Source organism: Cervus elaphus, chromosome 12 (genome assembly GCF_910594005.1).
Source record: "Cervus elaphus chromosome 12, mCerEla1.1, whole genome shotgun sequence".
NCBI lineage: Eukaryota > Metazoa > Chordata > Mammalia > Artiodactyla > Cervidae > Cervus > Cervus elaphus.
In genome coordinates this window covers 79,911,867-79,969,459 of record NC_057826.1, presented here as the reverse complement: position 1 = coordinate 79,969,459, position 57,593 = coordinate 79,911,867, and the positions used below count along the sequence as shown (strand labels likewise).

Genomic DNA, 57,593 nt, shown 5'->3' with positions numbered 1-57,593 from the left:
AAAGGCCTGACCCCCTATCACCCTGCAGGCTGGAGATCCAAGCCTGACCCAGCCCCATCTCCTCCCAGGCTGGAGTTGAGTCCTAGAAAGACAGAGCCCCAGATCAGGGTAGGGGGCAGTCAGAGCTGTCCCACCTTTGGGAGCCTGGGGTGGCCACTAGCCTGGCATGGGGCTGGGGGCAGGGCCAGCCTGGTGGCCGTGGGTGGAAGGAAAAAAGGAAAACCAGCTCAGTGGAAATTACCCTGCGGTTGGCTCAGGCGCCCACGACACACTGTATTTATAGAGAGCTCCCTGCCGCTCTTAATGCCTCACAGTCGAATTAACCCTTTCCAGGCCGCGGTACCAGTCTGGTGCCAGAGGAGAACACTGGACTGGGGAGTCAGACAGCCAGATCCGAGCTCTGGCTCTGCAGCCAGCGGCCTGGAGCCGGATCCAGGGTGGTCGATGACCATCCAGCTATTCCCCCTAGCAGAAAATAAACTGCGGATCTTGGGAGGGTGGGTCACGGTGGGGGATGGGCGGGGATCAGACCAGCACCCCTTTACCAGCGCGCCCGCGTGGGTCTGGACCCAGGGCAGGGGCGGGTCCCGGCCGGTGCCCTGCCCAGCGGGCGGGCTCCGGCCTCGGCCCTAAACTGCGGCCGCGGGGCCAATCCGGCCTCTGGGGCGCACCCGGGCCGCCTTTCCGGGCCCGCGGCTTCCTCCAGCCCGCCCCGCCCCTCGGACTCCCGAGGCCGCCCCCGGCCCCCATTCGGGCCCGGCCTCGCGGCGGCGGCGGCTGCAACTCGGCAGCGCTCCGCCGCGTCCCCGAGTCCCGGGAGTCGGCGCGGCGCGGTGAGTGCTTGCGTGGCGGGCCCGGCGCTGGTCGGGGCGGCCTTTGTCTGCGGCCGAGTCCAGCCCCGGGCCGTCGGGCAGCGGGCCTGCTGCAGGACTGCTGGGGCGGGCGGTGAGCCCCCTCCCTCGCAGGGCGCCCCCGCCCCAGCCCTCTCCCCCTGCCGGGGCTGGCCGCGGCGCCGGGAGCACGTTGGACCCGGGATCTGGGGCCCGGAGGCGGCTGGGGCTGCCAGAATCCAATCCCGCCCCCAGCCCTGCCTCCCCTTCCCCTGGCCGGTGGGGCCTGAGCACTGTGGGACCTGCCTTCACCCGGGAATCCGCTCGAGGAGGAGGCTGGGCGGGTGGCCGCCCAGGGTGACCGCGGAGGCCCTGGGTGTGCAGGGGAACCGAGGCAGATCTGTCATTGTGTTGATGATTCTGGAAAGCTTCACTATCTGGAAAGCCGCTATCTGGAGCTAGGAGTGAAGCGGAGTCTCCCGGGGCCCTGCAGAGGAAAACAACGTGACCTGACCGCCAGCTCTGAGGAGGGGGAGCTGCCAGGGAGAGGAGGGCCAAGGGTTGGATAGGGGAGGGGGGCGGCATTCTTCTTGGCCCAGAGAAATGGAGTGGGCGACTGGAGACTTCCATGGGTAGCAGTGGACATGAGGGAGACAGATTCAGAGAAGGACAGACAGGGATGGCTGGCCTGGGTGAAGGGATGCATAGGTGTGTGGGTAGGGGGCAGAACACAGGGAGCAGGGATGGGGCATTTGGGGGCTTGGGAAATCTCAGGGAGATGATGGGTGGGGTGGGATGGAGAGGAGGTGGAAGATGTGGTGGAGGGAAGGTGGGGACCCAGGGTGGAGGTCCAAGTCCTCGGTTGCTGCTTAGCTAGCGAATTGGCAGGTTCGGGGGCCTAAGGCAGTGAACTGCCAGAAAGGGGATTTATTTCTAAGCCAAACCTAGCCTAATGAGAAATGCGTGATGGATGACTCAGATATGGGATCTATCATTGAGGAAAACATTAAGCAAATAGGAAAGCAAGACCCATTGGAGAGTTGAGAGGGTTTGTTTGACTTAATTGAGAAAAACTACTTAGGTTCAAATTGGATGTAGATAATTATAAATGAGTCTGATTTCATCATTAAATGAAGGCCCTAGGTCTTTTTCTTACATGCCTGTCTTTAGCAATTTGCTTCTATATTAGAAAGTAATGAAGCTGTTCTGTTTTTAAGAGAGTTCTTTATTTAGTTCAGCCTCTTCTCTGACTCCCTCTTGCCTCCCAGAAGTTCCTAGGAAATCTGAAGCTGTGCAGCCTTCCTGTAATTTGGGGGTCTGCACACAGGTGGGTGCTTTTGGAGACTGAGGGAAACTGAAGTCTAAACTTGAAATTGAACTCTAAACATGTCCAGTTGGTTAGTCTGATCTGAGTGGCAGAGCTCTGAGGCTGTGGGTATGAGTGGTGGCTTATATTTCCAGCTCTTTTGGAAATGGGAATAATTTGGGTGAGTGTATTTTTCTGATATCTAGAGTTCCTGATATTAAAAGTGAATACTTATGTTAATCATTGATCATGGAAATCTTTCTGCCCTGTATTATGCACGTCACAGTCTGACCTCCTGATGTCAGCGACATTTTCCTTCATGACCTCAGGTCAGCGCTGTGAACATCCATTTTTGCACTAAGGGGACTCATAGGGGAGTGAGAGTTGCATTAAGTGGCTTCAGAGATGCTTGTATTGGTCCCATGACTGATCTTGGAGTTCTTTTCTCTCTTCAATGACATCACTGGTGGTTTCTCCTGCCTGCTTTCAGTGAGCTTTCCAATGTATTCCAGACTCCTGTGTTGCAAGAAATCGGACCATCCAGCTTGTTAGAGATGGGAGTGTTAGTCGCTCAGTTGTGCCCGACTTTGCAACCCCATGGACCACAGCCCACCAGGCTCCTCTGTCCATGGGATTTTCCAGGCAAGGATACTAGAATGGTTTGCCATTTCCTTCTCCAGGGAATCTTCCTGACCCAGAGATTGAACCTGGGTCTCCTGCACTACAGGCAGATTTTTTACCGACTGAGCTACCAGGAAAGCCCAAGAGATGGGAAGCCTACATTAAAACAGGACTGAGGATGAGAAGGGGTTTTGGGAATTGAAGACCGATTTTCCTTCCTGTCCTTGGCCCTCTGCACCTCTGCCCAGGCACCTGATGGAAGCAGGTTGCCTAGCTGACTGAGATGCTCAGGTACCTGACAGCTGGGTCAGGAGCTGGAATGTCTGTGGAAAGGACAGTGGTAGAAGTGTTGTCCCTTCTGTGGAGGCTGTGTCCTTACTCTGCTGAAGTTGAGTTTTGAACGGTCCTGTGGGAATGCCTCTATCCTTAAACTTTAAAGCTCTGGAGTCGTCAGTCTTCATTCTTTGGTGTAGGATTTGGGTGTGGTGCTGAGCTGAGCAGTACTGTTCAGGATCAGAGACTGAGTATGATCACAGAGCCGGAAGTTGGGATGCCACAGCACTCAGAAAGTATTGTAGAACAAGTGTCTGGCCTGTTGTTTGCCACTTCTTGGCTGGATTTGTGCTATGTGAGGAAAAATGACCCAAGTCCAAGCGACCTCTGAGATGACCACCACACAGGGCCTGAGCGGTGGCTGTGAGTCATGGGGTCAGGGGAGGAGGAAGAAGGGCAGGCAGGATGATGTCACTGCCCATGAGCTTATCCTCTGAGTGGGTGGCCACTTCCACTGCTGTCCATTTCCCACACCCCTAGGGCAGGAATGACAGGGAGGTCCACCAGCAAAAGAGGGAAGGCAGTCAGGGCCTAAAGGAGGGCCAGAGGGTGGGAACTGGTGATCTTGGAGAAATTTCCTTTGGTCTCGTTGGCCAGAATGGATCACACATCTGAGAGAGGGCTACATGTGCTTGATGTAACTTTCGCCTGCCACCCCCAGTTCTGCCACCCCTGCGGGATGAGGTTCTAGATAGGAGCAGTGGGTTTTCAGGTTTTGGGAGGTGGGGCTGTGCTGGATGCTTAATAGAAATCGTCTCATTTCATCATCATAGCTGTCCTGTGAGGTAGGGAATCATTAGCTCCATTGTACATATGGGTAAACTGAGGCCCGGAAAAGGGAAATCACATGCCCCAAAACATGCAGCTGGCAAATGCTGAGGCTGGGTTGCTGTCTCCTCCAGGAGCTGGCTCTTTCTGCCACTCTGGAGGCAGACTTAGTTGGAACCTGGTAAGATGTGCTAAGGGTCCCTAGCAAGGTGTGCAAGGCAGAGAGGATTCATCTGGGGAACTGGGGAGATGGCAGACCTGACCTGGGTGTCCCAGACTAGTGTCCTTGCAGCCCAGCTGGAACCACTGTTAAGAGTTCTTACTGTTCCAGAGGCCTGGTCCTCAGCACACTAGTGCCTTCCAGGAGTCCCTCTCAGTTCTGACCAGTGCTTCCAGCCAGCTGCCCCCATTCTCCCTCATTCTCCCAAGAATGGATGCTTCCTCCACACCCCTAATGCCTTTGGGCCTTTGGTCTTCCCAAGACTTAGGGAGGTAATGTTGGAGGGAATTGCTGGGAGTGGGGATTGAGAAACATTTTTGGGGGGAGCCTTGGAGCAGGGAGAGATACTACTTCTGGGAGGCAGGACTTCCAGGTAACCTAAAGTCAATGTAGGCTCCCCAGGAACTAGACCTCCCATGGGAGAGATACTGAAATGTGTGGAGGCCTTGTACAAAGGGGTGTGTAGCAGCATGGGGGCTGTGTCCTGGAGGAGGAAGGGGGAGAGGATCAACAGGGATGAGCCAGACACAGAGATGGAGCCGAATTGTGATTTGCTGCTTTGGAGCTGGGGTGCTAGTGGAGTCCCAGGTGCAGAGGGGGTCAGAGAAAGAATAATGTTCCTAGGGATCTGTACATATAGCCTGACAAGGGAGGCTCAGTGCAGAGGATTCAGGAGGCCTTCTCCCCATGCCCGTGGCAATAATAACAAAAGTAGTCATGATCCTTAACCACTGTTTGGGTGCTTTAAATCCTTTCTGTATGTCCTCTTATTTTATCCCTACAGCAGCTCTGTGGGGTAGTCATTGTTTTCCCCTTTTAATGAGATAGAATCAAATCTCAAAGAGGTGAAGTCATTTATACTTGATCATGTGTCTAGCCAGCCTTTAGAGTCAGAGTCTGAACCTAGGCTTGCCTGCTGAACCTGAGCCTAAGCTGTATGATGAGGCAGGCAAGAGAGCCCGATGATGATGTTTCACAGATGAGGAATTGAGGCCCAGGGGCACCTGTAAGCTGGCTCTTAGTCACCTCTGATGTGACTGATGACTGAGCATGGGCCCCCCGGCAGTCTGCACCTTGTTCCCTAGGCTCAGACTCCCCTCTGTATGGTGGGCATGGAAGTGGGCACTGAACAGGTGCTCCAAGAGGCCTTCCAGCTCTGAGGCTAGGTGGAGCCTGCTATACTCCGGAGGAGGAACCCCTGGAGATCCAGAGGGGCTGGTGCTTAGGTGGAGAGGGGTCTGCAGCATTGTTCTGCCAGGGCAAACCTCTTTCAGGGTAGAAACCTGAAGACTGTCAGGGCAGGGAGTGTTTGGTAAAACACATCTGGAGTAAGTGGGCCCTTCCATGAGTGAAGTCTAGAAAGGTTTCTGGGAGGGATGAAATTTCCAGACACATCTGGGTGGGCACTCAGCAGGACTCAGCAGAGGTTGAGTGAATACAGATGTGTGTGGCACGGGCCTGCCAGGACAGGACCTGGGATCCGCCCTCCAACTTGGTCTTATGTTGTCTCAGGCCTTCCCATCCTCTCTCCACTCTCCTCCTTCAACTCCTGCCTTCTGGCCAGACCTCTTCTGAGCTAAGTGCAGCCGTCACCTTTTCTCAAGGTTCCGTGTTTCTGATGGGGGTGTGTGTGTGTGTGTGTGTGTGTGTGTGTGTGTGTGTGTGTGTGTGTGTGTGTGTGTGTGTGTGTGTGTGTGTGTGTGTGTGTGTGTGTGTGTGTGTGTGTGTGTGTGTGTGTGTGTGTGTGTGTGTGTGTGTGTGTGTGTGTGTGTGTGGCCTCTGCACACACTTCCAGTTCTGAGTTGGTGTCACGCTGCCTTGTCAAGTGGCTGTTGAACCCTGGAAGACGCAGACTCATTTTGTGGTGGCTTCTTAGCCAGAAGAGGGTGTGAGAAGGAGGCCAGCTGTTGTGACAAAAGTCACTATATTCTTGAACCCACTGAGCCGTCTTCCTTCTCTCTGGTTTTGCCTCTTCCGGGTCTCAGGCCTTGACTTCAGTGTGGAGAGGGGGCCTCGATGGGGATGGTCTGGCTTGGGGAAGCTGGGTACTCTGCTCTGTCCTGTTTTTCCTCTTCCTTGTTCTTCCTAAATCCATAAGGGAAGCAGATCGCAGATGCCAAGAAAACCTTGGCCCCACTCTGCTGGGCTGGCGCTGATGACACACTGCTGTTTTGACTCACACAGAAATCACTTTGAGAGGAAGAATTGATTTCTTCTCTTGGGTAGGATCACGGGGCTGGGGAGCAGTGCCCAGCGGACAGCCTTGAACACAAAAGGCCCAAACTAACTCATTATCAGGAAAAAGGAAGGCCATCAGGGTTCCTAGGCAAATCTGGAGATCCCCTAAACTCTTTCTGCAGGCTCACACCCAGTTGTGGAACACCTATACTATTAATATTAGGTCAGGTTTTTTTAGATAATTTTTCTCAGTGGAATCCCATAATCATCTTATGAAGGCAGAGTTTAGATTCCTGTTTCACATATGAGCCAGCTGAGGCTCAGAGAGGATGTTTTCCCAGGGTCACATGTCTAGGAAGTGGCCGAGTCTGGATTTGAAGCTGTGTCTCCAACTCCAGAGACATCTTCTAAAATGCCAGGGCTCACTCTGTCCATGAGGCTTCTTGTGCCACACCAGCCCAGCATGTGGTGGTGGCCATAGCACAGGAAGGGGGCCAGGACCTTCCTCTGAGGGTTAGGGAGATGAAGACCCTGAGAGGCAATGGGGTGGAGCAAGTGAGTGATAGAGCCTGGTCTAAAGCCCACATAAACATAAATCTTCGATGTTGCTATTTTCCTTTTTCATTTGTTAATGAATAAAAGCATTAGATGCTTGTTGTCAAAGCAGCAGAAGTGTATCAAAGTAACTAGAAGGTGGAAGTAGATGCTTATCTTCATCCCCATGCTCCAGGGTTGGGTTCACTATCATGCTTCCAGACCCTTTTTCTTTTTTTTTTCAGACCCTTTTTCTATACAAACATTCATCCATCCATCTCTCTCTCTATCTAAACACACAGGCATTCATTCATTCATTGAGCAGTGCTTTGAACACTCATTATGTGCCAAACCTTAGCTAGAATTAAGGATCCAATAGTATAAAGGATCTAATAAATAAAGCAGACATGGTTCCTGCTCAGGGAGGTCTCAGTGTGACACATGGTAAACAGCAATGCATAGCAGGGACATCGATAGAATGGCAAACCCCCAACCCAGCTTTTCTGCAAGGTGAACCTCAGGATGTCATCCAGGAAGAAGGAACTGTGCTTGCAGAGACCCTGTGAGGAAGGGAACAGGGTCTCGTTGTAAGAGCTCTGATGAGGGGTGAATGGGGAGGTGGGCAGGGCTGAACCAGGCAAGACCCTGTAGGCTGATTAGATATTGAAAGTGATGATGTGGTGCCCTTTTGTTTTTATAGCTGTTTTTCTGGTTGCTGTGCAGAAGTCTAGATGAGAGTATAGAGCTGGGTTGGGGGACAAGAGAGAAAGTGGAGAGGTACATTTTGTAGCCATGCAGGCAAGAGATGATGGCAGCTTGGCAGACCAGAGAGAGAAGCCAAGGTAGAGGGGAATAGAGAGAGTAAAAATACATTGGGTTGACAAGCTTTTTCTCTAAAGGATCAGAAAGTAAATTGTTTAGGCTTTGTGATTATTACAACTACTCAGTTCTACTGCTATGATGGGAAAGCAGTCAGAGATAACGTGTAAATGAATGGAGGGTGGCTGTGTGCTGATGAAACTTGATTTACAGACATTGAAATTTGAATTTCATATGATTTTCATGTGTTATGAAGAATTCTTCTTTTAATTTTCTAACCATGTAAAAAGGTAAACCCTGTCTTAACTGGTAAGCTGAACAAAAGCTGCTGGTGAGCTGAATTTGGGGCTGAGGCTGTAGTCTGCAGATCCCTGAGATATATTTGGGTGTTTGGGATGGCAGTTCTTGGTGATGAACTGTAAGGATAAGAGAAATCAGGGTTCTGACTTGATCAGAGGCGGTGGAGGATGATGCCTTTACGAAGTGGGAAGGGCTGGGGAGGAACAGGTTTGGGGCAGGAATCAAGAGATTGAAGAGGGACATGTTAAAAGAGAGGTGCCTGTGAGTCATTGGAACAGACATGTTTAGGAGACAGTTGGGCTTAATTTTGGAGCTCAGATAAGAGGTGTGGACTTGGAGAGGTAAATTTGGGAGTTGTCAGCATATAAATGATATTTAAAGCCATGGGAGTGGATGAAATCATCTAGGAAAAAAAAATAGTAGAAAGAATTAAGGAGAGGGTCTAGGAGCAAGCCCCCGGGGGTTCAGTGCCAGAGAAGGAAGGGCCTGCACTGAAATATAGGAGATGGAGAGAGAGGTAGATGACTAGATCTGGGACCATGGGACCATGCATTAATACAGAAATTAGGTCACATAACTCCCAATATATAATATACTTTATTCAGTGACCCACATGGACTTATTTCCATGTTAGTAGAGGTTCTTTTGAAAGGCTGTATGCTATTCCATTATACAGATGCACCATAATTAATGTACCCATTTCCAATTGTTTTCCATTTTTGCTGCTGCTGTGTTTGAGAATGGAGTTAGTGTTTCTGTAAACCAGTCTATACTGACCAGCCCCTGGGCCAAGTCTTCTGCTGCTTGTTTTTGTATCATCTAGAAGCTAAGAACGGTTGACCAAAAAAATCATGTGATTCCTGAAAATTATACTCAATTCAATTCCGAGTGTCCATAAATAAAGTTCTATTGGAATACAGCTCAGCTCATTCTGTCCCTCACACTGTCCCTGGCTGCTTTCCTGTGGTAAAGGCAGAGCTGAGCCATTGTGACAGATATGGGAAGGCCTGCAAAGCCTAAAATGTTCACTATCTGGACCATCACAGAAGAAATTTGCGGACCCTTGCCTGACTCAATTTTACATCCAGAACCAGCAGTAGGTCCACACACACAGGCGGAGCAGGGTATTTTGAGCATCTCTAGGAGGACACAATCTAGAAAAAAAACTCTCTGATGTGCGAAATCCCACCATTAGCTCTTATTTTGAGTAAACCATTGCCCTTTTAAAATGTCATCCTTTAAAATTCAAACATCCTCAGCAAGGTTACCATTACATATGGATCAGCTAATCAAAGGTTGGCCCACCTATGGCAACAATGTTACTTCTCTACTCAAAACCCTTTCTCATCACCTACAAACAAAATCCAAACATGACCTCCTGTGCTGGCCCTGACCACCTGGGGAGCTTCAGGTCAGTGTTCAGGGTTCACTTTAGCGGGTTATCATGTCTCTAAGGTACCACCAGCTGGTCCTCAGTGTATCTTAAAACAGTACCGTGTACTGAACTTCAGTGATTTCTATGCATCTCCCTATTGGAACTCAGGCTCCTTGAGACAGACATAACTTAGTCCTCTCTCTGCCTTCACTGCCTACGTACAGGCACTCCATGAATAGTTCAGCAAATAACTAAATACACAAACAAATGTATAGTCAAGGACTCCTTCAGTTATGATAATAGAAACCTAGCTCAAACTGGCTCAAGGGGAAAAAGAAGATTACTCATGTGTCTGGGCAGTGTAGGTGTTACAGCTTGCTTCAGGCATAGGGACTTAAATGTTGTGTTCAGGGCTCTGTATCCCTCCTGTGTTCACCTCTGCCTCTGTGTATTTGTTTGGATCAATTCTTTAGATTGTTGCTAGCTGAGAGATTCATTGCCCACAGCCCCAGACCACGTCCTCCTTAGCCACCTCAGCAGGAAAGAGTGCTTTCTGAGAGTGCCAGCAGCAAAGCCCTGGGAATTCTCTGATTGGGTGTGGCTGGGCGCACAGGCTCATTTCCAAGCCGGTCAGTGAGTGGGGGCAGGGCAGGGGTTCTCCAAGGAGCCAGAGCTGAGGCCTGAGGCTGGGAGTCAGCCCTACCAGCACCATATGGAGTGGGTTCCCCACAGGAAATTGGAGCCCTGTTATCACAATGATCCAGCCTAGAATGAGAGAGGGGCACTCTAGAATAAAGGACGTGGAGCAAAATGTCTAGTGAAGGCAGAGAAGGTCTGCGCAGCATCTATTTTGCTTCTGTATCAAGGAAAGGAAGGGAAGCTGTTAGGAAGGAACCAGAGTTCAGGCCAGGAGGGGAGGTGATAATCTGCTTTAATGGGTTTGTCTTCTGGCTCCTGAGACTGCCTGTCCTGGTGCTGCATGAACCTGGAGATGAGATCTCAGAGAAGCTATCAGGGATATTTCAGGACAACTGGGAAAGACAGCAGGGATTGGATGGAGGTGGGGAAGGTGTGGGTCACAGCATTTCACAGTTTCCCACTGTGTACAGAATCAATCCAGGACCCCTAACTGACCAGAAGGAAGGCTGAGCACCAAAGAGTTGATGCTTTTGAACTGTGGTGTTGGAGAAGACTCTTGAGAGTCCTTTGGATTGCAAAGAGATCAAAGCAGTCAATCCTAAAGAAAATCAGTTCTGAATATTCATTGGAAGGACTGATGCTAAAGCTGAAGCTCCAATACTTTGGCCACCTGATGTAAAGAGCTGACTCATTAGAAAAGACCCTGATGCTGGGAAAAATTGAGGGCAGGAGGAGAAGGGGATGACACAGGATGAGATGGTTGGATTTTGCAATCATTTAAGCTTCCAAAATGGGTCCCCAGCCCACTCACTGGTCTTTTCCCCTCTCTTCCTTCCTTCAAAGATTGAGGGCAGGAGAAGAAGAGGGCAACAGAGGATGAGATGGTTGGATGGCATCATTGATTCAATGGAATGAGTTTGAGCAAGCTCTGGAACATAGGGAAGGGCAGGGAAGCCTGGAGTGCTGCAGTCCATGACTGAACAGCAACCAACCCCTAGCCACCTCCCTTGCCTCATCTCTTGACAGCCTCTCCTCGGAATCCCATCTTCCCAGAGTCTACAGGAGGTGCCTGCTCTTCCATGACTTTGCTGGTGCTGCCCCTCTCCCCCAGATAGCTGAAATGTTTCCTCCTTTATGAGGTCTCGACTAAGCCTCCCCATTCCTCCATGAACTGCTTGACCCCCCATTCCCATAATACCTGCTATAAACCTGCATCTGTCTGTTGTATAAACAGATAAATGACTGCTCAAAGACCTAAGGTGGGCAAATAACCAGTTTTATGGGGAATAAAGTAGATTACAGGAAGAACAGATTGGTGACTTAATCTTGACAAAACCCTGGAACTAATAATCAATTGAGCACTTGAGGAAGAGTCCACCTTCTTCAGTTGAGCCTTTTTTTCTTTTCTGGTTTTTCCCCATGTGGTCGGTCCCCCACCAGAAGTAGTGGTACTCTGGGGATGAGATAACTGGGCAGCTGGCTGAGTGGCAGCACAAGTAGGAAGAATTGGGATCCCAGAACCTTGAACAGTGGGACAGACATTCAGGGGCAGACCCTAGTGCTATAGGGCTCTCCTGATTCTGTCCTCTCCCAGAGGACCTTGATGACACAAGGAATAAAGTAAGGAGAAGAGGGTAACCTTTTTAGGTAACATCCATCTGTTTTTTTCTTCATCCATCAAAAAATTATTGAGCACTCCTATGCACCAGGTACTGTCAAAACAGTAATTCAAAAGATCATTGCATGGTTATAAAACACTGTGTTTGCACTTAATGCCACCAAATTGTACGCTTAAAAATGATTAAAATGGGAATTCTCTGTAGGTCCAGTGGTTAGGACTATGTGCTCTCACTGCTAAGGTCCCAGGTTCAATCCCTGGTCGGGGAACTAATCCTATGAGTTGAGGGGTGCGGCAAAAAAAAAAAAAGGCAAAATGGTAAACTTCATGTTATGTGTATTTTGCCATAATTAAAAAAAAAAAGATCATGGCACTTGGAGTGATAGACTTAGCTTAACTGGATGAAATATAATAGTAATAAATGAAACATCCTGTAAATCTCCCCCGGAATCTTTCAGAGGAGGATGGCAGAGCCATGGACCCATAGCAATGTGAGCAAATGACTCTGGTCATTGGTCAAAGATTTGACAGTCTATTATTTTGGGTTATTTTAGTGAAAAAAGTGGCTGGCTGCCCAATATGACCTCTACCAGGAGAGGAAGATCCAAGACTTGCAGGGCTGTTATAAGGGAGGGGGCGGACATGTTCTCTGTGGTCCAAGGGGTCAAATGAGGAATTATATGGGCTGACAGATTTTATCTCAATAAAAGGTAGAGCTTTACATCAATGAGAGCTGCCCAAAAGGTGGTGGACTTCTTTGGGAGGTAGTGGGTACCCATCTCCGGGGGGACGTTGTAGGAATGGCCAGATAAAGCTTCCCTGTTCTGTTCTTAACTTCTGCAGCTTCTTCAGAATTTGTTCAGGGGCCTCTTCTCATTCCATTATCTACTCAGTGATCCCAGCTTTGGCTTCCAAGAGCAGCTCCCTCATCCTGTTCTGAGCTCCAGCTCTGTGTGACTAGAAATCTATCACACTTTTTCTCATGGATGATCCATCCACGGCTCAAGCCCAGTTGGAATTCTCCTCCCCCATCATTTCCAGGTCTCCCCATCTTCTATGTGTGACACACACGCTCAATGGTTGAAACCTTCCGTACATCCTTGGCTCTTTCCACCCCAACCATACATGCAATCCCCAAGACAAGTCATGACTACCCTTGAAATAGCTCCTAAGCTGGGTCCAGGTATCATTAAGTGAACCTAATGAGATAGTGTTCAGTTCACATTTTGAAATACCTATCTTAGATGTGGTTTCCTCTTGCTGTTCTGAGCAGTAGCAATTTTCATGGGGTGGGAAGAGGGAGAAGAGAAGGCGGGAGAGGAAGGAAGGGATGGGTCCCTAAATTAGTCACTTTGGATGCTGTGAGAAAGACCTGAAATAATGGTGAGGCTAGAAGAGATGCTTATTCTCACCCATGGGACAGTCCGGGTATGTCCAGGGCTGACGCTGCAGCCCCCCAGGGGCCTTCTGTCTTGCTGCTCTGCAGTCCCCAGGGTGTTGCCTTTGGCAGCATGGTCCTCTATGGCTCACCACATCTGTGTTCTAGGCAGTAGGAAGGGGGAGGAGAAGAGAGAGGGCATGCTCCTCTTTAAAGGCATGACCCAGAAGTTGTATACATCAGTTCCTCCTACATCCTATTAGCCAGAAAATGGTCACATGGCCATTCCCTGCTGCAAGGCAGGCTGGTATCTGTAGTCTTTAGCTAAATAGCTCTGTACCTAACAAAATATTAATATTCTACAGAAAAGGAGGAAACTAGATGTAAGGGGAACACTAGTGGTTTCTGCCACAGTCATTTTATACATTTCAATGTGACCTACATGGCAGCTAACTGGCTAGACCTTAAGGATATAGTACATGAAGGCTTAACATACTAATGAAGTTCCATCAGCATCCAGTAAAGCTCTTTTTTCAGGCTTCCCTGGTGGCTCAGACTGTAAAGAAACTGCCTGCAATGCAGGATACCCAGATTTGATCCCTGGGTCAGGAAGACCCCCTGGAGAAGGGAATGGCAACCCACTCTACTATTCTTGCCTGGAAAATTCCATGGACAGAGGAACCTGGTGGGCTACAGTCCATGGAGTCCCAAAGAGTTGGACATGACTGAGTGACTTTCACTTTTTTTCAAAGCCCTTCTTTCATAGATGGCAACACTGATCTCAGAGAGGGGAAGTCACCTATAAAGACTGCCCAGCAAAGTGCCAGGACTGGGACTAGAACCAAACTTTGGGCTCACTATTTACTATTTCAAAGAGATCTGTCTGAGAGTCAGAAAAGCAGTGCCAGGAGGCCAGGACTCTTGGGGCTAGGGAGAGACCACCTTTGCTAGCCTGTCTGCCTGGGGACAGGCTAGGACAGGCCAAATTCAGACTTAAAGAAAGTAGGGAAAACCACTAGACCATTCAGGTATGACCTAAATCAAATCCCTAATGATTATGCAGTAAAAGTGAGAAATAGATTTAAGGGACCAGATTTGATAGAGTGCCTGATGAAATATGGACAGAGGTTCATGACACTGTACAGCAGACAGGAAGCAAGACCATCCCCAAGAAAAAGAAATGCAAAGAAGCAAAATGGCTGTCTGAGGAGGCCTTACAAATAGCTGTGAAAAGAAGAGAAGCAAAAAGCAAAGGAGAAAAGGAAAGATATACCCATTTGAATGCAGAGTTCCAAAGGATAGCAAGGAAAGAAAAGAAAGCCTTCCTCAGTGATCAGTGCAAAGGAACAGAGGAAAACAATAGAATGGGAAAGACTAGAGATCTCTTCAGGAAAATTAGAGATACCAAGGGAACATTTCATGCAAAGATGGGCTCAATAAAGGACAGAAATGGTATGGACCTAACAGAAGCAGAAGATATTAAGAAGAGGTGGCAAGAATACACAGAAGAACTGTACAAAAAAGATCTTCACGACCCAGATAATCACGACGGTGTGATCACTCACCTAGAGCCAGACATCCTGGAATGCGAAGTCAAGTGGGCCTTAGGAAGCATCACTATGACCAAAGGTAGTGGAGGTGATGGAATTCCAGTTGAGCTATTTCAAATCCTAAAAGATGATGTTATGAAAGTGCTGCACTCAACATGCCAGCAAATTTGGAAAACTCAGCAGTGGCCACAGGACTGGGAAAGGTCAGTTTTCATTCCAATCCCAAAGAAAGGCAATGCCAAAGAATGTTCAAACTACCGCAGAATTGCACTCTAGTAAAGTAATGCTCAAAATTCTTCAAGCCAGGCTTCAACAGTACATGAACCATGAACTTGCAGATGTTCAAGCTGGATTTAGAAAAGGCATAGGAACCAGAGATCAAATTGCCAACATCTGTTGGATCATTGAAAAAGCAAGAGAGTTCCAGAAAAACATCTATTTCTTCTTTATTAACTATGCCAAAGCCTTTGACTGTGTGGATCACAATAAACTCTGGAAAATTCTTCAAGAGATGGGAATACCACACCACCTGACCTGCCTCTTGAGAAACCTGTATGCAGGTCAGGAAGCAACAGTTAGAACTGGACAGGGAACAACAGACTGGTTCCAAATAGGAAAAGGAGTACGTCAAGGCTATATATTGTCACCCTGCTTATTTACCTTATATGCAGAGTACATCATGAGAAATGCTGGGCTGGATGAAGCACAAGCTGGAATCAAGATTGCCAGGAGAAATATCAATAACCTCAGATATGCAGATGATACCACCCTTATGGCAGAAAGCGAAGAACAAAACAGCCTCTTGATGAAAGTGAAAGAGAAGAGTGAAAAAGTTGGCTTAAGGCTCAACATTCAGAAAACAAAGATCATGGCATCCAGTCCCATCACTTCATGGCAAATAGGTGGAGAAACAGTGGAAACAGTGGCAGACTGTATTTTTTTGGGCTCCGAAATCACTGCAGATGGTGACTGCAGCCATGAAATTAAAAGACACTTGCTGCTTGGAAGAAAAGTTTTGACCAACCTAGATAGCATATTAAAAAGCAGAGACATTACTTTGCCAACAAAGGTCCATCTAGTCAAAGCTATGGAATTTCCAGTAGTCGTGTATGGATGTTAGAGTTGGACTATAAAGAAAGCTGAGCGCCGAAGAACTGATGCTTTTAAACTGAGGTGTTGGAGAAGACTCTTGAGAGTCCCTTGGACTGCAAGGAGATCCAACCAGCCCATCCTAAAGGAAATCAGTCCTAAATATTCATTTGAAGGACTTATGTTGAAGCTGAAACTCCAATACTTTGGCCCCTGATACGAAGAGCTGACTCATTTGAAAAGACCCTGATGCTGGGAAAGATTGAAGGTGGGAGGAGTAGGGGATGATGAGATGGTTGGATGACATCACTGACTCAGTGGACAGGCATTTGAGTAAAGTCCGGGAGTTGGTGATGGACAGGGAGGCCTGGTGTGCTGCAGTCCATGGGGTCGCAAAGAGTCGGACACGACTGAGCAACTGAACTGAATTACCTGGGGAGCTGCTCATCGATTGTCAGGACTCACTCTTAGGGTTATCATGTGCCTCCAAATAGCTCTCAATTATCTTAAATAGTACTCTGTACTGAACTGCAGTGATTTCTATGCATTGGAACTCAGGCTCCTTGAGGACAGACACAGCTTGGTCCTCTCTCTGTCCCCAGTGCCTGCCTACCAGGCACTCAATGAATAGTTGAGTGAATAACTAAATACAGGAATATATATTCAAGGAGGGCTTCCCAGGTGGCTCAGTGGTAAAGAATCTGCCTGCCAAGCAGAAGATATGGGGTCGATCCCTGGGTTGGGAAGGTCCCCTGGAGAAGGAATACCCACTCTAGTATTCTTGACTGGAGAATCCCATGGACAGAGGAGCCTGGCAGGCTATAGTATGTAGGGTCACAAAGAGTTGGACATGGCTTAGTGACTAAACAATGACAAGAACAACCTCCAGTTGCAGGTAAGAGAAATTTAGCTCAAACTAGCTTGAGAAAAAAAAAAATTGGCTCAAGTATCTGGGCAGTCTAGGTAGGCAGCTTGCTTCAGGCAGACCTGGATCCAGGGACTTAACTGCTGTTTTCAGAAGCTATTCTCTACTCTTCTATCCAGTGCTGGTTAGCAAAGATTGACACTAGTTCTATGACTTGATCCTTCTTGCCTTCTGGGGGAGGTGTTGTCCAAGCAGCCCCTGCAAGGGTTGCGAAGAGGCAGGGGGGTTAAGAGAAAATGGGGTGCTGCTGGTGGTCATGGTAGGGGCAAGGAGTTCCCCTGAGACGTCCCCAGAGCCAGGGCATCGTGGTATAGAGCCCACCTCCGCCCTTGATTTTTGGTTTTGGCTTTTTGGAGGTCACTCTGGGGAGGTTCCTTGTGGCTCCACCTCTGCTGGGGTTGGATGCACTTACTGTACCTCAGGCCTCGGGTGGCCTGGGCCCCTTCCTCCTGCTTCTCTGAGAAAGCCACCCTGTGGCTTTCCTGCCAGGGCTCCTTGGAATTCCCACATTTGGCTGGGACGGGCTCGATGAGGATGGAGGAAGAGGAGGAGGGAAAACCGGCTGGTGACTCACCGGGAGGGGTGGCACATGCTGACTCCAGGGCATCCTGCCTGGGGGTGAGAATTCCCCTTTGTAGAAAAGGTGGGCAGGGCAGTGTGAATGCAGCCTGAGGCCTATGCGTCTCCATGACCTGCTGTGTGCTGGGCAGCCAGTCTGTCCCAGTGGTCGCAGGTCATGCTTCTGTTGCCTAGCAATACCCTCTCTGAGATGTGTTCCCCACTCCTGCCCTCACTCAGCTATTGGGGAGGGAGCCTCTCCCTGTCCTCGGTTCTGGGCTGTCAAGGCTTCTCCCCAGGGAATGCATGGGACAGGAACTTCCCTGAGTCCAGAGTCTAGCAAAGGAGTTGAAGGGAGCAAATCCAACCCCTGGAAAGGTTGAAGGTAGGAGGAGAAGGGGAGGACAAAGGATGAGATGGTTGGATGGCATCACCGACTCGATGCGACAGGGAAGCCTGGTGTGCTATAGTCCACGGAGTCACAAAGAGTCGGACATGACTGAGAGACTGAACTGACTGACCACTCCCCCTACCCCCCGGGAATCCTCACCTTCCCTCAGGAGGGAAGGACAGCTCAGCCCTTGGGGAACCTGATTAGATTGGGAGACCTCCCCACATTCAAGGAAGTGGCAGCCAGTCCAAGCAACCCTGGCAAGTAAACCCAGCAGAAGCAGCAGGAATTAGCTTGATGAATGGAGGAGACAGTCATCAGAAAAGGCTTGAGAGCCAGGCAGAGTGGTGTGCGTTTATTCTGGTGGTAAATGGGGAACCGTGTGAGGGCCTTGTAGAGGAAGGATATGAGCAGATTCCTGCGTCAGGTCCTAAGAGGAGACACGCAGAGTGTGGGGTGGGCAGGGGCGGAGTGGAGGGTAACGGGAGGATCACAGGAGCGCTGGCCGCCCAGGTCAGGATGGGAGATGGTAGGCATGGGCAGCAGTGGGAAGAGTGAGGGAGACCCAGGAAGGACAGGCCTTGGTTCTGTCTTGGGGTAAATGAGAGCTCCTTAATCCTTAGTCTCTGTGATTCCTTCAGCAGACAGTCAGGCATGGCTGGCCACTGCCTGCCAGTATTTCCCTTCGGTCTGTGGTGGCCCTTGCAGGCAGGATGTGGTGCCTGCCAAGGGTGCCTTTATGAATGGACCTTGGAGGCTGCTGACTCAGCAGGCGGCACGGCTTTGAGGTCGCCAGGTTTGGACCAGAACTGTCTGGGAAGGAAGTGGCTGCTCAGGGCTTCCCCACTGTGGACAGCTGGGAGGTGGTGGTGGTGGGGGGGGGGGGCAGGATGCACCCGGCTTGGCCAGGGGGACTCCCGCAGCTCAGCTGCTGGGTGGGGGTGGGGGGGGGAGGCAGGCGGTGCTCGGCTGGGATGGGGAGGGTTGAGACTGGGTGCCTGCGACTGAAACTGATGCTGACTCAACTGCGGATGCCATTCGCCCCCTGGAAGGGCAGGGAGGCGTGGCAGGGGTGGAGAATGCAAACCCTTCTCAACTTTGTGAAAAATATGAAGTCCCCTCACTTATCTGGGCTTTAATTTTTTTTCCTCTTGCAAAATGGGACCAAGTCAGGCAGCCTGGCTCCCTGGGTGGTCTGAGGAATGTGAAACCTTTTCTATTTTTGTCAAATTGTATTGAATGGCATGACTCGACCCTGGTGACACATGGCTTGGTCAGGATGTGACGATCAGGCAGCAGCTGTGAGACCTGGGGAAAAGGCAGACAGCATTGGGGGTGGGGTGGGAGGAAGCCAGGGACTGGGAGCAGGGCTGGACCTGGGAGGTCGCAGAAATACCCCCACTCAATCGTGATTCCAGTCTGGGTGCGGGGATCAGTCTCAGAACAGGCCACTTCCGCTCAGTATATGCATGTTAAACTAGACCATGTCCTTTCCCTTGAGCCCCACGCTCATTCACCGGGCCGCCTTCAGAAGTCTCGCCAGGAAGTTCCTGCACAACCACCTTTCACTACACACACCCTACCCCAAACCCTTCCCTGCTCTCTGCCTCCACAAATGCTCTACCTGGTCCCTAGGCTCAAACCATGGCCGCCCTGGCTGCTCCCTCCCTCTCTCCCCTGCCCTCTGTGCTGACACTTTCCCCAGACCTGCTTTGTCCCGTCTGTCCAACTCTTCTCATTTACCCTGCAGATGCTATCAGTGTAATCTTTATGAAACACAGCTCTGACTATATCCTTTCTTTTATTCCAGAACCTTCAGTGGCTCCCAGCTGCCTTTAGGATGAGCTTCTGACCTCTTGTTATGTTGTTCAGCCGCTAAGTTGTGTCCCAACTCTTTGCAACCCCATGGACTATAGCATGCCAGGCTTTCTTGTCCTTCACTGTCTCCTGGAGTTTGCTCAAACTCATGTCCATCGAGTCAGTGATGCCGTCCAACCATCTCATCCTCTGTCGTCCCCTTCTCCTCCCGCCCTCAGTCTTTCCCAGCGTCAGGGTCTTTTCCAATGAGTCAGCTCTTAGCATCAGGTGGCCAAAGTATTGGAGCTTCAGCATTAGTCCTTCCAATGAATATTCAGGACTGATTTCCTTTAGGATTGACTAGTTTGATCTCCTTGCAGTCCAAGGGACTCTCAAGAGTCTTCTCCAGCACCATAATTCAAATGCATCAGTTCTTCGGTGCTCAGCCTTCTTTATGGTCCAACTCTCACATCCATACATGACTACTAGAAAAACCATAGCTTTGACTATATGGACCTTTGCCAGCAAAATAATGTCTTAGCCAATCTCTAAGTCTTATTCTCCTCTACCAGCTGAGCCAAACTGATCTGTGTACATACCTGCGTTGCCCTGAGCAGGCCAGGCTTGACTATTCTTGGCCTTGCCTCTCCTATCTTTTGTTTGCCTATCAATATCTTAGAAGGGGTGGATCCTAACTGCCTGCTGCCCTGTCTCCCCTGATCCAGCCTCCCCAGTGACTCAATTCCCTCCTGCCAGCATCTCTCAAAATATCCCTCAGTGGGGAGCCCTGTAGGGTGTGGGAAGGAGAATCTCCCAGTGGGCTGCTGCAGCCTTCCACCAGGCTGGTCCAGGGGAGATGAGGTGAGAGAGAAGGCTTGGTAAGGACCTGCTGAGACAGAAGCCTCACTTCCTCTTCCTCACAGGCAGGGGCAGCCTTCCATCACGGAGAGCCCAGCTGTCAGCTGCCTCACGGGAAGATGCTGTGCGGACCGGGCAGCACGGGTGTGAGTGTGGCCCCCGCCCTGGGAGTGCTGTGGTTCTGCCTCACAGGTGAGGGGGGCAGTTTGGGGCCTCAAGGTGCCCACCAGGCCTCTCTGTCTGGCAGGGCTGGGAAGGTTTTGGCTAACTGCCCCCGAATCTCCTCTGTGCCCTGTCCACCTCATTCCTACCTTGGGATCCACCTTACTTTACATTTTTTAGCCTCTGTTTTCTCATCTGTAAAATGGTAACGTGAGCACTAAATGTGATAAGGCTGTTTCTCAAACACACGTGTGCTTCCTCCCGAGGGCCTTTGCACATACTGTCCTGTCTGCCTAAAACTTTCTGCCGCATGACTCGATCCCATATTTCATTCAAGCCATTGCTCAAATGTCACCTTGCCCAGGCTTTCCTGGCTACTGTGTATAGAATAACATCTCTTCCCTCCCTTTCCCTGACCTTACTTTATGCTTCTTCCCAACACTAATCTCCACCTGACATATTACATGTTTACTTGCTTATTGCCTGCTCTGCTCAAAGAGCAGAATGTATCCCCAGGGCCAGGATTAATGCCAGCCACATAGCAGGTGCTCAATAACCATGTTGAATAAAGGATATAAGTCTTCCCACACAGTTCTTGGCACAGAGTTGGCTTTCAATAATGGCACCTACTTTAATGACAACACCATCATATTTCAAATCCTAATCTGCTCAGAGGGAAATGGCCTCCTCCAAGGGGGAAGACAAAGCTGAGTGTCTGGTGCCATCTGGTGGTCAAAAGAAGGAAGCACCGCTTTACCCAGCGGTACGTTGATTTCTCTAGAGAAAGGGCTTTGGGTGACTCCTCAGATTTCATCCCCCATGTGCCCCCATACAAGGGGCACCCTGTTGGTCTCCAACTGTAGAGCTGGCCTGTGGTGCCTGGCAGCCTGGCAGGAGATCCAGTGACAGCTTAAGGCCTTTAGAGATGACCACACACTGCAAAGATGATGATGGGTGTGTGTGTGTGTGTGTGTGTGCGCGCGCGTGCGTGCGTGCGTGTGTGTGTGTGTGTGTGTGTGTGTGTGTGTTGCTTGCTCAGCTATGTCCTACTCTCTGCGACCCCATGGACTGTAGCCTGTCAGGTGCTTCTGTCCATGGAATTTCTCCAGGCAAGAATACTGGAGTAGGTTGCCTTTCCTCCTCCAAGGGATCTTCCCGACCCAGGGATCGAACCTGGGTCTCCTGCATTGCAGGCAGATTCTTTACTCTCTGAGCCACCAGGGAAGCCCAAAGACAATGATACCACCTCCCTGTATGTAATTAACAATGAAAATACTAACTATAAAATGCTATTTTTCAAAATGTGAGAAAACTTGAATGAGTGCTGTATTCAGCTAGCTTTGTTTCAAGACTGGTCTTCACACTTCCTGAGTGTGCCTGCTTTGCTGGTGCCCAGAGCACACACTTAACGTAAGCATTGCCCAAGAATGGCAGTGCCAGGCTAGGGGGCACATATCAGCAAAAGAAAAGCTGTCAGGAACCCCTACCTAACTTCCCAGGGCTCTAAAAGAAGAGCTGGACTGGAGGCAGAGGTGACTGGGTGGGAGGCTGCAGGGTAAACCCACAGGAGAGAGGGCAGGGGTGGGAACAGGGCAACCTGCCCTAGGGCGCTTTTCTCTGACTATGTCAGACTCTTTTTTCATTCCCTTTCAATCTCAGCTTAATATCTCTTTATGGAGAATGTGGTTCACCACCATATTTAAATGCATGGGTAATCTTTCTTTCTTGCACAAAAACTAATCACGTTTGTTGAGGAAAAGAAAAAGCACTTGTGATTCTTTCTCATCCAGAGAAAACCACTAATAATATTTGGGTGCATATTATTGTTTAGATTTTCTTTTCACAATTTATAAAGATAGTGTATACTGGGAAATGCAGCCAGCACAGACAGGTGTCATGCACCTGCCAGATTTTTTAAAAACTACATCTTTACTTTCTATCCATTGGCTTCTTTCTTTCTTAATACTCCTAATCACATGCTACCAAGAATTTGTGTGCTAGTTTGTCTCTCTCTCCCACTAAAATTTAAGCTCTTCAGAGGTGTGACCTTGGTGTTGTTCTCTGTGGCATTCTTAACGCTTACCCTTGGCATAGCATGTACTTACTATATTCATGTTGGTTGAACTAGAACCACAATAAACTCTCCTCAGCCCTTAAAAAAGGAGTGGACCGGGCCTGAAGGTAACTCAGAAGGGGAGGGGAACGGGAGGTCCCGAGTGTCCCACCCTGTTCTCACCGTCCTACCCTCAGGGGCCGCAGTAGAAGTCCAGGTTCCCGAAGACCCCGTGGTGGCCCTCGTGGGCACCGACGCCACCCTGCGCTGCTCCTTCTCGACCGAGCCCGGCTTCAGCCTGGCACAGCTCAACCTCACCTGGCAGCTGACAGACACCAAACAACTGGTGCACAGCTTCGCCGAGGGCCGCGACCAGGGCAGCGCCTATGCCAACCGCACAGCGCTCTTCCCAGACCTGCTGGCTCAGGGCAACGCGTCCCTGAGGCTACAGCGCGTGCGCGTGGCTGATGAGGGCAGCTTCACCTGCTTCGTGAGCATCCGGGACTTCGGCAGCGCCGCGGTCAGCCTGCAGGTGGCAGGTGAGAGCCGCGAAAGGGGGCGCCCTCCCCCTGGCACACCCCTCACACTTCCCACAGCCCTTTACCCACTGCCCCAGTGCTGACGCTTGTCTTCACAGCCCCAGGCGCTCTTTCCCTCCACTGTGTCCCACCGCCCTTGCATTCACCTGACTTTTGCCCTCTATCTTCTGCTCCCCTCCAGCTCCCTACTCAAAACCCAGCATGACCCTGGAGCCGAACAAGGACCTGAGGCCTGGGGACACGGTAACCATCACGTGCTCCAGCTACCGGGGCTACCCCAAGGCTGAAGTGTTGTGGCAGGATGGGCAGGGCGCGCCGTTGACCGACAACGTGACCACGTCGCAGATGGCCAACGAACAGGGCTTGTTCGACGTGCACAGCATCCTGAGAGTGGTGCTGGGCGCTAATGGTACCTACAGCTGCCTGGTTCGCAACCCCGTGCTGCAGCAGGACGCTCACGGCTCGGTCACCATCACGCCCCATAGAAACCCCACAGGTTTTTCTTTTGTTTTCTTAAATGTCCCTTGGGGTGGGGGTTAGGGGCGGGGAGTTGGCCCAGTCTCCACTGGTCATGGTATCTGAATCTAGCTCCTTACATTCAGTCTCCCAGAACAGAGAGACGCCCAATAATAATAACAGAAAACATACACAGGTTGCATAGAGGGAAAGCTTACCGTGGCAGGAGTAGGTGAGGGTGATGATCACAGGTCGTCTCAGCTCTCTGGGTCTCCTGACTCCAGGGCTCTGGAAACCTGTGGAAAGAGTGGAGAAGCATTCAGATCTCAGAAGAGAGTCGGAGAATAGGAGAGGGAAATGGGTCCTGGCGGAGAGGGGAGTTTTGCTAGGGCTGCAGGCTGCCCCAGGCCAGGTCCCCTGGAAGATGGACCTTGTCAGGCCAAGGCCAAGTTGCTGTGATTCTTGTCAGAAGATTAGGGAGATGTCTGGAAGTGTTGAGACTCAATCTGTTTCTAGGTCTGGGGAGAAAATGGGAAGATGGCATGGGACCTGGGGGTCGATGGAGGAGATATGGGGGGCAGTCCGGTGGTAGCCGAGTGTCCCCACCCCTCCTCACTGCCCTGCCGCTTCAACCTCGCCTTCAGGTGCGGTGGAAGTCCAGGTTCCCGAAGACCCCGTGGTGGCCCTCGTGGGCACCGACGCCACCCTGCGCTGCTCCTTCTCGACCGAGCCCGGCTTCAGCCTGGCACAGCTCAACCTCATCTGGCAGCTGACAGACACCAAACAACTGGTGCACAGCTTCGCCGAGGGCCGCGACCAGGGCAGCGCCTATGCCAACCGCACAGCGCTCTTCCCAGACCTGCTGGCTCAGGGCAACGCGTCCCTGAGGCTACAGCGCGTGCGCGTGGCTGATGAGGGCAGCTTCACCTGCTTCGTGAGCATCCGGGACTTCGGCAGCGCCGCGGTCAGCCTGCAGGTGGCAGGTGAGAGCCGCGAAAGGGGGCGCCCTCCCCCTGGCACACCCCTCACACTTCCCACAGCCCTTTACCCACTGCCCCAGTGCTGACGCTTGTCTTCACAGCCCCAGGCGCTCTTTCCCTCCACTGTGTCCCACCGCCCTTGCATTCACCTGACTTTTGCCCTCTATCTTCTGCTCCCCTCCAGCTCCCTACTCAAAACCCAGCATGACCCTGGAGCCGAACAAGGACCTGAGGCCTGGGGACACGGTAACCATCACGTGCTCCAGCTACAGGGGCTACCCCGAGGCCGAGGTGTTGTGGCAGGATGGGCAGGGCGCGCCGTTGACCAGCAACGTGACCACGTCGCAGATGGCCAACGAACAGGGCTTGTTCGACGTGCACAGCGTCCTGAGAGTGGTGCTGGGCGCTAATGGTACCTACAGCTGCCTGGTTCGCAACCCCGTGCTGCAGCAGGACGCTCACGGCTCGGTCACCATCACAGGTAGGGGCCGAGGAGCAGCTGGGGAAGGATAGAAAGAACCATCGCTTTTTATCTAGACTCTGAGCCAGAATTCAAATAGGTTTGGGTGGTCAAGATTTTAAAAAAAAATTTTTTTTTCTTAACATTTCACATGTCTCAAATTCTCCCCCAAGCAGTCCTTAAGGGACTTGCTATATTGTGCAGTAAGAATCATTTGTAGTATTTGCCCTCCTAAGAGTGTCTTGGTACTTGGGGACTGAATACCTGCCTGGAATCTGGAGGTGTTCCAGGAGGGAGTTCTGGAGAAGCCCAAGGCATAGCTCTGTCTGGAGTGCTTTCCTATGGGAACCTCTCCAAGTGCTGGGAAGGTGTTGCTACGTCACCATCTGTTGCTGGCACCATCTGACTGTGAGCGCCTGAGAGACAGCTGGGCCTCTCCAGGTGGTCAGACCCCTCACCCCATCAATGTCAGTTCTCCTGATGGAATTAAACTGGACCCAGCCAGCCTTTGAACTTCCCTGGTAGCTCAACTGGTAAAGAATGCACCTGCAATGCAGGAGACCTGGGTTCGATTCTTGGGTTGAGAAGATCCCTTGGAGGAGGGCATGGCAACCCACTCCAGTATTTCCTCCTGGAGAATCCCCATGGACAGAGGTGCCTGGCAGGCTCCAGTCTCTGGGGTCGCAACTAACCGCGGCACACAGCACTGGCAGCCTTTGGAATGGCTGGGCTCTCTCTGCTGCCCCCCTGTGGTCAAACACCAGATCAACGCTGCCCCTTTGGTAATTCCCTCCATCTCTACAGTTTCGGGTTCCTGGCCCAGACACACTTCCCTTCCTTTAGTGCCCACCTCAGTGGGTACCCCTTGTGCCTGGAGGGGTGAAGAGGGCTCAGACCTACACTCAGGCCAGGGGGAGGCAGTCTTCATCCTTATTTGGATCTCATTCTGGCTCCTCTGTACCTCCCCTTGGGACAGCTAACCTTTCCTAGGGACCTCCCTGCATTCTCTGGGATCAGGACAGCAGGTTCTGTTCATCTGGTTCTCCTATTTCTTTCCCATGACTTCCACCTGACCTGTGGCCCACAGAAGACCTGATCCCCCTGATAACCAGTTTCTGCGCAAGCCTCAGGCTTCACTGACTCACTCCTGTCTTCCTGTGCCCCATTTGCATGGACCTTGCGTGGCCTTCACTTCTGCAAATGTCCATCATATTTGCCTTCTAGGAATTCAAGCTCATTCCTCCTCATTCTCTTTCACGGTTTTCCTTCTGGCAAGGCTTTATTCCCTTTGCCCACCCCCTTCCCAAGATTGACTTCACCCTCTTTCTGGAGACCCCTAGGCCTATACTTTCTGTGGGGGAGTTACTGCTCTGGGCTATTGGATGTCCCATGGGGTCTCCTTGACCTTTTAGATACATCAGCATATGGTCTGATGTAGCCACAGGAGAGAATCAGAAATATTAGATACAGAAGGATTGACAGAGAATGTGAAGTTTTCAGAGAAGGGGGGAGTGATCAGAATGGGCTGCAGTTTCAGGAGAAGTCTCTAGGGACAGGTGGGAGTTGAGGGGACCTTGAAGGATTGGTGATCTTCGTGATAATTTGCACACTGAGCTGAATTGGCTATTCGCCACCCTGTGTAGAAAGGGCTCGTGAGCATGCAATTATATTCATATACCTGAAGATGCAGGTCTGAAACCCCACTCTGTCCTTGACTGGCAGAATGAGGACAAGCCTGACCTGTGCTGCAGGCACCGACACCAGCCTAGGGGTGGACATAGTGGGAGCCCCTCCGCCTGGGTGTTTCTGTGGCTCTGCTCCATGCTTTTCTGCAGGAGCCCCACCCTGGGATCCCCGGGGTTTCTTCCATGTGCTTCCTGGTACTATCCTCCTTTCCTGCTCAGTGGGGACATTTCCCCATCTGAGAGAAAAATATTAAAAATTGTAGTAGCTGGCATTTAAAGTGCGTTCATTTCACAGATGAGGAAGCTGAAGGCCAGAGAGAAGAGAGAACTTTCCCAAGGCCACAGTCTAGCACAGTGGCTCTGACTCTTTGGGGATTAGCCACCTCTCTGAAAACTGGATACATGATAAATGCAGTCATTTGCATTTAAGTTTTGAGGGCTTGTGGCCCCGCTGCACTCATCCATGGGGGTCTGTGAACCTTGGCTCCAGCATCCTGCAGTGAGCAGATGAACCAGAATCCAACTTTTAGCCTCTCAGCCTAATTTCCTCTCCTCCCCACCACCCAGCCTCCTGTTTTTGTGAGAGCAGGTCTGCCCTACTTTGGAGCCCTTGGCCTCTATTCACTTCGGGCAGCTTTGTGCCTTGGAAAACATTCTGGGACTCAGACTTTGAGTCCTCCAGCCTGGTCCCTCTGCACCTGCTGGAGGTTAGTTGCATGTGCTGTATGTGGAGGGGGCTCTGTGGAGCAAGTCCTGGATGTGGAGTCTGAGGATGCAGGTCTGAGCACTGCTCTGTCCTTGGCTGGTGGGACGAAGGCAAGTCAGACCTGTGCTCCAGGTACCAACACCAGCCCAGGGCTGGACAGGGCAGGAGCCCCACCTGCTGGGCGTTTCTGTGGTCTGCTCCATGCTTTCCTGTGGGAGCTTCCCCTGCTTTGGATTCCCAGGGGTCCCTTCCATGTGCTTCATGGGCTGGCCAGCCTGTCCTCTTGTGTCAGCTGCTATCTTTCTCTCCTGCTCCTGTTCCCCGGGGTGATGGGTCCCTTTGCTGCTGATATCCAGAGCAGCAGTGTAACCGGCCATGCCTGTTGGAAGTGACCCTGGCCGCAAACCCGCATAATCAGTGTTAAGGCCTCCACTGCCCGAGGGTTGATGGCACTGCTCTCTGCTCTGATGGCATCTTCTGCAGGAGTTTTTGTTAGATGTGTTGTCCCCAAGGCCTCTGCCCAGGACCCCATGTGGATCCTGGGGCTGGGCTGGAGGACAGTGCATTCGGAACAGCTGTGGGTCCTTACCCAGCCGAGGGCAGCTCAGCTTCTTCCCTCTGCCCCGAGATAGCCTACAGGAGGGCCCTCAGCATTTCACAGCACTTTTCCCCTGGCAAAGTCTCCTTCTCAGGGGTAAACCTGTACTCTGGTGCCCTCCGTGTCCACCCTCATCTTTATGCGGGAATCTGCACACATCTTCTGTCAAAGGCTGGATGTATGTGTATTTTAGGTTTTGTGGGCCACATAACATCTCTGTTGCTGCTGTCTTTCCTTTTTTGGTAACCCTTTACAAATGTAAAACTATTATTAGCTCGTGGGTTGTACAAAAACAGGCCACAGGCCAGATTTGGCCCATGGACTGTGGTTTGCCAACTCCTGATCTGTAAGGTGGAGAATATCCCCAGGTGGGGCTGGGGGAGAAGGGGGGCTTCCTGGGGAGGAATCATAAGCCAGGTGGAGAGTGAGGAAGCACTTTTCAGGTAGAGGACACCAACAGCAGTGGTGCAGGGGCTGGGAGCAGTCAGTCATCTCTACAGAGCATGGAATTACAGAGAAGCTTGAAGCACTCTTTTCATGTCAGTAGGGAGCCATAGAAGGTTCTTGAGCATCGTGGACCACAGATTCGTCAACCCTCCCAGGTTGAGGCCTGCCCACGGCAATCCCAGCTGTGTCAGGCTTTGGAGGGTTTGTGGATGTGGGGGGAAGGGGCATGGGAGCTTATGTAAGCTCCCTTCATGGTGTGGGGGCCCCATGAGGGTAGGAGCCTCCTGTTCACACTTTGGAGTCAGAGGGGTTGTCCTCAGGGCCACTGGGGGTCAGGCATGACAGTCTCTCCCCATTCTCCCCATTTCCCCTCCCAGGGCAGCCCATGACCTTCCCCCCCGAGGCCCTGTGGGTGACCGTGGGGCTCTCCATCTGCCTCGTCATACTGCTGGTGGCCCTGGCCTTCGTGTGCTGGAGAAAGATCAAACAGAGCTGCGAGGAGGAGAATGCAGGTAAGTGAGAGAGGGGGTGTGCATGTGTCTCCGGGTATGTTGGTGTGTCCATGACATCAACAGGAGTGTCACTTTCCAGTGACAGAATGAATGTGTGTGCAAATGCAGCTACATTGTGTGTGTATGTGTGAGATCTGGAGGCTGAACAGATCTCGTGTGCTTAAACAAGTGTGAGCCTGCCCGTGAGTGTGCAGACAGGCAGGGTGAGTGTGAGTGTGACTAGGAGTGAGTAGGTGTAACAAAGGGATGGATGTGTCTGTGTGTGACTGTGAGAGCATAAGTCACGTGAGTGTGTCTGAGTGAGAGCACGTGGAAATCGAGCCACGCAGGCGTGACTGCTTTGTGGGTTTGTGTGTCCCCATGAGAGGATGTGTCATCCTTAGAGTGGACAGCGTCTGAAGCAGCTGCTGCTTGCTGGGGTCAGTGTGGGTTGACTTGGTGATTGGTAGGTGGTAAGTTGACAATGATAGGTAGGAGGTTTGACCTTGGTAGGGAAATTGACTCTGGTGAATGGTGGGTGGGTGAGTGAGTGGATCATCCTTGGCCAGGTGAGTGGCAGGCTCCTGCCTGGGGTCCCTCTCATCCTGCCACAGGCCAGGTCTGCTCAGCCCCATTTACCTGCCTCCTGCATTCCCAGGAGCAGAAGGTCAGTGATGAAGGTGAGTAGGGCTGAGGAAGTTTCTGTTCCCTCTTCCAGGAGCCGAGGACCACGATGGGGATGGAGAAGGATCCAAGACGGGTAAGTCTGAACCCAGAGGGACTCTGTTGGCTGAGGACGGATGCAGGGACAGGGGCAGGGACCCCAAGGTCTGGAGGGGCCCCATTTACTTGAAGGTTTGAATGAAATGTGTCCCGTGGACTGAGGCCTCCCGGCCCAGGTGAGTCTGGCCTTTGCTCAGCAGCAGACCTGGAGGCAGGTCTCCCAGGGGCTGCTTCATTTCTCCTGTCTGCCTTTACCCACCTCCCAGGGCCACTCCACCCTGAAGGACCTGGCTCGGGAAGCAGGGCAGGCTGGGTTTTAGTTCCAGCCCCAGCTCATATAAGCCGAGTGGCCTTGAGCAAGTCACTTTGCCTCTCTGGGCCTCAGTTTCTGCCTAGCTGCTCCTTTCATAGGTGGTGTGAGTTAAATTAAATGAGATCATGCATATTAAGGGCCGAATATCATGCCGGGGACCTGCACAGGGCTCCACAGTTTTCAGTCCTGTTATTAGCACTGTGTTTTTAGCCTGACACAGTTCCACTCTGATAAGAGGCTGAATAACTTTGGTCAGTGCTTTTTTCTTCTGGGCTTCAGCTTCCCATTTGTAAAATGGCCTCCTGGCCTTTCCTGATGGCACCAAAGGGCTGTTTTGAACCTCTCTCACGTGACTTTGCAAAGGGCCTGGCACTGTGGGGACACCAGCCTGGAGCCTGGAGAGGAGGCACCAAGGCCCTGATGCCCCACGGCCACTGGAGGCCTCGCTGCCTTCCCTCCCCAGGGCCCAGGGACTGGGGGAGCAGGTCCTTGCTGAGCCCTCTGTGATGGTGCCAGTTGACAAGGGTTACCCCCAGTCCCTGGAGAAGGAAGGGCAAAAGATCGATCTCTGGGGACTGCCGTTAACTGTGTCAATTCATTCTCTGCCTCTGGTGTCCGGGTGTGGCAGGTGGAGACACAGCCTGGGATCAGGCCTCATTTTTCTTGTTCAGCTGGCAGAAGGGAGGGACTGGGGAGAAGAGGGGAGCTTAGAGACATGCTTAGTCTCAGTTCTGCAAGATCCCGGGCCTACCTAGTGACGCCTGCAGCCTCCTTTAGCACCTTACTTAACCCTATTTGTAGAGCAGGCTTAGGGTACTCCCACATCCCTCACTCACAGGAGGGCCGGGAAGTTGTTCCCATTATAGAGATGCAGAAAACTGAGGCCTAGGGGAGGAGTGACAAGTCACAGAGCAGAACTAGAACCTGGGGCAGCAGCTGAGACCCCTTTTCCAGTGCTGTGATGTTTCCCTCACCCTCTCAACTTCTCCCTCCTGCCTCCTCCTCCCAGTCCTTCTAGACTTTATTTCTTCCTTACCACCACTTTCCAGTTCCCCCCTTCACTGTGTACTCCTTCCTTTTTTGCAGCCCTGCGGCCCCTGAAACACTCTGAAAACAAAGAAGGTAAAGACATGTGGTGTTTGTGCATCTGTGTGTGTGTGTGCCCTTGTGTGTAGGAGGCTAGGGTGTGGTCATTGGTGATGGGGTTGCTGCTGCCCTAAGGCTCCCTCCCCCAGAAGAACAGCCTCGACTCCTCCCTGTTGAAATGGCAGCAGGTGGAGAAATCAAGGTCCCAACTGTTCTTAACAGGATACAGATATGACAGAGGCTTAACCGGGACAGGAGTCGAGATTGTCTTAAGGCCACTGGTACCCTGGAACCCACTTCCTCCTAAGGGGCTTCTACCTTCTTCTACTCAAAGCTTCCATTGCCAGGTCCAGGTGGCTGCTCCAGCTCCCACAAGCCTCCAGAACGAAGAGGGAAAGAGGAGAGAGAGGGGACATTTTTTTCTAGGGCTTGACTAGAAATAGCTCCTGTCACTCCTGTTTATATCCATTTGTCAGAACCTAGTCACGTGACTGCAACTCAAGTGAGGCTAGGAAATGGGGTTTTCAGCTGGACAGGCACGTTCCTGGTACATAGTCAGTGGTTAATAATTGTTAGTGATGGTTATTGGTCAGATTATCATAACATCAGCAGTTACATTAGGAAGTGGTTGGTTGGAGGTTAGTTTTAGTTTGAGATTCTTCTTTATTAAAAGTGACCAGGAGCTACACCTCTGTGTGTGTCTGTTTGTTTATAAATATATGTATCTCTCTGTGTGTGTCTGTGTGTATTTTGAATAAGCTATTTCTCGCTGCAGACTTATCACTAAGAATGAGTGGCTTCCACTTCGAAGGTCGAAAGTTTGGGGACCTTAATTTTTGGCCAAAGGCTATGGAGCCTTAAGTAACTTTCAGGTTGCCTTGTTGTCCCTGTTAGGAAATAAACTTTCCATTCAGATCATGGTGGAGAGTGAGGCCATGGGTGTGAACGTATGGAGTGGAGAAGATGAATCAGGGGACAGACGGGGTGGGGGGCAGCATGGGGAAGGGAAGAGTGTGCCAGACCAAGGGAAGGGAAGGGTGCAAGGTGGCTGGACCCAGGGGGATTGAGAGAAGCCAGCGAGGACTTGGCAGTCTCCTTCAGGCACCCTCATGATCAGTCTGACGCCTAGCAGCTGTGTGTGTATCTGAGCTTTGAGGGCAGTGCTGGGTGTGGGGGCTGCCAGTCAGACTGCCGGTCCTCTCACACATACCCCGCCCCCTATCACCCGAGTATGTGACCACATCCCCGGGGTTCTGGCATACTCCCGAGACTAGCACTCCCGCATTTAACGCTCCCCCCTCTTTTTTCTTTCCCATCATGAAATGCAGATGATGGACCAGAAATAGTCTGACAGCGAGGCTCAGGGAGCTGCTGCCCCCGCCCTGGGGCTCCCGCCTCTGGGTGCACCGGAGCCTCGGCGCCAGCTCTGGGCGGGGGGCTTCCCTGCCTCCAACAGATGGCGTCCACTCTGGCGGATCTACTCATTCTGCAAAGGACACGATACACAGACCACGCTGCAGCCTTATTTCTCTGATGGACACGATCCCCAAGTCATCCTGCTGCCTTATTTCTCCAGTGACACGATACCTAAATCATCTTGCTGCTTTATTCCTTACGGACGCAATGCACAGACCTCCCCGCCACCGTATTTCCCCAAAGGATATGCTACACGGACCATCTGGCTGCCATTTGTCTCCAAAGATGTGGTACACAGTCTCCCCGTCGCCTTGTCTCCGATGGTCCAGATACACTAGTTATCACTTCTCAGCCTTCTCCCCCATCCGCCCGTAACTGTCTCCTCAGCGGAGGCCACTGCAGCCTTAGTATTTCCTCCAGACCAGAGGCGTCGCCTCCTGCTCTGGCCCCCAAATCAGCCTCTTCCCTCCTCCACCAAGTGAACACAGGGCCCCTCCCCCAGGCATGCAGACGCGCAGGTGCACGTGCTGGAACACGTGAGGCCCTCTCCTGGCCCTGCCTCTTCCGGGGCGCCCTGGGCTGTGCCCCGTGAGCCCCGCCCTCCACCCGCCCTCCCCACGGGAAGTACGTGCTGGTCACACCGGGTCTCTGGGCGGCTGCGCGGGCCTCCTTGGGATCTGCTGCCGTCCCTCTGCTTTTCCTTTCATTGATCCATTCAAGTAACGTTCACTGAGCATCTCTGGGCGTCAGCACTGTGTTAGGTACTGGGGTCCCTGCGCGAGAAGACAAGCCCCTCCCTAAGGAGCGAGAAACCCTTGAGGCAAGAGGGACTCCTGAGGGGCTCCTGCCTTGCTTCCTGCTGAACCCCTCTTCTGGACCACAGTTCCCTGGATACCTCACTCCCATCCCACCCCGCATCCTTGCCCAGAAACCTGGAAAGAGAAACAGAGCCTCTCGCCCCAACTGGAGCATCTGATGGTTTCCAAAGTGTCTTTCCAGGGATGCACAGCCGGGACAGGCAGCCCAGACCCGACAGACCCCGGGGAGCTGGGAGCTGCAGCGCAGGGGAAGCCTGAGGGCAGGGACCATCCCTCCCCCACCATGGTGCTATTCCGGAGCTGGGCAGACAACTTCTGGCTTGTCTCTGGCCAGTCCCCAACCTCCAGTGGAGTAAACTTCTGAGGACCTGATGTCCTCCTGTTGACATCCCTCCCTTCCCCAGGAATGAAAGATGTGGGGGTTTCTAATTTAAATGTGGGACTCTGAGAAATTTTGTTAACTGGGGGTGCATTTTGGGAAAAATAAATGCCTTTGTAGAAAGCTTTTTCTCTAAATTGTATGGCAGCAGGGCTCAACTGGAAGAATTCCCTTCTGGACATTTGAGGCCCAGAGTAGGGGTGCCTGGATCTCCTTACTCTCACTGTCCTTAAGTCGCTGGGTTTCCATGGCCCCTTTTGTAACTTCAGTTACCCACTTGGTAAGGATGCTGGCTGTCCAGAAAGCCAGGCCCTTGGTCACTGTATGGGGCTCCAGCCACTCCTAGAAGTGTCACCTAACATCTTTATCTCAGAAGATTCGGACTCCAGGCTTGTTTAAGGCCTCATGCCTCCATTTCATGGATGGGGAAACAGACCCAGGAAGAAGCTAACATAGAAAAGGAACTCTGCATGCTCTTTTTGGCTGACATAGTGGAATGGGCACCAGGCCTGAGTCAGATGTCCAGGTCTAAGACCTCATTTAGCCCTGCCCTGTGATCCTGAGCTGGGAGTTGAACTTCTCTGGGCTTTAGATTTTTTATTTTTCTGGCCATGCTGTGCAGCATACAGGATCTTAATTTCTCGATTAGGGACTGAACCTGTGCCCCCTGCATTTGGATTCTTAACCATTAGATCACCGGGGAAGTCCCAGGGCCAAGTTTTCTTATATGAAAAATGGGCCTGAGATTTTTCACCACCTTCCAGTTTCGAAGACTAAGATGAGGAGGTGAACATGGCAAGCAAACCATTTCCAGAGAATCAGGTTCAAGGATGTGGGAGCCTGAAGAAGTGCATTGGGCTCCTTTACCCTTGGGGGCCAGGGTCTCAGAACTGGCCCACCAGTCAGTCCCCAAACTCTGTGGGCCCTAGGGCAGCAGGAAGAGCTTGGGCTGGGGGTCAGGACACTTGACTTTTGTTTTGTTTTTAATTTTTTTTTCTTGTTTTCCTTTTTGACTTTTGTTCGTGGCTCTGCTACTGACTTGTGACCAAGTCCTTCATCCCTCTGAACCTTCATTGCTTTATATGTTAAGAAGGGGTGAAGGGACTTCCCTGGTGGTCCAGTGGTTAAGATGCTGTGCTTTGAATGCAGGGGTCAGGGGTTCAAACCCTGGTCAAGGAACTAAAATCCCACATGCCACATGGCCAAATAAATAAAAATTTTAAAAACAGCAAAATATTTTAAAAAAGAAGGGGTGATGTGTGCCCTTTGGAAAGATATGTGGAATTCTTTCCAAACTGGGGTGCTTCTTCTAAAGTCGATGGCCCTAGAAGTGAGTCCAGTCACCTTACTAGAAGGCCCTCCCACTGGTGCTGTGGGTAGGTTTTAGATTCAAAAACCTTTCGCCGAGGTTCTGTCTTTTGCCCCTTGTTTCTCCCTGTACCCTTGAGCGTGACCTCACCTCACCAGGCATCAACCACACCAGTAGAGTAGGGACAGTAGTAGTTCTTGTTTTGTAGGATTGTTGTGAGGGTTGGACAACATAGGAAGAAGATACTACAAACTGTAAAGTGCTGGGCACGTGTGATGGCTTATCTTTCCCTCCCTGCAGTCGGGTTGCACACACTTGCTCCCTCGGCGATTTTGTAGATGGAGCACAGTGACCCAGGGCAAGTTGTCTAAACCTCAGTTTGCCCATCAGTAAAACAGGCCCATTGGTGCTTTTTCTTTTGGACAGGGCTGGGAGATGGCTCAAACACGACCCTGTATCAGATGCTTGAGGGAGGGACCCGGCGGGTGTGGAACTTCCCTAGGGGCTGCAGGGTGAGGAAGGTGGCCATTCAGTCCCCTCCAGTGACTGGTGCCCCCAGAGAGCAGTATTTTTAGCTGCTCTTCCTGGGCAAAGCTCCAACTCCTGCATTTTAATGGAGAAATAATTCTCACAGTGTGACAAGCTGTAGCCTGCAGGTGTCACATCCATATTAAAGAGGGGACAGAGCAGGGTTCATTTTCCTGGCTTGAGGTGTGACCGGAATTCACCTCCAGGACCATTTGTAACCAAGGCCGTGAAGACCAATTAGTGGCTCTGACCATTCAGGAGGAGGAGACTGGGTGTCGGGTACAAACAGAATGGCTGGCGGGCCTGAGTCACCCTGCCTTTCTCTCCCTGCTCTCTTCCTCTTCAGAGCGCTCTCTCACAAGCACGGACAGCGCCTTCCGTGGTGTCTGTTCAGGCAGAGGCACTTGACCTGGCTCATCCTGGGAGGTGGTTGCCTCGTCGGATGCTGGTACGTGTGGGCCAAGGAACAGTTGTTTAGTCGCTGAGTTGTATCTGACTCTTCACCACTGCATGGACTCTAGCCCACCAGGCTGCTATGTCCATGGAATTTCCCAGGCAGGAATACTGGAGTGGGTTGCCATTTCCTTCTCCAGGGAATCTCCCTAATAAGCAGAGACCCTGGCAGATTATTTTTTATTAGTAGTAAAAAAGATTTTTTTGGCCACATGGCATGTGGGATCTTAGTTCTCTGACTAGGACTTGAATCTGCACCCCCTGCAGTGGAAGCATGGAGTCTTAATTACTGGACTGTCAGGAAAGTCCCAGATCCTGCAAATTCTGAGCGGGGCAATGGCCAAAGATCTTAATGCAGAGCCCAAGTCTTAAACTGAGACACGAAGCCAAAGATAGCCCTGAATAGCCCCGAACCCAGGCCTCCAAGTGCAGGACACTCAGGTGACCCGGAATGGAGCCATCATGAAGTGAGCGGCCGGAATGTGGAGGAGGTATGAGGGACAGAGGATTCAAACACCACAAATGCAAATAATATAGAAATGTAGAAACTGGTTGTCTTCACCTCCAATCCCCTCACTCAGGGAAAAGTACTACTAACAGTTTGCTATCTTTCCAGACTTTTCCCCAGGCTTACTCATTTATAAAAATGAAATCACAGATTCTGTTCTACAGCTTTTTCCCCCTGTTTTCTTTACCATTTTCTCGAGTCAGTTCTCTTTACTTTTTATGTTGAGGTGTCTCATACACCTAGTGTGTAAAAAAGATGCTAGTCCGCAGTGTACGGCTCTGTGAATTTTTAAAGAAGTGTTTACATCACCATGTAAATATCACCCAGATCAAGATATAGAACACTTTCAGGATCCAGAAAGTTCCCTCCTGACCCTGCCTAGTCAATGGCCCCACCCAGAGAGACTACTCTGGCTGTTTTCACCATCGATTCGTTTTGCTTGTTCTTGAACGTCATATAAATGGATCCTACTATATATACTATTTTGTGTCCAGCTTTTTGCAGAGACCTCCTTCATTCTTTCTAAATGGCTCCGTAGTATCTCCTAGCACTGCTGTTCTAGAATAGACTTTGGCCGCTTCTGCAGTTTGGAGACAAGTACTGCAGCTTTGTGCTCCAGTTGCTACAGTCTGCAGCCTCGCACCAATCACTGGCCCATAGGCCTGTAGATATTAAGTGCTGGTAGAGTTGCCACTTGTTTGGGCTGCCTTTGCAGCCAGTCCTCATGGCAGGAAGAACGTGCTAGTGAAGGGCACTTAGGGCCACTGGCAAAACGATTCTAGACAGGGCAGCAAGGGTGCCAGGAATTGCCACCCCAGCCAGGCACTCAGACTCACAGTGGAGCCTGACCCAGCAGTGGATGAGGTCTGCAGACCTCTCTTCCTCCCCCACCCACCGTGCACTGCCTTGCCCTTCAACACCTAACTTGTGGGGGCCCTGCCTCAATTCCCCAGGAGCTAGGGGTCTTCATGGTTCTAGGACCCCAGTCTTAGAGGTGAGCTTGTCTGCCTCTTGCTGGATGGGGTGGGCCTTGGGCTGAGAGGTGCATCCTGCGTGCGCCGCACCTGACCACAGCGGATGGGGCCACATTCATCAGCATCTCACTTCGATGCAGGTGCCTCAGGGCACATTCCATTTTCTGCACTTGTTTCTGAGGGTGTTCGTGACCTGCCATTTGGCTCCACCAGTTCCAGGTAATTACAGTGACACTATCTCAGCACTAATGAGGTGGTGCCTGTTACAGCACAGGGAACGCTGGGCCTCACGGGGCACACACAGCCCAGCCCTCGGAAGCAGAGGGTCTGTGACCTTTGTTCCCAGCCTTTCCGCAGCACCTGAGCAGTAAAATCGCCCCCTCCCCTCAGCTGATATGATTTCCTCATCCCCATCGCCCTCCTCTGGACCTGTTTCCTCATTGTCCCTTCCAGATGGAGACCCATGGATGAAAATGTTTCAGCCCCTAATAGATAATCCTGGGCACCACGCTCCTGCTCCACATCACATCAGTCCACTGGTTCTTAACCCTGGCTGCACCTTAGAGTCACTTAAGGAAGTTTTAATAATAGCAGTTTCCCGGCCCATCCCTAAAAGTTCTGATGCAGCTAAATGAGATCACTGCTAAATAGCTGATGTGTGTACCCCAGGGGCCCAAGCCTACCTTACAAGTTAACGCAAAAGAGGATTCAGAGAGACAGCCCAGAGCAGAGGCTTCTGAGACCAGGGGCAAGAGACAAGCCAGCTGTTCTCAATGAGACTGAATGAGACCAAAGAGTGTTTGTTTTCTCACTAAAGGAAGAAAAGAAAATACAGGTGCAAGGAAGGTTAAGGGGAGGGATCTTGTTTAGTGTGGAGAAGAGGAGGGCCTGTTCCTTGTGTTGCGGGTCCCAGAGGAGAGCAGGAACCCTAAGTTCCCACTCTTGGTCAGACCAGGCACCCAGGCTCTGGGGAAGTGAGAAAAGACAGGGCGCCAGGGATGACAGTGCAGCCCCCTTCAGCCTGAGGACAGGAGACAGGGGGCTCCCTCCTTTTCCTCCCACTGCCTCCCCTTCTCCCTCTCCCTTGTTGCCCCCAGGCCTCCAGATGTGCACAGTCATGCGGCTGGTCCTGGCTCCCTCCCTCCCTCCAGCACCACGAAGGGAAGGACCATCTGTCCTGCTCACTGCAGCCCAGCGGGCTGCGCGCGTGTGCCAGGCTCAAGAAAGCAGCCTTTGCACTCTTCCTGCTTCCTTTCCTCCCTGCCTCAAACTTGCTTCTGCCCCAGTGTATTCTGTGGCCTATACTGTTCTGCAGACCTGCTGCAGCCAAAGTGGCCTGAGGTTAGCGTCTTTCTTCTTCCACTGCCTTCCACCACCTTCCTGAGTGGTCTCTGGCCTCTAGTCCTCCCTCAGTCTCAAAGCTTAGCTATCTGGAGTCTACCTGTCTAGTCCCATAATTCAGGCTGTCAGGCTCCTGGGGTGCTAGTCTGCACCCTGTCTCATTCCCTTCCTGCCTCTTGTGCTTCAGTGTGAATGCTCAGTCTTTCAGTCATGTCCGAACTCTTTGCAACCCCATAGACTGTAACCTGCCAGACTCCTCTGTCCATGGGATTCTGCAGGCAAGAAATACTAGAGTGGGTTGCCATTTCCTACTTCCAGGGATCTTCCCAACCCAGGGATCGATCCCATGTCTCCTAAGGCTCCTGCATTGGCAGGTGATTTCTCTACCACTGCGCAACCTGGGAAGCCCCCTTGTATTTCAATATCCTCTCCTAAGCAGTGCCTGCAGAATGTGACCCTCACTCTCAGGGCACTGGGGGAAAGGACCAACATGTATCTCTGCTGGCCACTGAACTGACATTTAACCTTTATTTGCTAAGATAATTTGTTGCTAATGAATGAACACCCTACTTCTTATTTCTACAGCTTTCCTAATGGCTTGAAGTCTACATGCTCACTGGTGGGCACATCAGTAAACATTCTGAGAACCTGAAGGTGACCAGGTTGCAGAGGGTGCTTAGCCTCCATGGTTGACCACGCCAAGGGCTTGTGACATGGGAAGCATGGCCAGGGTGCTGATTTCCTTGGTCTCTCCACCCAGGCTGCCCTTCTGAGTATCTACCCACCTAATGCAGCCGGGAGGATAGGGGTCAGCCCTGCAAAAGAATGCGGGCTTCCCTGGTGGCTCTGCAGTAAAAGAATCTGCCTGCCAATGCAGGAGCTGCTGCTGCTGCTGCTGCTAAGTCGCTTCAGTCGTGTCCGACTCTGTGCGACCCCATAGACAGCAGCCCACCAGGCTCCGCTGTCCCTGGGATTCTCCAGGCAAGACACTGGAGTGGGTTGCCATTTCCTTCTCCAATGCATGAAAGTGAAAGTGAAGGCGCTCAGTCGTGTCCGACTCTTCGCGACCCCATGGACTGCAGCCTACCAGACTTGACTTGGGTTCAGTTCCTGGATCAGAAGATCCCCTGGAGAAGGAAATGGCAACCCACTCCAGTGTTCTTGCCTGGGAAATCTCGTGAACAGAAGGAGCCTGGTGGGCTCCAGTTTATGGGGTCAAAAGGAGTCAGACACGGCTTAATGACTCAACACCACCACCACAGCAAGAGAATGTGCTGGCGGCCAGGGACTCCAGACCTGGGACATTTGTGGAGTGGGCTTTGTAGTGCTAGGAGAGGAGTCCATTTTACTCTGTCTGGAGGATGGGTGATGAGGGAGAAGGGGCCAAAGGTGACTTATGGGGCGGGAGGAGTTGGATGGGCCATATTCAATCCTCTTTATAAGCCTTTGCTCAAGCTCTTCCCTCACTGAATCTGCCCCTTCTTTTCTCTGCCTGTGTAAATCCTACGCACTCCCTGCTGTGAATCCCCTGGATCCCTGACTGCACCTCAAGTGTTTCACAGCCATAATAAAGCCCTGGCTCCTTTGCTGCTCTCTGGAAGTTCATCTCCTTCTCCCCAGAGTAGTTCTGGATTTGCCTGCCCAGCCTGGGGCACAGAGCAGCCCCTGTCCTCCACTAAGTACCCAAACCACATTCATCCAGTCTCTGAATGGAATTCACACTGAGGCTGAAGCTTACTTCTGCACTATCCCCAGAAAAAAAAAAAAAAAAGGATTTCCCAGCAAAGGAATAATGTAAATGAGGCTGTCAAAGGGTGTCTAACCTATTTAAAGGAATAATCTATTTTAAAAATCTCTTAGAAGCCCCTATTTACCCAGAAACAATTGATATGGTAATTGCAAGTCTTTCTCCTTTTTATTTACCATGGAAGGTTCCCTGAGCTCCGTTCACCGACCCCCACATTCTATGTGGGGACCGCTACCTCCTAACCCTTGGGGTGCTGGGTACCCTGTGTCCTTGCAGGTCACTTCTGCAAAATGGGGTCAAGAACAATCCCCCCTTCTCTGGTTGACTGAGATGAAGAGAGATTGTCCAAAGGACTGTGGCTTCAAGGGGCACCTCACCTGCGCTTAAGCCGAGTGAATGGATAGGTCTGAACAGATGGCCTCAGGTTCAGCCTGTACAAACAGAAGAGATTTGACCTGAGACCAACAGAGAGGGGATAGGCAATCAGACAGGGTGTGGCAGGGGTGGAGGGGTACGGGAGGATGGAGATGGGGGTGGGGAGGATTGCTCAAGTCTCAGCTGAAGATGGCAGAAGATGAGCTTCAGGCTCGAGGGGAGGCAGCCGTGGCCCCCAGGATACCAGCATTGCAGATCAATGTAATCCCTTGGCCTGCAGATCGAATCTGCTTTCTCGGGGTTTAATTGACTTGTTGGCTTTGGCTTGGGGAAGAGAAAGAGGCTCTTTCCCAAGGGGAGGAGCTGTATCAGAGGCAGTCAAGGCATCTCCAGCCCTGCACCACCCCCACAGAGAGAAGGGAAAGAAGACACCAGTCTTACCACATCTTCAGGATCCTGGGCTGGGCTCTCCCTGCCCACTGGAGCGGGGCAAGACAAGGCGGAGATGCCTGGGCTGAGGGGCTCCTGGGGGCTGGCTGTTTGACCCTGTGCACCTGCTCTGGCTCTGTTGTTCCTAGTCTGATGTGGTCCTGGATGGGTATGTGCTTGGGGAGAGGGGAGTAAGTGAGGGAGTGGGGAGAGGAGAGTGAAGGACAGCATCCACAAATCTGGGTACGTCAGCCTGCCCAGGAAGGGACCTCCCAGCTCTTTCCCCTGCACCACTGGGTCAGAAAGTGAAAGTGGAAATCGCTCAGTCTTGTCCGACTCTTTGTGACCCAGGCAATTCTCCAGGCCAGAATACCGGAGTGGGTAGCCTTTGCCTCCTCCAGGGGATCTTCCCAACCCAGAGATCAAACCCAGGTCTCCCGCATTGCAGGCGGATTCTTTACCAACTGAGCCACAAGGGAAGCCTGAGTCAGAGGAGGGGAACAACTGTCCAGCAAATGGGAACAGCCCTCAGAGGAGGACCTAGGAGGCCCCTGCACCAGCTCAGTGCTGGATCCACAGGACTCTGTTATATTACCTCCTGGGGTTGGTTCAATCTGAGGACAGATACATGGCTTCGAGTAGCTGCCTCCCCAAGGTGGGGGAGGGTAACCCAATAAAGTGGGCTTGTCCTCTTTGCAGCCCCCACAGGGCCAGGCCCTCTGAGGGAGTAGATGTTTCATTGGTGGTGGTGGCAGAGGCAGCTGAGACCTCACGAGGCATCTCTTCTCTTAGTCTCCACAGCCTCCTCTCTGTTCCTGTGGTTTTCCTAATAAACACCTTTGAAATATTTATGAAGGCAACTTCAATGAAGCAACACAACATTACTTTAAAATGATTTTCTTCTTCTGATAGGTATCTTTGGCATGAGTGCTGATTGCCAAGCTCCTAAGGGCAGAGCCATCAGGGTGAAGCCCTCAGGTAGGCACTTGGGACTCTCCCAAATGAGCTTAGCCGTGGTGGTCCCTTCACACTCTTAAGGGGGCCAGGCCGGGTGGCAGGTGAGCAGGTAGGATGGTTTGACAGCGCTCGGGGACTGGACTCCAGAGGAAGGGGTTGACTGGCTGAGGCTCTGGGAGAACTGCTAGGAGAAGAGACTGAAACTGGAAGTTTCTGTGGAACCATGGACAGCACCTCCAAGCTTTGCTCGTGGGAGGCTGAGGAAACCCAGGGCTGGGAGCTAGAACTCTGGGGTCCACACCCCACTTTGTTGATAGGAAGGTTTTTGCTCTAGAAAGAGGTGGTAGATGCCAGGGAATAGGTGGGGAGGGGCCTGAGATGCCTCGACCTCTGAAGAGTTGGTGGCTGAGCTCAGCCACTACCCAGCAGTGCTGGGAAGAAAGGCTATGACAGCAATATCTTGTGTGCACAGGATGGAGTGGCATTCAGAATCTGTAGTGGGACCAGATTTATCTGTCTGGACTTTGAAAGTCCAAGGATTCCCCACCTTACCTCCTTCCTGCACAGACCCCTGCTCTGCCCTGTCATGTCAGCTAGGATGGCGCTTTGCCGAGCCTCCTCCTGGAGCAGGCAGAGGGGAAATGGATGCTCCTTTCCACGCCCCTGCCCCTCCCCAGGCTGCAAGGAAAACCCCTGTCTATATCTATCTGGAATGCAGACGGAGGGAGGCCCTGATGGCAAAATCCAAGGAGGAGGATTCTATCCTCATCCAGCTGATCCCCAGAAAAGTCTCTTTCTAACAAGAACTGTTTTCATCACCATTGCCTAAAGCCTGGAGCTGCTCTAATTACGTGTCAGGCTGGAATCTGACAGGAAGCATTTTAATTATTAATTTGAAGTGTGCCGAGCATCGGGATGGAGGAGGGCTGGATCCTTCAGCTCACTCATGCCCAGCCCTGTCTGCTGGGACCTCATTAGTGACACCCCAGGCCTCCCAGGCCTCCTCCTCAGCCAGAGCCTCTTTCCTGCCACGGTGCAGGATCTGCGTCTCCTACTCCTCTGTCTTCCCTAACCCCCTACTTTGCACAGCGCTTTCTTGTTTTCCTTATTTCCCTGAACCCTTTCATAGAGTCTACTGTTCCCCCTGTACAGGCGGGAAAGACTGAGGCCGGGGGAGGGCATGGGGTCTGTGTGATGTCACAGTACATGATAGCCACGGGCAGAATGGAACCTCTGCATTTTCTAGTTTGGGCTTGTAAGTTCTTGCTTGCCAGTGGAGGTGGCCTTCTGCTGGGCCGTCTTTCCCTATTGTCCCATCTTCATATGCATGTCATCTAAGGTGGCATGCAGAGTCTTCTTTGATGTGTTGCATGCATCTGACACTTGTTTCCTTGCTCCACTGATACCCAGGCATGGGCATGCCCTTCTGGGTACTGGGGCCAGACTGCTGGTCTTGTCCCAGGTAAGGCAGGGGCAGGGCCTCCCATAGACCCAGGCCATCATCTGGCCTGTTCCCTTTTCTGCCTCGCCAAGGGAAATGCATCTTCTGCTCATTGGTTGTTTTCTAGATTTGACCCTCCACATCTTCCTACGGATCAGGGCCTGTCTTTTCTGTCATGTGTCATTGATTCTGTGTTTCTGGATTAGGGGCCATGAAGCCCCAGACTGGACAGCACCCCTGGACCTGAAGAATGTACAGTTTCATGTGTATCCAGATGCTGACTTGTTTCTGTATCTGAAAATACCCTTCTTTTTTTTTTTTTTTTTTTGAGTCCCAGGAGTTTTGTAAGGTTGAGACAGCATGGCCCCAGTCCTTCTCAGGTCACACCTGCCTTGGCCCACATCCAGGGCTTAATGTTTATGAAGTTGCTCTCAGCTGATGGCCTTTGGTTCATTTGCAGACTTCCTTTTCATTTGGTTCCATGGAGGGGTCATGGTCCACTAGGGAGATTTGATCTAGAAGGACTTGTGGGGTCTAGAGTAGGGAGAAGGAACTTTGGAGGAATTGGGGAAGTCTTCCCAGGGGCTTCCCTAGTGGCTCAGAGGGTAAAACATCTGCCTGCAATGTGGGAGACTCGGGTTCGATCCCTGGGTCAGGAAGATCCCCTGGAGAAGGAAATGGCAACCCATTCCAATACTCTTGCCTGGAAAATCCCATGGACAGAGAAGCCTGGTAGGCTACAGTCCATGGGGTCGCAAAGAGTCAGCCACAACTGAGCAACTTCACTCACTTCACTTCCCAAAGATAAACAGAGACTTGAAGGATAATTGGTATTTTAGTCATAGTTGGGTGAAGGAAACAGAAGCTACTGTACTTTAAGCAGAAAGATTGAACACAGGGTAAATCCTATTAAATCAGTAAGTAAGTTTTTTACTTACTGGGTGTTTCCAAATCATTGGAAGAGCTGAAGGAGGAGGCTTAAGGCTGGGTCTCCAGGAATGACTTCTCAGAATACTGTAGAACTGACCAGCCAGGAGCCTTGCTACCTTGACCACTTTAGAAAGGCATTATGGTAGGCTGAATAATACCCCCTGCTCCCCTCAGTAGCCCCATACTAATTTCTAGAACCTTTGAATACTACCTTGTAATGGTAAAGGAGACTTTGCAGATCTCATCAAAATGGATATAGAGGGAACACATCTAAACATAATAAAAGCCATTGGCAACAAAACCACAACCAACGTGATACTCAATAGTGAAAACCTGAAAGCCTTCCTATTAAATTCAGGAACAAGACAAGGATGCCCACCCTCACCACTTCTATTCTACATAGTATTGGAAGTCCTAGCCAGAGCAACAAGACAAGATAAAAAAATAAAAGGTATCCAAATCAGAAGGAAGAGGTAAAACTGTCACTATTTGCAGATGACATAATACTCTACATAGAAAACAAGTCTGCACACAAAACTATTAGAATAAATGAATTCAGTAAGGCAGCAGGATATAAAGTTGATATACAGAAACCTTTTGCATTTCTTTACACTAATAATGAAATACTGGAAAGAGAAAGAAAGGAAACAATTTCAATTAAAATTGCATTAAAAATACCTAGGAATAAACTTAAACAAGGAGGTGAAAGACCTATATGTTGAAAACTATTAAACATTGATAAAAGAAACTGAAGATGACTCAAAGAAATGGAAAGATATCTATTAGTTCTTGGATTTGAAGGATTAATATTTGTTAAAATGGCCATACTGCCCAAAGCAATTCACCAATTTAATGCAATCCTTATCAAAATACCCATGACATTTTTTAGAAAACTAGAACAAATATCCCTAAAATATATACTGGAAACCAGAAATGGCTCAGAATTGCCAAAGCAGTCCTGAAGAGAAAAGAACAAAGTTCGAGGAATAACCCTTCTAGACTTCAGACTACACTACAAAGCAACAGTAATTAAAACAGCATGGTTTTGGCACAAAATCAGACATATAGCTCAGTGGAACAGAATAGAGAACCTAGAAATAAACATATGCATCTATGGTCAATTAATCTATGAAAGGAGGCAAGAATATGCAATGGAGAAAAGAGTGTCTTCAACAAGTGGTGATGGGAAAGCTGGACAGCTTCATGTAAATCAATGAAGGTAGAACATTCCCTCACACCATATACCAAAATAAACTCAAAATGGTTTAAAGACCTCAATATAAGCCATAAAAAGACTGAAATGTTGCTATTTGCAGTAACATGGATGGGCCTAGAGAATATCATACTTATTGAAGTAAATCAGAGAAAGACAAGTGATACATCATATCATTTATATGTGAAATCTAAAAATAATATAAGTGAAAGTGAATTTATATACAAAACAGAAACAGATTCACAGACACAGGAAACAAATTTATGGTTACCAAAGGGGAGAGGGAAGAAGGGAGGGACAGATGAGGAGTATGGGAATAACAAATACAAGCAACTACACATGAAATCGGAGAAGGCAGTGGCACCCCACTCCAGTACTCTTGCCTGGAAAATCCCATGGATGGAAGAGCCTGGTGGGCTGCAGTCCATGGGATCGCTAAGAGTCGGACACAACTGAGCGACTTCCCTTTCACTTTTCACTTTTCACTTTTCACTTTCATGCATTGGAGAAGGAAATGGCAACCCACTCCAGTGTTCTTGCCTGGAGAATCCCAGGGACAGGGGAGCCTGGTCAGCTTCCGTCTATGGGGTCGCACAGAGTTGGACACGAGTGAAGCAACTTAGCAGCAGCAGCAGCACACGTGAAATAGATAAGCGAAAAAGATTTGCTGTACAGCACGGGGAATTATATTCAGTATCTTGTAATACCCTATAATAGACAACAATATGGAAAAAAACCCTGAATCCCTGTGCGGTACACCTGAAACTAACAATATTATAAATCAACTATTTCCCTTCTCCAGGGAAACTTCCCAACCCAAAGATCGAACCGGGGTCTCCTACATTACAGGCAAGATTCTTCACCAACTGAGCTATCAGGGAAGCCCATAAATCAACTATACTTAACTTAAAAAAAAGAAAAAAGAATCTTGAAATGGGGAGATTATCCTTGATTATCCAAGTGGTCCCAACATAACCACTAGGGAGGTTATATTAATATAAGAGGGAGGCAGGAGAGCAGAGTCAGAAAATAAAGAAAGGGAAAGAAATGGGATGACAGAAGTACGAGCTGGCTTGCGTGTGGAGGAGGGGGCCATGACCTAAGGAATGCAGGTGCCCTATTGAAACTGGAAAAGGCAAGGAAATGGATTCTCCACTAGAACATCAGGTGGGACACAGGCCTGCTGACCTTGATTTTTTTGTCCCGTGCGTTTTTGGACTTCTGACTTCCAGCGTTAAGAGAACAAAGCTGTGTTGTTTAATGTCTCTTAGTCCATGGCACTTGGTTATGGCAGCAAAAAGAACATGGGTGTAGGGGAGGAGTCACTGGGAGCACTGGGCTCAGGACCTTGCTGCCATAGCCGGGCCAGGGAGCCAGGATGGTGCTGCTGCCTCCCCATACCCCGAGTCGGAAGATTCAACCCTGAAATGCGGCTGCGTTTCCACGACCAGGCTTGCCGGCCCCAGACAGTCCAAAGCAGCCATAGAGAACCTCCAGATCTGCCAAGGGGCCTCTAATTGCTGTACCCCAGTGCTCACACACAGCCTCTGCTGTATGGGGCCAAGGAGGTGGCCTTTTCAGTTTTCCAATCACAGCAGTCTAACAAGACCACTAGGAAGAGGTAGGAATGGGAGGCCAAGTGTTAACCAGACACAAACACAACAGGGAATAACGAATGATGCCCTTGTGGCTCAGCTGGGAAAGAATCTGCCTGCAATGTGGGAGACCTGGGTTCAATCCCTGGATTGGGAAGATCCGCCGGAGAAGGGAAAGACTACCCACTCCAGCATCAGGACACGACTGAGTGACTTTCAGTTTCACTTTCAAAATGAGTCATGTTTGGGACTTCCCTGGCAGTCTGGTGGTTAAGACCCAGGGCTTCCAATGCAGGGCGGGGGGCAGATTTAATCCCAGGTTGGGGAACTAAGATCCCACATGCTGCACCATGCAGCGAAGAAATATATAAATAAAAATGGGTCATATGCGTGAAAATCTATCAGTGGGCACACTCTGAAAGACACCCCGGCCCTTGCATGGGTACCATATCCGTCCTCTGTGCTCCGATGAGGCTGAGCTATTTGCCTCTCTTCCCACAGTCAGCAAGTGATAAAGCAGGGATCTAAACCAGCTTTGCTCAATTCTAGAGCTGGAACTTCTAGGCCTTACACAATACCGAGGGGAAGCAAGGTCAGTCCCACCATGGGACACTGCCTTGAGAACTCAGAGGCAAGAGGGAAGCAGGCACTTCAGAAACTTTGAGCAGCTCATCTGCCTTGAACACTAGCTACATGGAGGGAGTGGCAAGGAGGACAGGGACCAACAGACACCAAGCTAGGGAGGTCTTAAATGTCATTCTTAGTTTTTGTTGGTGGTGGGGGTTTTTTTGGCAGGGGTTAGAGGGGTCATGAGGCAGGTGAGAGCTTAGTTTCCCAGCCAGGGATGGAACCAGCACCCCCTCCAGTGGAAATGGGGAGTCTTAACCATTGGACTGCCAGGGAATTGCCTTAAATGTCCTTTGTGATCCTAAAGGCCATTAGGGAACCACTGAAGTTTTCTTTCTTTCTTTCATAGGAGGTTTTAAGGCAGGAGAGTGACAAGTTGTTTTGCATTTTGTATGTGAAGGACGGTTTACACTAGACATCAGGGAGCTGAGTCAGGGGAGCAAAATGAGCCCCAACCCTAGTCACACACAGAGCCTCTCCCTTGCTTCTCTCTGATCCCTAATTCTTAATGTAGACTGAACCTGTCCAGCTGCTGAACCCTTATCTCATCCAGCCATCCTAGGAAGGCCACTGATCACAGGGGCAATCAGGTGAAAGAGTGATTCACTCATCACAGCCATTCTCTATCACTGAGTCCACAGCCCAGAGCTCACATCTTTAAAAAGCAGAGGAGTGTCAGCTTCCTCGTGAAGGATGACTGGACAATGCTTGCCTTGCACCTATGAACAGAGGCGCACCAGGAGGGGTAGAGGGCAGGGAGGAGAGGAAGTTGTCCTAGAACATTAAGCTATCCTTTCCATAGAAGAGCACTCTCATTGCAAACCTGGAGCTTCCTGGCAACCAGATGGGGGTGGTGGAGCACGTAATAATAACCTGGAGCTGGGTGTGCTCTGCTGGGCCTCCAGGAGAGAGCTCTGACTCCAGGCCCTCCCCCAGCCACATCCCAGCAGGGTCTTACTTAGAAGAGGAATAAAGAGACCTGGAAAGCAAGGCTGGCCAAGTCCATCCCTCACTGATATCCACTGTGCATTCAGAATGTACAAACCTGATGGGGAAAAGGTACTTGACTAAGCAAAAATTCACTTAACTGCCATCTTACAACATCCCATCCGACACTTGAATGACAGCAATTACCTGGTAAATGAGTGGTCCCTGTGACTGGCACTCCAGTGGGTTGTTGATAGAAGAGCTAGGAGGGCTATTTGATTTGAAGATTCCTTTATTAAAAAGAATGAACTCATCCCTTGGTCTTGCAATGATGCCTCTAAATTAAAAAACAGAGCAAAACAAAACTGAGTGGATGTGTCAGTGCTTCAAGCAGGTGGGCACCTTGAAGAAGAGCAGGGTCAGGCAAGGTGCCCTGCTTGCCCCTTTGTTCCTCTAAGACCCAGAATGACACTCTCTCCTAGGAAGACTTTGGAACTATGGCCCCCCGCTGCGAATCTGGAGAGGAGTTTATGTCCTGGGGGCAAAGGAGAGCTACTGAGAGTCTGAGCAAGGGGCATGTTCATTCAACATACGTTCGCTGGGGACCTGGAGACAGAGTGAAGTCAGAAAGAGAAACACCTGCAGCTTTCTAGACATGCTCTCAGCCTCTGAACTGAGCACAGGAAAGCCAGAGGCAAGGGCCAGGATGGGGACTTTCTTTGAGAGACACAGGATCCCAGTGGAGACCCAGATGCTGAGTGGACAAGACTAGACTCCACATCTAGGGGGCTACCTGAATGGCCTTTCCTCTGACCTACACCAGGCCTGAAGCGAAATCCATCCTGAGAGGGCGGCACCTCATTCTCAGGCCCCAGGGACACTGCAAAGTGTCCTGCCCATGAAAGCGGTGTTAGACTGGGCAGCCTGGGCCTTGTCAGGCTGATCTCTTGCCTCACATGCCTGGCTTCTCTCCTAGGGACCTTCTGCCCTCTCCCTCTGGTACCTCTGGGATGACAGGCTGCCCTCATCCATCCTCAACCCAAACTCTGGGCTCACCACTTCTGGGACTTATCTTCTCTTGTTGATTTTCTTGAGTTTAACTCTCTGCACTTGCCCTGGGTCTCTGGGGCAAATGTGCCACCCCCAACACTGTCCTGGGAGGGAGTGGGCAGCCTTGGAGGCAAAGGGTTCTGCCCCCTGTCTGTTCTCTGGGGTCTGCAGTGAACTCTTTTCCTTCCCCACCTCTCCAAAGTGGATGTAACTGTCGCTACCTCCTTTGGGAAACCCTCCACAGTCTACTACTTGGCTCATGGAAAATTCTCCAACCCTACAGAGAACTCCTGGAAAGGCCCTACCACTGGCCATGTTGAAACGATGCAAAAGTCAGGGCCTCCAGGCCTCTTGCCACACTTCCTCTACAGGCTGTGACTTGGAGTGACCCTTGCCCTGTCCTTCTTTCTTGGGGGTAGAGGCTGGGTCAGGTAGAGGGAAGGGCAGGTGAGCTGGTGTCTGTGGTCCCTTTAAGGTGGGGGCAGAGGCAGCAGCAGTGGCAAGGGAAGGATGCCCTGCTAGGTCTGCACCGCCATATTGTTGTATTGTTGTCTGCTGTAGAAAGCTCCCACCTTCTGCAGGGTTGGGGAGGGAGCAGCTTGAGCAGGGAACTGAGAGCCGCAGGCAGGTGTGTGAGCTTGAGCGTTCCTGGCAGGGAGTCAGATCTGATCAGGCACAGTGCCTAGGTGTGGACAGCAATGGGCCTGAGGTCACCCACCTTGGTCTCCTTGGCTGACATGACTGGAGACAGCAGAGTGGGAGAGCTGGGTGCTGACAGCAGCTTTGCCAACTTCTGGAGTCAGTGTTCAGGGCAGGCAGGTGGGCAGAGTCAGGTCTCTTTAGGATCTTGGCTAACTCACCTGTAATGGGGCCAATGAGGTCCTGGCATCCCGACCCCCACCCCAGAGAGGAAAGAAAGGTTCAGTGAGAATGTGTTCAGGAGGGGTGTTTAATCCACTTGTGAGATACAGTGGGACTTTAGCATATCTGTTTTACTTTGTTGTTATTTTTCAGTCACTAAGTCATGTCCAACTCTTTGAGACTCCATGGACTGCAGCACGCCAGGCTTCCCTGTCCTTCACTATCTCTCAGAGTTTGCTCAAACTCATGTCCATTGAGTTGGTGATGCCATCCAACTATCTCATCCTCTGTCGCCCCCTTCTTCTCCTGCCCTCAATCTTGCCCAGCATCAGGAGAAGATGAGTCGACTCTTTCCATCAGGTAGCCAAAGTATTGGAGCTTTAGCTTCAGCATCAATCCTTCCAATGAATATTGAGAGTTGATTTCCTTTAGGATTGACTGGTTTGATCTCCTTGCTGCCTAAGGGATTCTCAAGAGTCTTGTTCAGCGCAATTTGAAAGCATCAATTCTTTGGCACTCAGGCTTCTTTATGGTCCAACTCTCACATCTGTACATGACTACTGGAAAAACCATAGCTTTGACTATATGGACTTTTGTTGGCAAAGTGATTATATGCTTTTTAATACTATGTCTAGATTTGTCATAGCTTTCCTTCCAAGAAGCATCTTTTAATTTCATGGCTGCAGTCACCGTCCACAGTAATTTTGGAGCCCAAGAAAATAAAATCTGTCACTGTTTCCACTTTTTCCCCATCTATTTGCCATGAAGTGATGAGACCAGATGCCATGATCTTAGTTTTTTGAACATTGAATCTTAAGTCAGTTTTTTACTATTTTACTTACTTTTGTGCTAATCATGTGATGTTCTCACCAATTCATTACAGTGGGTCCCTATCACGATAGTCTCTCCTGGATAACACATTATCTTGCTCCCTGATTTCTCTTCTCCTAGTCTCAGACTAGGCAGGAAAACCTGATGCCTCCCACCTGCAGTCAAGAGGATGGAGTGGCTCTGAGGGGGTCGTGGGACTCTCAGGTCCCTTGCTGCAGGTGTTCTCATCTTTTCTGTTGTGAGCCAGTGTGCACACGCACACTCTGCTTCAGCAAGGCCTTTCTCTGCTGTCCCCCAATGACCACCCTGCTCATCTTTGTAAAGTTTCACCAGACCACCTGACCTGCCTCCTGAGAAATCTGTATGCAGGTCAAGAAGCAACAGTTAGAACTGCACATGGCACAACAAACTGGTTCCAAATCAGGAAAGGAGTACATCAAGGCTGTATATTGTCACCCTGCTTATTTAACTTACATGCAGAGTACATCGTGAGAAATGCCAGTCTGGATAAAGCACAAGCTGGAATCAAGATTGCCAGGAGAAATATCAATAACCTCAGATACGTAGATGACACCACCCTTATGGCAGAAAGTGAAGAAGAACTAAAGAGCCTCTTGATGAAAGTGAAAGAGGAGAGTGAAAAAGTTGGCTTAAATCTCAGCATTCAGAAAATTAAGATCATGGCATCTGGTCCCATCACTTCACGGCCAATAGATGGGGAAACAATGGAAACAGTGAGAGACTTTACTTTTTGGGGCTCCAAAATCCCTGCAGATTGTGACTGCAGCCATGAAATTAAAAGATGCTTCCTCCTTGGAAGAAAAGTTATGACCAACCTAGACAGCATATTAAAAAGCAGAGACATTACTTTGCCAACAAAGGTCTGTCTATTCAAAGCTATGGTTTTTCCAGTAGTTAGGCATGGATGTGAAAATTGGACTATAAAGAAAGCTGAGCACTGAAGAATTGATGCTTTTGAACTTAGGTGTTGGAGAATACTCTTGAGAGTCCCTTGGACTGCAAGGAGATTCAACCAGTCAATCCTAAAGAAAATCAGACCTGAATATTCATTGGAAGGACTGATGCTGAAGCTGAAAATCCAATACTTTGGCCACCTGATGGGAAGAACTGACTCATTGGAAAAGACCTTGAGGCTAGGAAAGACTGAAGGCGGGAGGAGAAGGGGATGACAGAGGATAAGATGGTTGGATGGCATCACTGACTTGATGGACATGAGTTTAAGTAAGCTCCGGGAGGTGGTGATGGACAGGGAAGCCTGGTATACTGCAGTCCATGGGGTCACAAAGAGTCAGACATGACTGAGAGACTGAACGGAATGGAACCTGCCCCAGATGTCTCTCATTCCCACTTCCAAATGACCAAGTTCTATCCATTGCAAATGAAATCCATTTCAAATCTTCCTCCACCCAGAAGCCTTTCCTAGATATTCTGGCCCCTAACTAATGACAGTTCAGCCCATACCAGAAAGGGGCTGGACATTTCCTGGGCTGAGGGCAGCCCACCTAGTCTTCCTGGCTCTGCTGGAGACATGAGAAGGAGAAGAGGACACTTGGACCTGGGGCTGTTCTTTTGGTCCCTAGTCCAAGCCCCAGGTCCACAGGGAACCAAGAGTATGTTCTAGAAGTCTTGCTCCCAGGGGCTTAATGACTGAGTTGAAGAAAGTAGGACCTGATCCTTGGTGAACATTGGTTAGTTTTGCCTAGGAAAATCCATACTTTGACAACATTTCTATTTGCAGAGGTTCCAGTTATCCTGAAGCTGGGAGTGTGGGGAGCATGGGAAAGTCTAGATCCAGATCCTATTTCTGCATTTAGGAGTTGGCTGTTTGGGAAAGAATATTACACCTCTCTGGGTCTCAGTTTTCTCATTTGTAAAATGCCAATTGTCTCAGTTACTTGGAGGATTGCTGTAAAGTAGATAATTTATGTAAAGTGACTAATGCATCAAATAATGGGTATCCCATAAATAGTAGCTCTTACATAGTGTAGATAATAACAGCAATGGTAAATCCCCAGCTCCACCAACTTCCTACTGTGCATCTCCGAACAAATTCCTTGTTTGTTCATCAGCTCCCTCACCTGTAAAATAAGGATTATGGTCCATTCATTTCTTTAATAAATGATTATCAAGTAACTTCTTATGTGCCAGGCACAACTAAATCTGTCATTTAGTATATGTTAAGACATGCAGCACAATGCCCAGCATATACTACCTGGTCGGTAAATGTCAATTTTCTTCCACAAGCTGCAGCTGGAGGATGGGACATGGGTGTGTGTGTGGGAGAGGGGAGGTTGAAACAGAGAAGGGAAACTCAGGAGGGGCACAGGTGGAAGGCTGTGCCTGCCCTGAACCCCCAGCTTCCTCCTTGTCCTTTCTTCCTTCAGTTGACAGGGCCTCACTTTGTCTCTAAGGGCAGGGGATGGTGCTGGGTCTCTGAAGAGTTTGCCCCACTTTCCGTCCCTTGGTTTCATCAGACCACTTCTGTAGACCAGATCATCTGTCCCTTGCCTGGAAAACAGTGTCTGATTCTCAGACATGGGGGTAACTGCAATGTGCCCGCCACATGAAAGTGGCATCAGGTGGAGGACCCCTGCCCCCACAAGGACAGAGCTGTCTCCTCACTAAGCTGGTCCCCTGCCTCATGCTCCAGGCTCCTTTCCCAGGGATCACAGGCTGGACCCACCGCCTATGGGCTTCTCAGCCCTGAAACCCCACATCCTTCCATTTTGACTTTGCCCAGCCCTCATCAGACCAGACCCTCACAGAGAGTTGTATGTGTGTGTGTGCACCAGTGACATGAGACCTGGCATGGAGGAAGTCTGAAATAAAAGCTGATTGCATGAATGTACAGCAAATCCCCTCTGCTAATGGGGCTCATTCATTCATTCAACAAACATTTATTATTGAACCCATAATCCATTGGGCTCCAGGCTCTGTGTCGAGGGCTGCGACATTCAGGTTAACAGTAGCCAAGTTCTCCGAAGACTGGATGGCATTCACAAGCTTCCTGCTCCCAACGCTCTCACTCACACAGGCCCACCTGGTTCTGAGAGCCCCAGTCCCCTCCCTCGCACCCAGAGACCAGAGTGCTGGCTCCACCATGGATTTTGACTGCAGTAGATGTTTAAGTGCCGAGTCACTGACTTTGGGGTTGAGTCCTGGTGCCATAACCCATGCGGCGCCCTTAGGCAAACTATTTAACTTCTCAGAGCCTCAGTTTCCTCATCTGGCAAACAGGCATAAGTAAAAATGCTCATCTCATATTTGCCATGAGGAGTTAATGAAACAAACAATACTTAGAGCAATGCTCAGTGCACAGTGTGTGCTCGATGAGCGTGAACTATCATCATGACTCTACACTGTTGCAAGAGTCTGCCCCTCTCCGCCTCCTCCGCAGCCCGGGTCAGCACAAGTCCAAGCACACAGGAGGCGGTCAGTGGGATCAGATCTGGGACATTCTTGGTAAGGAAACCCAGAAACTAGCAAAGGTGGCTGAGACTCCACTCAAAATACAGCAAGCCAGGGTTCAATCCCTGGTCAGGGAACTAGATCCCATGTGCTGCCACTAAAGATGCCATGCAGGCTTCCCTGGTGGTTCAGCAGTAAAGAATCCGCCTACAATGCAGGAGACATAGGAGATGGCTGGTTCAATCCCTGGGTTGGGAAGATCCCCTGGAGGGGGAAATGGCAACCAGTATTCAGCCTGGAGAATCTCATGGACAGAGGAGCCTGGTAGGCTAAAGTCCGTGGGGTCACAAAGAGTCAGAAGCAACTGAGCACACACATGTCGCAACAGACCTGGCGCAGACAAATAAAATAATAAAATAAAAATTAAAATTAAATGAAAAAGAAACCAGCAAAGGCTTGGAGACGGAGAAGAACAGGGAGGGACTGTGCCCGGAGGAGCACGAGCGTTGAGGGTGAGGTCTTAGGGGTGCTGTGACTGCTCAAGGACCGGGAGCTTACTACTCAGAAGCATCAAGTTCTGTGGCTCAACAACTCTGACTGTTATAGCTCTTTTCCTAGGTGGCCACGTTCTCCATTTCAAGTCGTAAGAAAGTCATGGGGATCCCACTCCACTGGCAGCAAGGTCCAGACTGGATGTGGCAGAGTATGAAGGAAGTTAAGTAATTTGGGGAGTCTTCTAGAACAAATACCCATTCTCCCCGCCTTTTCCAGGACACCCTCATACCTCTGCCCTATTTGAGGCAAGTAGCCAGGTGGTGGACCAAGGAACGGGTCTGGCTAACTGAGGGCTGTTAACAGGGACCACATGCAATCACAGAAAGCCAGAGTGAGGGTGGGGAAGGGGCTCCCAGGCAAAGTCAATGCCTTACCTGGGACTCTCTCAGAGACTGCTGGCTCTGGGTCTGTTTCTTCCTTGGAGAAATGGGTACTATTGTATAGGTTTCTTTTCTTTGACTGTTGTAAAAACGAGAGACTGTAAGTCTGAAACCAATCTGGCCATTGGAGAGGAAAATCAAGTGTTGGAGGTAGCACTGGATGTCTTTCTTCAGAGCTAGGTGTGCCCATACCTGGGGTGAGGTGGGGCTGCTCTGGATTGCCCCCTCTTCACTGTCAGGGCAGAACCCAGCTGGCCCTGGGTGCTTGGCATTCATCCTCTGAACCAGGGTTCCATCATTGATCAGCCCCAACTGCCTGAGCATTTCCTGGGTCTGATAAATGAGTTTAGACCCCAGGTTCTCAGGCCTGGCCAGGAAGAGCTAGCCACCACCCACCCCCCTCCAACGCCCCCTGCCCTGATTGCCACCCTGGAGGCTGCACTTTGGCTAGATCTTTAGGGCTCTGACCTTAACCCTGGGCCTGAGGGGAGATTCCCATACTGTAAAACAGGCAGCCTAGGCCTGGCCCATCTCATCCTGATAGCATCCTCAGCACCTGTTCCACGCTGGCCTGCACAATCTCTATCTTCCCCATTGCTGGGACTGCACAAGCGCACTAGTTGCTGCTAGGTTGCTCGTCAGGCCTTTTTGGCCCCCCATAAGAGGAGCAGAGACCCCTCCTGACAGGTGGGTTGTGAATCTGTCTTAATTAAAATGTGCAGGAGGGAGGTCCCCAAGGAGTGGTGTCCTTACCCCCCTGCTCTGAACAAGGGGGGGGGGCAGTGAATCAAGCTACTGTGGGGGGCAAAGTGAAGCAGTGACCCGGGGACAGCTCCCAGTTGATGGAAGTGGCTTCCCTGCCCACTCCACTCAGGGGTCCCCACCTGGAAACCACTGGAATCTCGGTTGGGGTTGCACTGACCACAGTGCATGTCCTGTACCCTGGCATTTACCAACTGCTTTCACATCCCCCATCTTGTCAAAGCCCCATAGCCCCCGATGAGGTAGGTGAGGACTATCAGACCTATTTTATAGATGAGGTAGATAGGCTCAGAGAGGCAAATGGATTTTCTCAGCGTCACACTGCTGCTAGATGACAGAGCCAGGTATCGCCTACATGCTGATGGTGGGGAGGGTGGCGTAGGCTCTGTGACTTTGGGCCAGTTACTTAACCTCTCTGAACCTCAGTCTTCTCATGTGAAAAATGGGGATAGTGATAGTTCCTACCTTGCCAGATTACTGTGAAGATTAAATGAAATAATGCTGTAAAATGACCTCAGCATAGTCGTAGCCTGGGGGCCTGCTCCATAAACGTGAGCAATGATTGTGATTATTATCCTAAGGGTACTCAGATGCTGTCCCCGTGTAGGCCACACCCCAGGTAAAGCCCTGTTACCTCCAGGCTCCCACCTTGTCTCTGTTGGTGTCATACAAGACCTGCTAAGCTGGGCTCAGGGTCCCGGTGTTGAGAAGCAGGGACAGAGGAGGGCTGCAGGACTCCTCTCCAAGCTGCCTGCCTAGGGAAGGGGACCAGGAGTCTGTCTCCGGCTCTGGTTCACAGCCCCATGGCAGAGGCTGCCTGCTTTCTTACGTGGACCTCAGGTCTGCTCAGGGCCAAGCAGGGACTGGCTGAGGCTCTTCTTGAGTCATCTCTAAAGGTCAAGGCTGCGCATGGGAGCTGAAAGGATTAGGAGTGGTCCAGCTTCTTGAAACAGACCTCTGCCCAGCCCAGCC

At 50.7% G+C, this 57,593-nt stretch overlaps 1 protein-coding gene across 1 annotated transcript; it reads left to right on the top strand.

Moving 5' to 3' along the window:
• The first annotated feature begins 502 nt into the window (after positions 1–502).
• Positions 503–33,522, top strand: CD276 (CD276 molecule). Its single transcript, XM_043919637.1, has 10 exons — positions 503–833; positions 20,153–20,279; positions 22,500–22,841; positions 23,023–23,337; positions 23,942–24,280; positions 24,462–24,758; positions 28,551–28,685; positions 29,383–29,424; positions 30,787–30,822; positions 32,115–33,522. The coding sequence occupies exons 2-10, from the start codon at positions 20,207–20,209 to the stop codon at positions 32,135–32,137; spliced, it is 1,602 nt and encodes a 533-aa protein (XP_043775572.1). The 5' UTR covers positions 503–833; positions 20,153–20,206; the 3' UTR covers positions 32,138–33,522.
• Positions 33,523–57,593: the final 24,071 nt, after the last annotated feature.

Bases quoted from the DNA above. Each gene is read 5' to 3' on its own strand.
- CD276 (XM_043919637.1), top strand. From the start codon at position 20,207: ATGCTGTGCGGACCGGGCAGCACGGGTGTGAGTGTGGCCCCCGCCCTG. The intron at 22,842-23,022 runs GTGAGAGCCGCG...GCTCCCCTCCAG, and splicing joins GGTCAGCCTGCAGGTGGCAG to CTCCCTACTCAAAACCCAGC. The intron at 29,425-30,786 runs GTAAGTCTGAAC...CCTTTTTTGCAG, and splicing joins TGGAGAAGGATCCAAGACGG to CCCTGCGGCCCCTGAAACAC.